This window comes from Puntigrus tetrazona, unplaced genomic scaffold, assembly GCF_018831695.1.
Source record: "Puntigrus tetrazona isolate hp1 unplaced genomic scaffold, ASM1883169v1 S000000644, whole genome shotgun sequence".
NCBI classification, from domain to species: Eukaryota; Metazoa; Chordata; class Actinopteri; order Cypriniformes; family Cyprinidae; genus Puntigrus; species Puntigrus tetrazona.
The window spans coordinates 124065-196153 of record NW_025048265.1 but is presented as its reverse complement, the minus strand read 5'-3'; the positions used below and the strand labels follow the sequence as shown (position 1 = coordinate 196153).

The window sequence follows — 72089 nt, the reverse complement described above, 5'->3', positions numbered from 1 at the left end:
ACCTCTTCCAAAACCTCCATTTTTTCCTCATCACCTTCTTCTTCTCCTCATCACCCCTATCTCCTCCATCTTCCTCAACAGTACCAGCACGCTGATGAGGATTTGGCATGTTGGACTGAAGTGGTGTACTTAGATGGAATTGTACACACACTCACTCTCTACCGCTTTCTTTAAACAAGAGTTTTGCTGACCCATGATGGCACTAACACACTGCTGTCTCTCAAACTACCCACAAAAGTAATATTGGAGTTTGACACTTTTACATGCTCAACATTCCATAAGAGAATTCTGAATGTGACATCATAAGAGAGCGGAACAGCAAAGAATCTTGCATGGAGTCTAGTTGCCTAGTTTGCCATTTGTATTATTCGATGTTTGTATCTAATGATATGAGCAAATAAAATATTCACAAAAAAAAGACTATTGCCGAAATCTTGTTTAACTACTGTACACAGCTAAAAAAGAGAGATAATTATGTAAATAATATTATATTTTGAATATTAATATTTGTAATACAATTTCACCACTTCATTAAACGTTACAAGTACTCATGAAGCTGATGATATTTCTCTGCATTCCTGGAAGTACAATACAAAGCCTCTGCTTAAATAAAAATAATAATAATAAAAACAACAATGAAACTATTTTTGTCTTAAACCTTTTATTTCATGAAATGCAGTCCATGCATATACGTTTACGGAGGAGGATGTATATTCATGTATATTATTTGGGTTTCTCTAAACAAGAGTCTTTACAATACTGTGATAATTTTACACTTTTGAATAGCTATTTTCTCTATTCTCTCTCTTGGCTTTTGGCTATTCAGAGTTTCCCTTTAATGTTTGTGTTTTCTCTCACTTCCAAAGGAGGGCGGTAGACAGCTTATGGTTCATGGGGAGGATACCAATGCAGGAGTCCAGTAGGATTGACTTGTTGGGAAAAAGCAGCTTAAGTAAGTTCTAGTTAATAAAACATTTTGAATGTCCTGAATATTTGTAAGCTATGCAATCAGCCATGATTTTGAGATGGTGCGACATTCAGCCTGGAAGACAGTAACAAAACTATATATTGTTAATTGAGTTTAATGTTCTGCTAATCCTGAAAGCGTGATTAACCGGTTCGTATGTATTTAATCAGGATGGAACTAAATTCTACAACCACAGCAGAACTCAAGTTTGACCAAAAAACAAACAAACAACAAACATTTTCTGACTGCCATCTTGTACAATAAGGGCCTACAAAATAATTGAATTATACGAGGTTGGAGTGGTCCAACACAAGTAGTAGTCACGATATTCGATATTTGTATCTAATGACATGAGCAAATAAAATATTCACAAAAAGACTATTGCCGAAATCTTGTTTAACTACTGTAGACAGCTTAAAAAAAAGATAATTATATAAATAGTATTATATTTTGAATATTAATATTTGTAGTAAAATTTCACTTCATTAAACGTTACAAGTACTCATGAAGCTGGTGATATTTCTTACATATTACAATAGGGGCCTACAAAACAATTTAGATTATCACGAGGTTGGAGTGGTCCAACACAAGTAGTAGTCACTACAGGTCGGAAGAGGGTTGTGTCAAATGGCAAATAAGACACATATTTTTATGACGAGGAATAACAAATCTTCACACACAGAGTATTTTTTTTTTTTGTTTATTAACATTTTTTTGGAGTGTCAAGCCTGGCGCAGGCGCTACAGAACTTGCCAGTCTCGCAAGGCATAAAAGACCCGGACGGATGGATGGGCCACTCGTGTCAGCCCACCAGACACTCGCTGACTGCAGGGCACTTCCTGTGTGGCGTAGCAGGTGCTCTTGTCTCCACGACTTTTGGGATGACCTCGACAAAAACAGAAAAAAAAAAAAAAAAATCAGGTTTATTGATCATTTAGACAGCAAAACGAAACAACTAACAAAGAGTAAAAGCAATTTGAGTTATCTCAATGATGTATGTTGATCATATATAGAGTCACGTTAAACCAGTCGTGGGTAGGAGTCTGTCAAGAGGCATTCTCTCCTCGGGGTTGGGATGCAGGCAGGCGTTGATCAAATGGCTGCATTCTGTTCAGAAAGAAGAGAGAGACGTTTGACTGCTATCTTAAACTTCCTTTACAACAACTCACCTGCTTGCAAAAATAATCTAGAGGAAGACGGACACTTGGCTCAGATGGCACTTTTCGTGCTTTTCTGCGATATAGAATTACTGTTGGCTTTGTTTGCGAAGGTCTGACCTTTTGACAAGCTGGGCAGATACCACAGCCAGTTCTTGATCTTGTCCAGATCGGTGTGGTCTGGATAATGCCCGCAGACCAAAGTGTACAAAACTACCCCAGTGAAAACACTGTTGCTGGCGTCCGTTATACTTGCCCGTCTCTCTGATATTCAGGGGGCAGTATTCCTCTGTACCTGGAGGAAAGACATTTATGCGTTTATACGGCCAGGGCATGTTTTCTCTTCACCGTTAGCATGTGCAACATGACAAGTTAGTCTGACCACTCCACGAAAGTTAAAAATACTGCAGAAAATCTCAGGCACCTGATAATACATACCACTAAAGGTGCTGTACGGCATTTCATGCAGCAGGTCCCGCGGCGAAATCAATCAGAGTCGCGTCCAGGTTGTCTGTGTTAACTAACAAGTTCTCCAGTTTGATGTCTCTATGAAGAACTCCGCGGCTGCAGCATTTGTCAGCAGCCTCGGCGACCTGCTGCATCACGTGCCGTGCAAAGTTTTCGTCTAAGATGCCTCCACAGCGCTCCAAGTAGTCAAAGAGATTCTCACAGGGCGAGGGGCACTGCAGGGACCATAACATAATGGTCTGGAAACTCCTGCCAGTCCAGCAGCTCAATGATGTGCGGTGAGCTGGGACCCTTATTAGCAAGGGCGGTCAGGCGATTTCCAGAGAGCAGGTTGGCGTGATCAGGCTAAGCGGAAAGACAGTTTTTAAATACAGAAATGATTTGCCTGTCTATGATTAAAACAGAGACTGTGAGGAGATAACAGAGAGTGCAGTCTACTTACAATGTTGATATATTTCATGTTTTCTGTTTTTTTGACAAATTTCAGTGCCACCTGATCAACAAAACAAATGATTAGTTGTACACTATGTACACACAAAAGCGAAAAGAATAATTTATCGGGTATATGTTTTTTAAAATTACCGGAAAGCCATCCTTACATCGCACTCCACTTGTAAACAGCTTTTGAATCCTCCTTCACCCAGTTTAGCTTCCGATGCTGTAGTTCAAGTAGATATCTATAAAGAAACATTAACATTTTCACATTCTCATGTATAGGTAGTTTTTAAATGTTAATGGAGAAACCATATGGAATATTTGTATTGATCTCTACGAAAGCGTAAACAGCCTGAATATTTCATGTCTACGTTATATATCAAGCAGCCATAAAATATGTGTGTATGTTTTGGAGTTATGGCAATAAACCCACTCTCACTGCTCGTGGCCACTTCACTGTCCTGTTGTTCTGTCAGCGGGGACTTAATCTCTCCTTCGGACAGATTATCTTCCACACACTCCTCCTGAAGATGCTCCTTCCTCGGCTGCTCTTCCAGAGAGGAGGACTTTAGAGCTCGGAGCTTCCTGATGAACATCACATGTGATGTTCTGCAGAAAATCTGATCTAAAGAGAGGATCGGAAATGACAAAGACTGAGCGATGCGCAAAAACAATACTTGAATAAATCATAAGAGCAGCATTAAGACACTTTTTGATTCACAGAGCTCCGATTCTATGCACATTTAGGTAGACGTTGATGTGATTTACCATCAGAGCACCTAGAAGATCCAGCCTGCTCCAGCTTCTGCTTTGCTCCACTTTCTCATCCTGAGCTTTCTCACTCTTCCAGCTCTTGCGCGAGAAGTGGAAACAGGCCAACCTCTTCCAAACCTCCATTTTTTCCTCATCACCTTCTTACTTCTCCTCATCACCCCTATCTCCTCCATCTTCCTCAACAGTACCAGCACGCTGGTGAGTGAGGATTTGGCATGTTGGACTGAAGTGGTGTACTTAGATGAGGTGTACACACACTCCTCTCTACAGCTTTCTTTAAACAAGAGTTTTGCTGACCCATGATGGCACTAACACACTGCTGTCTCTCCAAACTACCCACAAAAGTAATATTGGGTTTGACACTTTTACATGCTCAACATTCCATAAGAGAATTCTGAGATGTGACATCATAAGAAGAGCGGAACAGCAAAAGAATCTTGCATGGAGTCTAGTTGCCTAGTTTGCCATTTGTATTATTCGATGTTTGTATCTAATGATATGAGCAAATAAAATATTCACAAAAGACTATTGCCGAAATCTTGTTTAACTACTGTACACACAGCTAAAAAGAGAGATAATTATATAAATAATATTATATTTTGAATATTAATATTTATAATACAATTTCACCACTTCATTAAACGTTACAAGTACTCATGAAGCTGATGATATTTCTCTGCATTCCTGGAAGTACAATACAAAGCCTGCTTAAATAAAAATAATAATAATAAAAACAACAATGAAACTATTTTGTCTTAAAACCTTTTATTTTGAAATGCAGTCCATGCATATCGTTTCTGGAGGATGTATATTCATGTATATTATTTTGGGTTTCTCTAAACAAAGTCTTTACAATACTGTGATAATTTTACACTTTTGAATAGCTATTTTCTCTATTCTCTCTCTTGGCTTTTGGCTATTCGAGTTTTCCTTACAATGTTTGTGTTTTCTCTCACTTCCAAAGGAGGCGGTAGGCAGCTTATAGTTCATGGGAGGATACCAATGCAGAAGTCAGTAGGATTGACTTGTTGGGGAAAAAGCGAAAGCTTAAGTAAGTTCTAGTTAATAAAACATTTTGAATGTCCTGAATATTTATAAGCTATGCAATCAGCCATGATTTTGAGATGGTGCGACATTCAGCCTGGAAGACAGTAACAAAACTATATATTATTAATTGAGTTTAATGTTCTGCTAATCCTGAAGAAACGTGATTAACGGTTAAGTATGTATTTAATCGGGGATGAGTAAATTCTACAACCACAGCAGAACTCAAGTTTGACCAAAAAACAAACAAACAACAAACATTTTCTGACTGCCATCTTGTACAATAAGGGCCTACAAAATAATTGAGATTATCGAGGTTGGAGTGGTCCAACACAAGTAGTAGTCACGATATTCGATATTTGTATCTAATGACATGAGCAAATAAAATATTCACCAAAAGACTATTGCACGAAATCTTGTTAACTACTGTAGACAGCTTAAAAAAAAAGATAATTATATAAATAGTATTAAATTTTGAATATTAATATTTGTAGTAAATTTTTCACTTCATTAAACGTTACAAGTACTCATGAAGCTGGTGATATTTCTTACATATTACAATAGGGGCCTACAAAACAATTTAGATTATACGAGGTTGGAGTGGTCAGCACAAGTAGTAGTCACTACAGGTCAGAAGAGGTTGTGTCAAATGGCAAATAAGGCGCATATTTTTATGACGAGGAATAACAAATCTTCCACACACAGAGTATTTTATTTTTTTTTGTTTATTAACATTTTTTTGGGTGTCAAGCCCTGGCGCCAGAGGCCTTCAGAGCTTGCGGTCTCGCAGGGCGCAAAAGACCCGGACGGATGGATGGGCCACTCGTGTCAGCCCACAGACCTCACGCTGACTGCAGGGCACTTCCTGTGTGGGCGTAGCAGAGGTGCTCTTGTCTCCACGACTTTTAGGATGACCTCGACAAAAACAGAAAAAAAAAAAAAATCAGGTTTATTGATCATTAGACAGCAAACGAAACAACTAACAAAGAGTAAAAGCAATTTTGAGTTATCTCAATGATGTATGTTGATCATATATGGTACGTTAAACCAGTCGTAGGTAGGAGTCTGTCAGAGGCATTCTCTCCTCGGGGTTGGGATGCAGGCAGGCGTTGATCAAATGGCTGCATTCTGTTCAGAAAGAAGAGAGAGGCGTTTGACTGCTATCTTAAACTTCCTTTACAACAACTCACCTGCTTGCAAAAATAATCTAGAGGAAGACGGACACTTGGCTCCAGATGGCACTTTTACGTGCTTTTCTGCGATATAGAATTACTGTTGGCTTTGTTTGCAGAGAAGGTCTGACCTTTTGACAAGCTGGGCAGATACCACAGCCAGTTCTTGATCTTGTCCAGATCAATTGTAGGTCTGGATAACCTTGAACCAGACCAAAGTGTACCAAAACTACCCCCAGTGAAAACACTGTTGCTGGCACGTCCGTTATGCTTGCCCGTCTCTGAATATTCCAGAGGCAGTATTCCTCTAATACCTGGAGGAAAGACATTTGTCGTTTATACGGCAGGGCATGTTTTCTCTTCACCGTTAGCATGTGCAACATGACCAAGTTAGTCTGACCACTCACGAGAGTTAAAATACTGCAGAAAATCTCAGGCACCTGATAATGTACATACCACTAAAGGTGCTCGGCATTTCATGCATGCAGGTCCCATGGCGAAATCAATCAGAAGTCACGTCCAGGTTGTCTGTGTTAACTAACAAGTTCTCAGTTTGATGTCTCTATGAAGAACTCCGCGGCTGCAGCATTTTGTCAGCAGCCTCGGCGACCTGCTGCATCACGTGCCGTGCAAAGTTTTACCGTCTAAGATGCCTCCACAGCGCTCAAGTAGTCAAGAGATTCTCACAGGGCGGGAATACTGCAAGACCATAACATAATGGTCTGGAAACTCCCTGCCATGATCCAGCAGCTCAATGATGTGGGGTGACTGGGACCCTTATTAGCCGGAACGGTCAGGCCGATTTCAGGAGACGGGTTGGCGTGATCAGGCTAGCGGAAAAGACAGTTTTAAAATACGAAATGATTTGCCTGTCTGTGAATTAAACAGAGACTGTGAGGAATAATAGAGAGAGTGCAGTCTACTTACAATGTTGATATATTTCATGTTTCTGTTTTTGACAAATTTCAGTACCACCTAGTCAACAAAACAAATACAATTAGATTTGTTATATGTACACAAAACGAAGAATAATTTATAAGATATGTGTTTCAGAAGTACGGAAAGCCATCCTTACATCGTACTCCCATATAAACCTTTCCGAATCCTCCTTCGCAGTTTAGCACCGATGTGGATTCAAGTAGATATCTATAAAGAAACATTCTTATTTTTTCACATTCTCATGTATGAGTAGTTTTTAAATGTTAATGGAGAAACCATGCTGGAATATTGTAATGATCTGCAGAAAACGTAAACAGCCTGAATGTTTCATGTCTCGTTATATATCAAGCAGCCATAAAATATGTGTGTATATTTTGGGTTATGGCAATGACCCACTCTCACTGCTCGTGGCCCACTTCCACTGTCCTGTTGTTCTGTCACTTGGGGACTCAATCTCAACCGGACAGATTATCTTCCTCCTCCTGAGATGCTCCTTCCTCGGCTGCTCTTCAGAGGAAGGTTCCCAGAGCTTCGGGCCTACAATGAACATCACATGTGATGATGTTCTGCAGAAAATCTGATCTAAAGAGAGGATCGGAAATGACAAAGACTGAGCGATCGCAAAACAATACTTGAATAAATCTTAAAACTAGCATTAAGACACTTTTGATTCACAGGCTCCAAATTCTATGCACATTGCAGAGTGACGTTGATGTGATTTACCATCGACACCTAGAATCCATCTCTCCAACTTCTCGCTTTGCTCCACTTTCTCATCCTGAACTTCTCCTCCAGCTCTTGGCGAGAGAAGTGAAACAGACCAACCTCTTGAAACCTCCATTTTTTTCTCATCACCTTCTTCTTCTCACTCCACCTATCTCCTCCATCTTCCTCAACAGTACCAGCACGCAGTGAGGATTTGGCATCAGTGGACTAGTGGTGTACTTAGATGAGTTGTACACACTCCTCTCTACCGCTTTCACGCAAACGAGTTTTGCTGAACCATGATGGCACTAACACACTGCTGTCTCTCCAAACTACCCACAAAAATGTGTGGAGTTGTACTTTTGCTCCAACAGCTACAGAGAATTCTAGATACTTTGACATCATAAGAAACGGAACAGCAAAAAGAATCTTGCATGAGTCTAGTTTGCCCTAGTTGCCGACTGTATTATTCGATGTTTGTATCTAATGATACTTGAGCAAATAAAATATTCACAAAAGACTATTGCCAAAATCTTGTTTAACTACTGTACACAGCTAAAAAGAGAGATAATTATGTAAATAATATTATATTTTGAATATTAATATTTGTAATACAATTTCACCACTTCATTAAGCGTTACAAGTACTCATGGGGCGTGATATTTCTCTGCATTCCTGGAAGTACAATACAAAACCTCTGTAAATAAAACTAATAATAATAAAAACAACAATGAAACTATTTTGTCTTAAAACCTTTATTTCATGAAATGCAGTCCATGCATATGTCGTTTAGGAGGATGTATATTCATGTATATTGTGAGTTTCTCTAAACAAAGGTCTTTACAATACTGTGACCATTTACACTTTTGAATAGCTATTTTCTCTATTCTCTCTCTTGGCTTTTGGCTATTCAGTTTTCCCTTTAATGTTTGTGTTTTCTCTCCCAACTTTAGGAGGCAGTAGACAACTTATAGTTCATGGGGAGGATACCAATGCAGGGTCAGTAGGATTGACTTGTTGGGGAAAAAGCAGCTTAAGTAAGTTCTAGTTAATAAAACATTTTTGAATGTCCTGAATATTTATAGCTATATGCAATCAGCTACATGATTTTGAGATAATTTGATATTAGCCTGGAAGACAGTAACAAAAACTATATATTGTTAATTGAGTTTAATGTTCTACTAATCCTGAAGAGCGTGATTAACGGTTATTATGTATTCCAATCAGGTATGGAACTAAATTCTACAACCACAGCAGAACTCAAGTTTGACCAAAAACAAATAAACAACAGAAACATTTTCTGACTGCCATCTTGTAATAGGGCCTACAAAATAATTTGAATTATACGAGGTTGGAGTGGTCCAACACAGAGTAATTAGTCCACGATATTCGATATTTGTATCTAATGACATGAGTGATAAAATATTCCACAAAGACTATTGCGAAATCTTGTTTAACTACTGTAGACAGCTTAAAAAAGATAATTATATAAATAGTATTATATTTTGAATAATATTAATATTTGTAAGTAAATTTCACACTTCATTACGCGTTACAAAGTACTCATGAAATGAGGTAGTATTTCTTACATATTACAATGAGGCCTACAAAACAATTGATTATACAGGTTGGGTGGTCCAGCACAAGTAGTGGTCACTACAGGTCGGAAGGTTGTGTCAAATGGCAATAAGACATATATTTTATAACGAGGAATAACAAATCTTCACACACAGAGTATTTTATTTTTTTGTTTATTAACATTTTTTTGGGTGTCAAGCCCTGGCGTGAGCAACTACCAGAGCTTACCCGGTCTACGCAAGGCATAAAGACGGACGGATGGATGGGCCACTCGTGTCAGCCACCAGACACTCGCTGACTTGCGGGCGCCTGTATTGGCCGTAGCAAGTTACTCTGTCTCGACTTTTTGGGATGACCACTCACGACAAAGCAGGAAAAAAAATCAAGGTTTATTGATCATTCAGACAACCAAAGCGAAACAACTAACAAGAGTAAAAACAGGCAGGTTATCTATTGATAACATCTTGATCATATGAGTCGTTAAACCGATCGTGAGTAGGAGTCTGTCAGGGGCATTCTCTCCTGCGGGGTTAAGGATGCAGGCAGCGTTGATCAAATGGCTGCATTCTGTTCAGAAAGAAGAGAGGACGTTTGACTGCTATCTTAAACTTCCTTTAACAACTCACCTGCTTGCAAAAATAATCTAGAGGAAGGCGGACATAGCTCAGATGGCGCTTTTCGTGCTTTTGATATAAATTACTGTTGGCTTTGTTTGCGGAAGTCCTGACCTTTTTGACAAGCTGGGCAGATACCACAGCCAGTTCTTGATCTTGTCCAGATCGGTGTGGTCTGGATGTGCCCGCAGACCAAAGTGTACCAAAACTACCCCAGTGAAAACCTGTTGCTGGCGTCCGATTCTTGCACCCCGTCTCTGAATATTCAGGGGGCCGGTATTCCTCTGTACGGAGGAAAGACATTTATGCGTTTATACCCGACGGGCATGTTTTCTCTTCACCAGTTATGTGCAACATGACAAGTTAGTCCCGAAACCACTCCCACGAAAGTTAAAAATACTGCAGAAAATCTCAGGCACCCTGGTAATACGCTACATACGAAGGTGCCATCGCGACCATTTCATGCGCAGATCCCCTGACGAAATCGTCAGAGTCACGTCCAGGTTGTCTGTATTTAACTAACAAGTTCTCAGTTTGATGTCTCTATGAGAACTCCGGCGGCTGGCATTTGTCGGCAACCTCTCGGCGACCACTGCTGCATCCGCGTGCGTGCAAAGTTTTAAATCAAGATGCCTCCCAGCGCTCAAGTAGTCGAGATTCTCCACCAGGGCGAGGGCACTGCAAGACCATAACATAATGGTCTGGAAACTCCTGCCAGTCAGCAGCTCAATGATGTGGGGTGAAATGGGACCCTTATTAACGAGACGGTCAGGCCCGATTTCAGGGAGCAGGTTCGTGATCAGGCTAAGCGGAAAGGCAGTTTTAAATACAGAAATGGTTGCCTGTCTGTAGTTAAACCAGAGACTGTGAGGAGATAACAGAGAAATTGCAGTCTACTTTGTGTTGATATATTTCATGTTTTCTGTTTTTGACAATTTCCAGTGCCACCTGATCAACAAAATAAATGATTAGTTGTACACTATGTACACAAAGCGAAAGAATAATTTATCGAATTATATGTTTTTAGAAATTACGGAGAAGCCATCATACATCGCCTCCCCTTATAAACAACACCGAATCCTCCTTCGCAGTTTAGCACCGATGCTGTAGTTTCATTGAATATCTATAAGAAACATTAACATTTTTCACATTCTCATGTGTAGGTAGTTTTTTAAATGTTAATGGAGAAACTAATATGGAATATTTGTATTGATCTCTGCGAAAACGTAAACAGCCCTGAATGTTCATGTCTACGTTATATATCAAGCAGCCATAAAATATGACAATGTATGTTTTTGGGTTATGGCAATAAACCCTCTCTGCTCGTGGCCACTTCTGCACCATCCTGTTCTGTCAACGGGGACTTAATCTCTCCTTCAGACAGATTATCTTACACACTCTCCTGAAGATGCTCCTTCCTCAGCTGCTCTTCAAGAGGAGGACTTTAGGCTTCGGGCTTTACAGTGAACATCCACATGCAGTGTTTCTGTAAAATCCTGATCTAAGGATGGAAATGACAAAGACTGAACGATCGCAAAAACAATGCCAGATAAATCATAGAGAGGCAGCATTAAGACACTTTTTGATTCTGAGCTCCGATTCTATGCACATTTAGGTGACGTTGATGCTGATTTTACCATCCAGAGCACCCTAGAAGATCCAGCCTGCCATCCAGCTTCTCAGCTTCTCCACTTTCTCATCCTGAGCTTTCTGCTCTTACAGCTCTTGGGGCGAGAGAGTGAAACAGGCCAACCTCTTTGGAAACCTCCATTTTTTCCTCATCACCTTCTTCTTCTCCTCATCACCTATCTCTACTCCATCTTCCCTCAACAGTACCCATGCGCTGATGAGGATTTGGCATCATTGGACTGAAGTGGTGTACTTAGATGGGAGTTGTACCTGCCTCACTCTCTACACCAGCTTTCACTGACAAGAGTTTTAACACAGCCATGATGGCACTAACACCTGCTGTCTCTCGACTACCACAAAGTAATATTGGAGTTTAATGACACTTTTGTGTCAACATTCCGCCAAGAGAATTCTGAATGTGACATCATAAGAGAAACGGAACAGCAAAGAATCTTGCATGGAGTCTATGGTTACCCCTGGTTACCATTGTATTATTCGATGTTTGCTTATCTAATGATATGAGCAAATAAAATATTCACAAAAAGACTATTGCCAGAAATCTTGTTTAACTACTGTACACAGCTAAAAAGAGAGATATTATGTAAATAATATTATATTTTGAATATTAATATTGTAATACAATTTCACCACTTCATTAAGCGTTACAAGTACTCATGAAGCTAGTGATATTTCTCTACATTCCTGAAGTACAATACAAAACCTCTGCCTAAATAAAATAATAATAATAAAAACAACAATGAAACTATTTGTCTTAAAACCTTTTTATTTCATGAAATGCAGTCCATGCATATCGTTCTGGAGGATGTATATTCATGTATATTTGGGTTCTCGTGACAGTCTTTACAATACTGTGATAATTTTACACTTTTGGTCTTCTTTCTCTATTCCTCTCTCTTGGCTTTTGGCTATTCGAGTTTTCCCTTTAATGTTTGTGTTTTTCTCTCACTTCCAAAGGAGAGCGGTGAGCAACTTATGGTTCATGGGGATACCAATGCAGGGATTCAGTAGGATTGACTTGTTGGGAAAAACGGCTTAAGTAAGTTCTAGTTAATAAACATTTTGAATGCTCCTGAATATTTATAGTATACAATCAGCCATGATTTTGAGATGGTCGAGCATTCAGCCTGGAGAACCAATGCTCTCAAAAGCTTATATATTATTGAGTGGGTTTAATGTTCTGCTAATCCTGAAGAACGTGATTAACCGGTTCGTATGTATTTAATCAGGATGGAACTAAATTCTACAACCACAGCAGAACTCAAGTTTGACCAAAAACAAACAAACAACAAACATTTTCCTGACTGCCATCTTGTACAATAAGGCCTACAAAAATAATTGAATTATACAGGTTGGAATTGGTCCAACACAGAAGTAGTGGTCCACCGATATTCGATATTTTGTATCTAATGACCTTGAGTAGCAAATAAAATATTCACAAAAGACTATTGCCCGAAATCTTGTTTAACTACTGTAGACAGCTTAAAAAGATAATTATATAAATAGTATTATATTTTGAATAATATGTTGTAGTAAATTTCACTTCATTAAACGTTAGAAGTACTCATGACTGGTGATATTTCTTACATATTACAATAGGGGCCTACAAAACAACACAAGATTACTCTGAGAGTTGAGTGGTCAACACAAGTAATTAGTCACTTTACAGTACAGTAGTACTCAAAAAATATAATTTTATTTATTTTTGAATTTAATACTTATTTTGTTTTACAAAATATTTTTAGTATTATGCATTCCTGTGCATCTGTCAACACATACTGGATAGATTTGACCTTTGTTTTTCTTTATAATTTTTCTAATTTTCTTAGGTGCTTTTCCCTGACCTAATTGTACTTCTGATATGCTTTAAATACAAACAAAATCAAATTATTTATTTACACAATTAATATACATATAACTACAATTATATCAGAGCTCAGGTTTCAGCTGGTAGCTGCATATTCAACTCCTCCAGCATCTGGAAGCTCCTCACAGACTGTGAAGAGGAGAGAAAGCGGTATTCTTCTCCTCTTTCTTTGGTGCCCAGAGGGAAGCTGTTCTCTACAGTTTCTGTGTCAGTACAAATCATTTCAAACCATTTATCTAGACTGATCTGACCATACAACCCAACAAAGACTGCAGTGATTGTGATTTCTGTAAGTCACATCCACCTAATTCGGATTTAACCAGGGTGGGCTCAATGTCATCTAAAGTGCACAGACCGATCTGCCATTTGCACTGAGACACGCGCTGATCAACTGGCCTCTAACACACAACCTGACACTTGTGTTCAGCAACACAAAGCAGCAAACGTCACAGGTTTGTGTCTCTTGCCTGTAGACAGCTTTCAGGGAAGCGCAGTATGCTTTTGGAGGTGACTCTCGTGTGACTCTGAGGGGCAACCCGCACAGGATTTTATAGAGAGTCACCCCGACTGACCAAACAGTAGCGGTCCTGCATGATATAGCGGCGCTGGCCAGACCATTCAGGAGGGCGTACTGAAGGAGTGCCTGAGAGACACAGCAACAACAGAAGACTCAGTCAAAATATCTTTCAACGGTTTCTCTTTGTTTTGATCATCATCGACCACAAACACATCCACAGAGTGATGTAGAGATCTTTCCTGCTGTAACGATAAAACCCCTGAAAACCATCTGTAGGCCGGAAGGTCCTTTACTGGGTCTCACGGCCAAAGTCAGCAGCTTGACATGAGTCCGTGATGTAGCAGCGAGTTTAGGGCGGCGTCCCGGTGCAGGACTCAGCGGCTCGCAGTGTTTGCTAGCGCTGATGAGCTGCAGCAGCACTTTCTTGCAGGCTCATCCAGTGGCCACGTTCTCCTCACAGAAACTCTGGAGATCTTGGCAAGGAACCGGGCGCTCAGAATCATGATGTATTAGGCGGGACTGTGAAACCACACTCCAGGCTGCAGGACATTGGGGGCAGGCAGGGTGAATTCTGGAAGTCATCAATGCCTGCACCTCCAGCGGCAGCGGCCATATCCCCTTCCTGCGAGACCGATGCGTTATAGCCAGATGTGTTTCAAACCAGCCAGAAACAGAACAGATTTACTCACAACTTCCAGTCTCCTCTGCGGCGTGACTTTGGGAACATATTTGATGGCAACCTGTAGACAGAACAAGCTCCTGTATAACATATACTGATCTCAATTACGGCTTGCCAGATAGATAACAGAAGAGTATGTTACTGGCAGTCCATCAGATCACCCCGTGTCCCAGCAAACACAGAGCCCGGAATCCACCTCTTCCCAGCAATGAACCCTTCACATATGTTTCTGTAACATAGATCACTAGAAATCTCCACGAGAAAGCTGCGTTGTAATGCTCCTAAAACTGTTCAGTAACAGAATCTTCTCATAATCTGAGCTGATTTCTTTAGTAAGTCTATTCTGACCTCTGAGTGTTTGGCAGGTCTTCATGAGGTGGATGGACGTGATCTCCCTGACTGCCGCTCTGCCACTTCACTCTTCCTGTTAGTCTGATCCTTTGACACAGAAGCGTGGCAGAAGGTGAGGAGCTATATAATGAGCAGCTCTTGACTCAGAGTCTAGGTTTGGTTGGCAGCGGTTCCTGGTCGTGGTCACCAGACAAATCTCACAACCTCCTGAACAGCAGCCTCCTGGATCTGGGGCCCAGCCTGAAGATGGAGCTTTATTTCATCCATACAATAACTAAAGGTCTATTATAATAACCAGATATACACCAATAACACAAATAATAAACAACTGAAATATAAAACACTTACCGCGTCTTTCAGCCACATGTGAGCCAACAAAGCCGACCAAACTCAATAAATCAAAAATAAAATTAAAATTAAAAATTAAAATTAAATAAAATAACTGACCAAACTAATGAAATGAATGAACAGACAAGTAAATAAAATACTGTCCTCAAATCTCCTCTGATGAAACAATTGAATACGCCTCAGACTTCTTCAAATGAAAAAATATAATATAATAAAGTGTTCTCCAGAAATAATCCCAGACTCTCTGCGTATAGAAATCTTCCAAGGTCAAAAATCAGTTTGCGCGAAAATGCTCTCCAAAGTCTTTGAAGTCGTCTAGTCGTCTCTCAAAACAATTAGTGTTTATATTTTCCAGCCGAATTCATATCATTACACTCGTTGCTATGACGACGTCGCGTGCGTACGTCCGTTTTATTCTGAAATAGACCTGGTTACGTAAATATCTTAATCCATGATTAGGATGGTTTGCGTTTGTTCGATTTTTATTGATTATTTTATGTAAGCTATTTATTATTATTATTAGTAACCCATTATCCGTATATTACATATTGTTTTATTACTTGAGCTCTGGCTAAATTAAAACAGCCTTTTCTTCATCATTGTCAAATTATCTTCATACACGATCAATTTTGTTAGTAGTAGAAAAGTCTCTATTCCCTTAACTGAAAATATGAATTTGATGAATATCAATATGAGTAAATGTAGACGTGATAAATATTATTTAGACAGGATTTTAAGGATTAAAAACAAATATTTAAGTTGTATTAATAACCAACCTACCTGCAGTTTTATATTCATATTTTTATGGACTAGCTAAGAGGAAACGGTCAGGTCACGTGATTCGAATACGCACGCAATAAATATATGACGACAATGTTAAATCGATTAAATTAATTTTTAATAAAATGTAATCACTTCGTGAAAATTATATCTTCTTGATTAATTAACATTATGATACACGATGCTGTTCACGTTTCAACCAACATGTATTTTTTGCTCCGTAATTGATTTTTAAATTAATTTGTAAGATTGATTCAATAAAAAGAATTACCTGTCAAATAAATATAATATGAATTACACAACTATAACCATTTCTAATAAAAGTTATGATAATTAAATAACCAACTACACCAATTAACATTAACTGACGATGCTGTATAGGAAAAATCCCGTATTAATATGTTTTTTTAAATGTGTGTTCAATGTAAAATCCACATAGGAAAAACTTTGTGTTTACACCTCAATCCTCTGATTAAATAAATAATTCAAAAATAAAAGAAAGGGTTTTTTTGTTTTTTTGTTTTCAACGTATGCGCTCACGCACGCGACGTCTGTTTGATTCAATTTTAGTTGCTGGCGACGAAATTGCACTAAATGATTTCTTTCTGAATATAAATGTCTTGAGAGATGGGGGCGACCTCAAAGGGTTTTGCAGATATTTATCCTGAGAATACTTGACTATTTATTCTTCTCTTAATTTTAGAAAAGTTTGGAGGTTTTTTCTATTTTATTCGTTATTTTCCAGGACAGTATACATTTTATTTCTTTCGCTAATTGATTTAGTTTGTTGCTATTTTATTTATTTTTCTTGCTTTGTATTTCTATTTATTGGAGTTTAGTTTAGTTCATTAATCACATGGCTGAAAGACAGCAGTGGAGTGTTTATATTTCAGTTGTTTTATTAATATTTGTGGTATTGTTATGTGATATCTGGTTATTATATGGATTCTTTTAGTTGTGTATGAATGAATGCTCCATCTTCAGGCCGCTCAGATCAGAGGAGTGCACTGCTGTTCAGGAGGTGTTGAGCGTGTCTCTGGTGACCACGACCAAGGTGCTATGACAAACAGACACCGAGTCCAGAGCGCCTGGCTATAGCACCTCTACCTTCTGAGTTGGCCGTTTCTGTGTCAGCGGATCAGACTAACAGGAAGAGGAAGTGGCAAGGCGGCAGTCAGGAAGATCAGCGTCCATCCACCTCATGCAGAAGACCTGCCAAGCGCTCGCAGAGATCAGAATAGACTTACATTAAAGAAATCAGGCTCAGATTATGAGAAGACATTGCCCCAGACAGTTTTAGATACTACACAACGTGTTTTCTCTGCAAGACATTTCTTGTGATCTTATGTTACGAAACATATGTGAGAAGGTTCATTGCTGGGAAGAGGTGGATTGGCTCTGTGTTTGCTGGGACCGCGGGTCCTGATGGACTGCCGGTAAGAAATTTTCTTCTGTTATTCATTCAAGAAACTAAATTGAATCAGTAAATGACATACAGGAGAAACATTCACCCTTACAGGTTGCCATCAAATATGTCTCTAAAGTCACGCCCATGAGGAGACTGAGGTTGTGAGTGAATCTGTTCTGTTTCTCATTGGTTTGGAACACATCTGGATATAACGCCCAGCATTTTGTCCTGCAGGAAGGACATGGCCGGCTGCCGCTGGAAGTGGCATTGATGACTCTGGTGAAATTCAGCTCCTGCCTGCCCCAATGTCCTGCAGCTCGTGGAGTGGTTTGACAGTCCCCGCTCAGTATCATGATCCTGGAGGCGTCCGGTTCCTTGCCAAGATCTCAGAGTTTCTGTGAGAGATCGGCTACCTGGATGAGGAAGCCTGGCCAGAAAGTGCTGCAGCTCATCAGCAGCGTTGAAACACTCACAGCCCATGGTCACGGGACGTCAAGCCCCAGAACCTGCTGATTTCCGCGGACTCACATGAAATTGACTGCTGGACTTTGGCTGTGGGGCCTAGTAAAGGACTCAGCCTACAGATGGTTTCAGGTAGTTTTATCGTTACAGCAGAAAGATCTCTCTACATCCCTTTCTGTGAATTGTGTTTGTGCGTTGATGATGATCAAACAAAGAAACCGTTGAAAGATATTTGGACTGGAGTCTTTCTATTTATTGCTGTGTCTCTCAGGCCTCTTCCAATCGCCCCCTCTCCTGAATGGATTCGGTCCAGCGTCGCTATCATGCAGGACCGGCTACTGTTTGGTCAATCGGGGTGACTCTCCTATGGAAATCCTGTGCAGGTGGATTGCCTTTAGAGTCACATGAGTCACCTCAAAACGCCTGCGCTTCCTGGCTTGTCTACAGGCAAGAGACACCAAATCCTGTGACGTTTGTTGTTTTGTGTTGCTGAACACAAATTGCTGTGTTGTGTGTAACAGAGTGCCGTCAGTTGATCAGCTAGTGTCTCAATTACAGAGCTGACAGATCATTTTTAGATGACATTGAGACTCCCACCCCTGGTTAAACTGAACAGGTGGACAATGACTTTGAAATCATAATCACTGCAGTCTTTGGTTGAGTTGTATGGTCGGATCAGTCTAGATAAATGGCTTGAATGATTTGTACTGACACCGTGTAGAACAGCTTCCTCTGGGCACCGAGAAAGGAGGAAGAACATCAGCTTTCTCTCCTGCTTCTTCAGTCTGTGAGGGCTCTGTGCTAGATGCTGGAGGAGCTGAACATGCAGCGCCAGCTGAAACCAAACTCTGATAAGGATCAGATAGAAGCTAAATATAATTGTATATGTATATTAATTGTGTAAATAAACACATTTTGTATTTAAAGTAGTATAATGTGCTTTTATAGTGAGACAGGGAAAGCGCAGGAGGAAATAAATAAAATCAAAGGTCAAATCTATCAGTAGTTGATGACAAATAAATAAACATGCAAATGTTAAAGGAGAGCAACAGCACCCACCCACTTTGTTCTGAAATCCATTTTGTGAAGTTTTGAAAATGTCTTAAAGTTTTCACAAACTAAAACAGCATTTAAACAGTATTTGGACAAATATTAACACTACGCTGTAACAGCTTTGTTGAGAGAAAAGATTACAGACCCATGTAGCATTGGATCATGTAATCAGCGAAAACAACGAATCAATAAAACTAAAGAACAATTAATGCAAAATATATTTTGACATTAATAGCAAAATACATATACTGTACATAAAAATCAATCAATTAATCAATAATTTTTTATTTATATAGCGCTTTTAACAACACAGGTTGCATCAAAGCACTGTACAGTATAATGACATGGATGTATAATATGACAGTGACCAATTTCTTATTAAGTAAGGAGGCGGTCTCTGTAGTCAATTCATGATAGTCACTAGAGTTAAGTGTCCCCAGCCAAAGCAAGCCAGAGCGACAGTAGCAGAAACAAGGCCCCATGCATACAGAATGGAGAAAAAAAACCTTAGGAGAAACCCAGACTCAGTTGGGTCAGATCTCCCCTGACGAACGCCCAACACTTAACTTCCCAGTTCAATTTTAAACTGCAGCTGTCAGGTAGGTGTAAATGACTTGGTGTGCGTATGCGTTAGTAATGCATCAGGATCTGGTAGTTGGTCCAGGCGCATCTAGGTGTTCTGGTCTCTAGTAGACATAATCTCTGGGTGCTGATCCACCATCTAGTCTGGATACACAAACTGTGAAAGCAGATTGAGAAAGAGACAGGATAAGCTGTATTAATAGATACCATTCTTTTCTGATGTCACAAGTACATCGTATTTTAGATAGTGTTCGGTTCCAACCGTCTAGAAGTAATGCCCGACCTAAAATCCTTTAACAGATTTTAGATAATAAAAGACGTGTTGGTGTGTGTAGGCTAAGTTAAGTGTCTTTAATCTAGATTTAAACTGGCAGTGTGTCTGCTTCCCGAACAGAGTTAGGGAGATTGTTCAAGAGGGCGTAAAGCGGACGTGCCAGGACTATAATGTGATAAGGCTCGCTGAAGTTGAGAACAAACCATTCAGGGAGCTTTATAGGTAGTGTAAGATTTAAATCCTATTCGATGTTTGATAGGGAGCCAGTGCAGTGTTAATAGGGCAGGCTAATAGAATCATACTTCTTGTTCTAGTAGGACTCTGGCTGCTGCGTTTGGACTAGCTGGAAGTTTGTTTATTAGCGTGTAGAACAGCCACCCAATAAAGCATTACAATATTAACAGGTCATAAGCGCATGGTGTATTTCTGCATTAGAGGTTGAAAGCATAGGTCGTAATTTAGATATATTTTTAAGATGGAAAAACTGCCAGTTTTACAGATGCAAACATGATTTTCAAAGGAAAGATTGCGGTCAAACAGCACACCTAGGTTCTAGCAACAATGAAGGTGTAGAGCAGCCATCAAGTGATAGGCTTTCATGTTCTAGATTATTATATATGAGTTTTTAGGTCAATTATTAGCACCTCTGTTTTTCAGAATTTAGCATTAAGAAGTTACTCATCATCCAGCTTTTTATATCTGACTATGCATTCCTGTTAGATTCTCAATTTAGTGTGTATCATAATTTCTTCAAATATAGAGCTGAGTATCATCATAACAGTGAAAACAACACCATGACTCTGATAATATCTCCCAGGTATGTGCAGGTTGAAAGCGCACTGGCCTTGAGACTCCATATTTTACTTTTAATCGATATGATACCTCCTCATTTAATGCCACAAACTGATAGTGGTCAAGATAGATATAGTTTAAACCATGTAAGGCGCTATCTAAGCTTCACCAAACATAGATTTTCCCTGAGAGTCTATCCCAAGAGAATGTTGTGATGGAAGTAGTATCGAATGCTGCGCTAAGATCTAATAGCACTATGCGAGATAAAAACCACGATCCAGATGATAGAAGCAGGTCATTGCGTAACTCTAATGAAACAGTCTCAGTACTATGGTACGGTCTAAAAACCTGATTGATCTCCACAGACACCAGTATAAAAGGAATGATTGTGAGATCTACCTTTTCCTAGTATCTTTGACAGAAAGGAGATTAGAGATTGGTCTGTAATTTAAAAGTCTTTGGGATCAAGATGTGGTTTCTTAATGAGAGGTTTAACTAAAGCCAGTTTAAGGTTTGGGAACCATAACCTAATGACAATGACAGATTAATAATGTTCAAATAGAGGATCTATGACTTCTGGGAAGCAGAATCTTTTAATAGTTTAGATGGAACAGGGTCTAACACTATGTTGCTGGTTTAGATAATTTAACAAGTTTGTACAAGTCTTCTTCTCCTATAACAGAGAAAAGAGTGTAATTGTTCACTCAGAATCTAAAGCTCACTATCTGATGTGAAACTGTAGTTGTGGCTGCATGATTCCACAATTTTATCTCTGATGGTATCAATCTTAGAAGTAAAGAAATTCATGTACTCATTGCATTCTGCTCTTGGGAATATTAGCACCTGTGATGCTTTATTTTTATTAATTAGTTACTGTACTGAATAAATACCACCGGGGTTGTGTTTGTTTTTTCTTCTAAAAGGGATGAAAAATAATCAGATCTTACTATTTTAATACTTTCTGTGTGACAGCATACTCTCCCGCCAGGCATCTGAAATACTTCCTAATTTGGTTTTCTCACCCTCATCCCATTTTCGGGCTGCTCTGCTAGGGTGCGTGTGTTGTCATTATACCATGAGTCCAGTTGTTTTCTTTTATCTTTTTAAGTGCAAAGAACAACAGCTATTATCTAAAGTGCTAGAAAAAGAGGTGCATAGTTTCTGTTATTACATCATCAAGTTTTTCGTCGTATTGGATGAGCTAAGGGTGAGATAAGTCAGGAAGGTTATTTAGAAAGCTTTCTTTTGTGGTGGAAGTGATAGTTCTACCATACTTGTAATAAAGTGCAGAGTTTACAGGTTTAACTATACAGAGTTCACACAGAGACTAGATAGTGATCTGAAATGTCCATCCCACTTTGCTGCAGTACTTGTCATTTAACATCCATTCCATGTGACAGTATTAGATCTAGAGTGATTTCTACAATGAGTAGGTCCCAGAGACGTATTTGTCTAACCCCAATGGAGTTCAAAATGTCTAAGAAAGCTGATCCTAATGAGTCTTTTCATTATCATGGATATTAAAATCGCCAACAATTAAAGGACTTTATCTGCGGTAGTGCTAACTCAGTTAATCAGCAAATTCTTTGATAGGAAATCTGTGTGCCCTGGTGGCTGTATCATTGGCCCAGGCTGACCATAACAGAAGATTTATCACTAGCACATGATTCTGTAGATAATGTTATATGCAACACCAAAACTTCAAATGAGTTATGCACTTAAGCCTGCCCTCTGAGAAGAACTAAGAATATTGTTATAAATTGTACTTAACACCTCCCCTCTACCTTTTAAAGCGTGGCTCATTTTTATAGAAATAATTTTTGGGAGTAAGATTCATTTAGAATGTCTCTCATCATCTGGTTTTAGCCAGGTTTTCTATCAAACAAAGCAAATCTAACTTCTGATCATTGATCAAATCATATACATAAAAGTGCTTTTGTGGAAAGTGATCTAATATTTAGCAGGCAAGTTTGCTCGTTTGCTTATTTGAATTATAGGTAGTTTTAATTTGTTGGACATTAATTAGGTATTGCTTTTGATTAGGTTTTGGACGTTCTCTGCATATTCTAATTCAGGGAACAGACACAGTCTCTATAGTGTGATATCTGGGTGAAGGAGTCTCTGAGAATGTACTTTTGAAGTGCTTTGCCTTCTGTGACGTGGGGCTAGCTGTGAGCCAGTCGGTTTGCTTGGATCTATCACTTCCTGACCTAGGCATAGTTGGTCATGTGTTGGAGCTATAAGACTATATGCCATATTTCTAGATAGAAGGCAGCACCACCCCCAAGAGGATGAGACCATCTCTTTTCAACAGGTCAGGTCTGCTTGAAACTCATCAATTGTCTATAAAACCTATGTTGTTCTCTGGGCACCACTTGAATATCCAACCATTTGAGACCCAGCAATCTGCTATAAATCATCACCCGGTAAGCAGGAGGGACCAGAACGCCATTGTCCGACGCGTGCTTGCAAATTCCACACACCTCTTTAATATTATTTTAGTGATCTCCGACTGGCGAAATCCGAGAACATCATTAATACGGCGTGAATAACAATCTTGAAATTTCACGTTTAGCATTAGCCAGCACTTACTAAATTTGACAAGATGTCAGAGCGCTCTGGCTCCAGTAAAGCATTGGACTATGGTGGCTGGTGTCTCTATTTTCGCGTTCCGTGCAATAGAATTATGATACTAAAAGCACTTTGATCAGGTTTTCTCAGTGAGTGCGTCACTGAGTGGGGAGAACCTGTTTGATATTTCTGATCGGAATGTTTAAAAATGTTCAACCTAGTTTTGTAGGGAAATTGACTGTGACTATAGACATATTTTTAAAATATACATATATAATAATACAAACAGTATATTCATTAAAAAAGGCCAAAATACAAAAAATTACAAAGAGAAATTAAGAGGGTACAAATGTAGTCAAATTTAAAAATCAAAAAATAAAATTATAGGTCAAATAGGCAGTAATTCGTAACAAAAACCTTGTGAACCTGAGACCGTATTATGGTAATACTTTGGTCCTTATCATAATACAAAATATAAATTCCTGTCAGTATTGTCAATATTGTGAGAAGTAAAACACAATTGTGAAACTGTTGGTATAGGTGACAATATCACATAGAATGTGAATGGCGATCGGTGAAAGAAGTTTCATTCAAATTTAGTAATAATAAACTGAATTATATTGTTCTTGTTTTCATTTATGAAACAAATGAGCCATTACAGTTCACTTGTATTTAACAGCAGGGTCACATAATGCTATTTTAAAGTCATTATTTGGTGTAGAGAATGACATGTGTTTTTCTACAAAGACCCTTGTATTTATACGTAGATGCCTCATTAGCGACTGTTTCTGTGGGCACTTTACAGTATGTATACCGTCCACCATATTGTTGTGACCTTGACAGCTTAAGGTGTGCACATTCTTCCAGGCCGGTGTTTTAACCTGTTAACCTACTTGCGGGTAATGTTGTGCATACAAAATAGTCATGATTTCCTGTACCCCACTGTGTGAGCGGAGGCTTGGAGTGACAAACCCGGTGCCATAGATATTTATTTACTCGTAATATTCTCACCTCACGGTAAGTGCTGTCTGCCAAATTGGGGAACCATGTGATGCAGATTAACATCTTTTGTCCTTTTGTGAATCCTCCCCTTTCTTTGTTTAGCCCATATAGAAACCCGTGGCATGACTTCTCTTTATGCTGCTAAATTATCCTGGTTACAACGGAAGCTGCCATCAATGTCTTAAAGGGGACTGTTAGGTGTCTGGTTTGGATGTGGTTTTAATGCCCTTGAAATTATGTATTCTTTATTTCTGGAGTAATGTTGAATCCTCCCTTTCTCCCATTCGTTACACCTGTCTTTTAGTTTGTCTTGTTCCATTTCATTCTGTAAGTTTAGTTGATATTTACTTTTTCTTGATCGAATTGTTTGCTTGGTTTAAATTACCTTTTGGATGTAACCTGATTTTGTATTTTGATTTAAGTCTTTGTTTTCTTTTTCTTTGTGCCCCTGTTAGTGCCGGCGTGGCTTTAATGTATTGTTTGTTATACTTTTGGTTAATGTTGCCAATTTGTATTTATTTTGTTTAACTTCATTGCAGGAGCTGGGGTCCAGGTGGTTGGCTTTCTCTCCTGGTGGTGGTTCTTCTTGGTATGCTGTGTAACATGATGTTTAGTAGTGTGATCTGAGTGCACAGGGGTGTGTGTGCGTGAAGTGTGCCATCCCAGCAAAACCAGACTCCACTCTTGCCGCTGGAAGCCCTCAGCCCTGCGGATGTATGCTGTGATTTATTACTTAGGACTAACCTTAGATTATTTCTGTATTTACTATTCTTGTTTTTGGGCGTTACTTTTTCTTTTCTTGAAAGCATTTAAAATTTATTATTATTAATAAAATGTATACTTTTATATACTACCCAAGTGCTCACTTCTAACTTCATATGAAAAATCAAATTCAAATTCAAATTTTATTTGCTCACATACATACATACATGATCTGACATGCAGTGAGAATATTCTTTACAACCGTCCAGCATCAAAATAGAAACAAAATTTAAATGTATATATAAATATAAAATATAAAAAATATGTATAAAAAGAAGTGTACAAGTAGAATATAAAAAATAAAATGGAAATAGAATATAAATATAAGTATAAGATATAAAGTGTAAGAGTGTATAAAGTGTAAGTGTAGAGTGGCTGTGCAATTGTCCAAATGTAAGTGGCGAGTATCTGGGGAAAGGTGTTTGTAGGAATTCGGTAGTGGGTGCGGGTGTTCTCTTGGTTCAGACTCCAGAATAACCTGGGAAAGCTCCTCTCATTCTCTCTGCCTTGTTTGCCTTCAGAGCAGAAAGCGCTTTCCTGAACGCAGCAGAAAAGAGTCCATTGTTGGGATGGCTGAGGTCTTCACGATCTTCCCTGGCCTAATTTTGCACCAGCTTGTTGTCGATGTGCTGCAGTACAGGGGGCTCAGTGCGGATGAATGGCTCAGCTGACGCACCACCTTCTGAAGAGCTACGCCTGTCCTGCATGGTGCTGTTCCCGAACCAGGAGGTGATGTTTCCCGTCAGGACACTCGATGAATTGCAGGTGTAAAGTTCTGAGCACCTGAGATGGGGTCTGAAGTCCTTAAAGCGCCTCAGGATGGTATAGGCGCTGCGGGCCTTCTTCACCAGGGTGTTGATGTGTGGGACCAAGACAGGTCCTGGTGATGTGAACACCAGGAACCAGGCTGTCCACACTCTCCTGGGTCCGTCGATCATGATGGGATGGTAAAGCGCACCTGCTTCGTGCTGAAGTCCCACTATTAACTCCTTTGTTTTGCTGGCGTTCAGGAGAAGATTGTTCTCCTGACACCCATCTCTCCAGGTTGTTGTTGATCTCTGAAGGCCAGGCCATCTCATCGTTGTTGGAATCAGGCCCACCACGACAGTGTCGTCAGCAAATTAATGATGGTGAGTTTGCCAAGTGGCCACACAGTCATGTATTATTTTAGCAGGTACAGCAGGGGCTCAGAGCCACAACCCTGAGGGCTCCAATTTTTAAAGTGAGGAGGATGGTGTGTTTTCCAGAGGATCCGAGCCTGTGAATTATAACTGTTACAGGGAATAATCCCTGAATTTAGTGAAGTCAGTTTCAACTGACTTAAGCGTTACTGGTAAAACTATACCCCTTCCAGTCATACTGTGGTAAGCAAAAAAAAAGATAATTATATAAATAGTATTATATTTTGAATATTAATTTGTAATAAAATTTCACTTCATTAAACATTACAAGTACTCATGAAACTGGTGATATTTCTTATATTACAATGAGGCCTACAAAACAATTGAATTATACGAGGTCCCAGGTAGTCCCAACACAAGTAGTAGTCACTACAGGTCGGAAGAGGGGATTTGTGTCAAATGGCAAATAGACATATTTTTATGACGAGAATAGCAAATCTTAACACACACAGAGTATTTTATTTTTTTTTGTTTACTAACATTTTTTTGGAGTGTATGTCAAGCCCTGGCTGGCAAACGCTACCCAGGCACCACGGTCGCAAGGCATAAAGACCCGGACGGATGGATGGGCTTTCGTGTCAGCCCACCCAGAACCTCGTGACTGCAGGCACTTCCTGTGGCCGTAGCAGGGTGCTCTTGTCTCCACGACTTTGGGATGACTCGACAAAAACAGAAAAAAAAAAATCAAGTTTATTGATCATTAGACAGCAAGCAGAAGCAACTAACAAAGAAGTAAAAGCAATTTGAGTTATCTCTCAATGATGTATATTGATCATATATGAGTGCGTTAAACCAGTCAGTGGAGTAGAGTCTGTCAAGAGGCATTCTCTCTCGGGTTGGGATGCAGGCAGGCGTTGATCAAATGGCACTGCATTCTGTTCCAGAGAGAGACGTTTGACTATCTTAGGCTTCACTTTACAATAGCTCACCTGCTTGCAAAAATAATCCTAGAGAAGAGCGGACACTTGGCTCAGATGGCACTTTTCGTTGCTTTTCTACGATATAAGTCCTGTTGGCTTTGTTTGCGAAGGTCTGAGGCCTTTTGACAAGCTGGGCCAGATACACAGCCAGTTCTTGATCTTGTCCAGATCGGTGTGAGGTCTGGATAATAACCACTGAACCAAGTGTACAAACTACCCCCAGTGAAAACACTGTTGCTGGCCGTCGTTGTGCTGCCGTCTCTGAATATTCCAGGGGGCAGTATCCTCTGTACCTGGAGGAGAAGAGTGTTGTCACGTTTATGCAGGCAGGGCATGTTTTCTCTTCACCGTTAGCATGTGCAGCATGACAGAGTTGGTCTGACCACTCTGAAATTGCAAAAATACACCAGAAAGATCTCTCAAGGCACCCTGATAGCACATACCACTAAAGGTGTATGCGGCATTTCATGCATAGGTCCCAGCGAAATCAATCAGTCACGTCCAGGTTGTCTGTGTTAGCCTTTAACAAATTCTCCAGTTTGATGTCTCTATGAAAGAGAACTCTCCATAGCTGCAGCATTTGTCAGCAGCCTCGACGACTACACTGCATCACGTGCGTGCAAAGTTTTACGTCTAAGATGCCTCACAGCGCTCCAAGTAGTCAAAGAGATTCTCACGGGGCAGGGGCACTGCAAGGCCATAACTGTAATGGGTTGACTCCTGCCAGTCCCCTTGGCTTTCAATGATATGGGGTGACTGGGACCATATTAACTTAGGCAGTCGAGCCCGATTTCCAGGGAACTGGGTTAGCGCGTGATCAGGCTAAATGGAAGAACAGTTTTTAAATACAAGAAATGATTTGCCTGTCTGATTAAAACAGAGACTGTGAGGAGATAAGAGAAATTGCCCAGTCTACTTACAATGTTGATATATTTCATGTTTCTGTTTTTTTGACAATTTCAGTACCACCTGATCAACAAAACAAATGATTGGTTGTACACTATGTACACAGAGCAAAGAATAATTTATCGAATTTATATGTTTTTAAGAAATTGCGAAACCATCCTTGCATCATACTCCCGCCCATAAACAACGCGATCCTCCTTCACCCAGTTTAGCACCGATGCTGCATGTAGTTCAAGTAGATATCTATAAAGAAACATTAACATTTTTCACATTCTCATGCTTGAGTAGTTTTTTTAAATGTTAATGTGGAGAAACCGTATGGAATATTTATGTATTGATCTCTCGCGACGTAAACAACCTGAATATTTCATGTCTGCGTTATATATCAAGCAGCCATAAAATATGTGTGTATGTTTTGGGTTATGGCAGTAAACCCACACTCTCACTGCATATTGGCCCACTTCACTGTCCCTGTTGTTCTGTCAGCTTGGGGACTTAATCTCACCAGGACAGATTATGCACACACACTCCTCCAGAAGATGCTCCTTCTCGGCTGCTCTTCCAGAGGGAGGAGACTTTAGGCCTAGACTTCCTGATGAACATCACATGTGATGTTCTGCAGAAAATCTGATCTAAAGGAGGATCGGAAATGACAAAAGACTGAACGATACATCAAAACAATACTTGAATAAATCATAAGAGCAGCATTAAGACACTTTTTGATTCACGGAGCTCCGATTCTATGCACATTTAGGTGACGTTGATGTGATTTACCATCAGACACCTAGAAAGTCCAACCTGCTCCAGCTTCTGCGCTTTGCTCCACTTTCTCATCCTGAGCTTTCTCACTCTTCCCAGCTCTTGGCGAGAGAAGTGGAAACAAACTAGCCTCTTCAAGCCTCATTTTTTTTCCTCATCACCTTCTTCTTCCTCCTCATACCCCTATCTCCTCCATCTTCCTCCCAACAGTACCAGCACAGTGATTTGGCATGTTGGACTGAAGTGGTGGCCACTTAGATGGGAATTGTACACACACTCCTCTCTACCCTTTCTTTAAACAAGGTTTGCTGATGTGATGGCACTAACACACTGCTGTCTCTCCAAACTACCACAAAAGTAATGTTGGAGTTTATTTTTGTACTCAACATTCCATAAGAAAATTCTGAATGTGACATCATGAAGAGGCAGACAGCAAAAGTCACTTGCATAGGTCAGTTTACCTAAGTTTTATTTAGTATTGACCGATGTTTATCTATTGTGCTGACAATAAATATTCACAAAAGACTATTGCAGAAATCTTGTTTAACTACTGTACACAGCTAAAAAAAGAGAGATAATTATCATAAATAATATTATATTTTGAATATTAATATTTGTAATTTCACCACTTTATTCATTGTTACAAGTACTCATGAAGCTGATGATTCTCTGCACATTCCTGGAAGTACAATACAAACCTCTGCTTAAATAAAAATAATAATAATAAAGAAACAACAATGAAACTATTTTGTCTTAAATATATATTTCATGAAATGCAGTCCATGCATATACGTTTACGGAGGATGTATATTCATGTATATTGTTACTAGGTTTCTCTAAACAAGATTTTCGGCAATAGTCTTTGTAGATATTTTATTTGCTCATATCATTAGATACAAACATCGAATAATACAAATGGCAACAGACATGAACTCCATGCAAGATTCTTTGCTGTTCCGTTCTCTTATGATGTCACATTCAATTCTGCCGGATATTTGGAGCTATGTAAAAGTATGAAACTCAATATTACTTTGTGGGTTTGGAGAGACAGCAGTGTGTTAGTGCCATCATGGGTGCAAAACTCTTGTTTAAAGAAAGCGGTAGAGAGTGAGTGTGTACAATTCCATCTAAGTACACCACTTGGTCCAACATACCAAATCCTGTCAGCGTGCTGGTACTGTTGAGAAGATGGAGGATGGGAATTGATGGTGAGGAAGAAGAGGTGATAGGGAAAAAATGGAGGAGTTTTGGAAGAGATTGGCCTGTTCCACTTCTCGCCCAAGGCTGGGAAGGTGAGAAAACTCAGGATGAGAAAGTGGAGCAAGCGAGAAGCTGGAACAGGCTGGATACAAGTGCTCTGATGGTAAATCACATCAACGTCACCTAAATGTGCATAGAATCAGAGCTCTGTGAATCAAAAAGTGTCTTAATGCTGCTCTTATGATTTATTCAAGTATTGTTTTTGCGATCGTTCAGTCTTTTGTCATTTCCGATCCTCTCTTTAGATCAGATTTCTCTGCAGAACATCACATGTGATGTTCATCAGGAAACTCCGAGCTCTAAAGTCCTCCCCTCTTCTGAAGAGCAGCCGAGGAAGGAGCATCTTCAGGAGGAGTGTGTGGAAGATAATCTGTCGAGAAGGAGAGATTAAGTCCCGTTGACAGAACAACAGGACAGTGAAGTGGCCACGAGCAGTGAGAGTGGGTTTATTGCCATAACCCAAAACATACACACATATTTTATGGCTGCTTGATATATAACGCAGACATGAACATTCAGGCTGTTTACGTTTTCGCAGAGATCAATACAAATATTCCATACGGTTTCTCCATTAACATTTAAAACTACTCATACATGAGAATGTGAAAAAATGTTAATGTTTCTTTATAGATATCTACTTGAACTACAGCATCGATTGCTAAACTGGGTGAAGGAGGATTGGTGCTGTTTACAAGAGAGTGCGATGCAAGGATGGCTTTCGGTAATTTTTAAAAACATATACCCGATAAATTATTCTTTTCGTTTTGTGTACATAGTGTACAACTAATCATTTGTTTTGTTGATCAGGTGGCACTGAAATTTGTCAAAAAAACAGAAAACATGAAATATATCAACATTGTAAGTAGACTGCACTCTCTCTGTTATCTCCTCACAGTCTCTGTTTTAATCATAGACAGACAAATCATTTCTGTATTTAAAAACTGTCTTTCCGCTAGCCTGATCACGCCGAACCCGTTCCCTGGAAATCTTCGGCCTGACCGTCCTTGCCAATAAGGGTCCCAGCTCACCGCACATCATTGAGCTGCTGGACTGGCAGGAGTTTCAGACCATTATGTTATGGTCTTGCAGTGCCCCTCGCCTGTGAGAATCTCTTTGACTACTTGGGCGCTGTGGGGCATCTTAGGCGAAAGCTTTGCCGCGACCGCACGTGATGCAGCAGAGTCGTCGAGGGCTGCTGACAAATGCTGCAGCAGCGGAGTTCTTCATAGAGACATCAAACTGGAGAACTTGTTGGTTAACACAGACAACCTGGACGTGACTCTGATTGATTTGACTCTGCGGGGACCTGCTGCATGAAATGCCGTGCAGCACCTTTAGTGGTATGTATTATCAGGGTGCCTGAGATTTTCTGCAGTATTTTTAACTTTCGTGAGTGGTCAGACCAACTTGTCATGTTGCACATGCTAGCGGTGAAGAAGAAAACATGCCCTGCGGTATAAGCGTACCAAATGTCTTTCCACTCCAGGTACAGAGAATACCTGCCCCCTGAATATTCAGAGAGGCGGGCAAGTACAGCGGACGACCAGCAACGAGTATTTTCACTGGGGTAGTTTTTGTACACTTTGGTCTGCGGCTATTATCCAGACCACACCGATCTGGACAAGATCAAGAACTGGCTGTGGTATCTGCCCAGCTTGTCAAAAGGTCAGACCCGCGCAAACAAAGCCAACAGTAATTCTATATCGCAGAAAAGCACGAAAAAGTGCCATCTGAGCCAAGTGTCCGTCTTCCTCTAGATTATTTTTGCAAGCAGGTGAGTTGTTGTAAAGGAAGTTTAAGATAGCAGTCAAGCGTCTCTCTCTTCTTTCTGAACAGAATGCAGCCATTTGATCAACGCCTGCCTGCATCCCAACCCGAGGAAAATGCCTCTTGACAGACTCCTACTCCACGACTGGTTTAACGTACCTATATATGATCAACATACATCATTGAGATAACTCAAATTGCTTTTTACTCTTTGTTAGTTGTTTCGTTTGCTGTCTAATGATCAATAAACCTGATTTTTTTTTCTGTTTTGTTTGTCGTAGGTCATCCCAAAAAGTCGTGGAGACAAAAAGAGCACCCTGCTCGGCCACACAGGAAGTGCCCTGCAGTCAGCGTAGTGTCTGGTGGGCTGACCACGAGTGGCCCATCCATCCGTCCAGGTCTTTGCGTCTTGCGAGACGGCAAGCTCTAGTAGCGTCTGGCGCCAGGGCTTGACACCCAAAAAATGTTAATAAACAAAAAAAAATAAAATACTCTGTGTGTGAAGATTTGTTATTCCTCGTCATAAAAATATGTGTCTTATTTGCCATTTGACACAACCCCTCTTCCGACCTGTAGTGACCACTACTTGTGTTGGACCACTCCAACCTCGTATAATTCAATTGTTTTGTAGGCCCCTATTGTAATATGTAAGAAATATCACCAGCTTCATGAGTACTTGTATGCGTTTAATGAAAGTGAAATTTTACTACAAATATTAATATTCAAATATAATACTATTTATATAATTATCTTTTTTTTTAAGCTGTCTACAGTAGTTAAACAAGATTTCGGCAATAGTCTTTTTGTGAATATTTTATTTGCTCATGTCATTAGATACAAATATCGAATATCGTGACCACTACTTGTGTTGGACCACTCCAACCTCGTATAATTCAATTATTTTGTAGGCCCTTATTGTACAAGATGGCAGTCAGAAAATGTTTGTTGTTTGTTTGTTTTTGGTCAAACTTGAGTTCTGCTGTGGTTGTAGAATTTAGTTCCATCCCTGATTAAATACATACGAACCGGTTAATCACGTTCTTCAGGATTAGCAGAACATTAAACTCAATTAACAATATATAGTTTTTTGTTACTGTCTTCCAGGCTGAATGTCGCACCATCTCAAAATCATGGCTGATTGCATAGCTTACAAATATTCAGGACATTCAAAATGGTTTATTAACTAGAACTTACTTAAGCTGCTTTTTAACAAGTCAATCCTACTGGACCCCTGCATTGGTATCCTCCCCATGAACCATAAGCTGTCTACGCCCTCCTTTGGAAGTGAGAGAAAACACAAACATTAAAGGGAAAACTCGAATAGCCAAAAGCCAGAGAGAATAGAAAATAGCTATTCAAAAGTGTAAAATTATCACAGTATTGTAAAGACTCTTGTTTAGAGAAACCCAAAATAATATACATGAATATACATCCCCTCCGTAAGCGATATGCATGGACTGCATTTCATGAAATAAAAGGTTTTAAGACAAAATAGTTTCATTGTTGTTTTTATTATTATTATTTTATTTAAGCAGAGGCTTTGTATTGTACTTCAGGAATGCAGAGAAATATCATCAGCTTCATGAGTACTTGTAACGTTTAATGAAGTGGTGAAATTGTATTACAAATATTAATATTCAAAATATAATATTATTTACATAATTATCTCTCTTTTTTAGCTGTGTACAGTAGTTAAACAAGATTTCGGCAATAGTCTTTTGTGAATATTTTATTTGCTCATATCATTAGATACAAACATCGAATAATACAAATGGCAACCAGGCAACCAGACTCCATGCAAGATTCTTTGCTGTTCCGTTCTCTTATGATGTCACATTCAGAATTCTCTTATGGAATGTTGGAGCATGTAAAAGTGTCAAACTCAATATTACTTTTGTGGGTAGTTTGGAGAGACAGCAGTGTGTTAGTGCGATCATGGGTCAGCAAAACTCTTGTTTAAAAAAGCGGTAGAGAGTGAGTGTGTGTACAATTCCCATCTAAGTACACCACTTCAGTCCAACATGCCAAATCCTCATCAGCGTGCTGGTACTGTTGAGGAAGATGGAGAGATAGGGTGATGAGTGAGAAGAAGAAGGTGATGAGGAAAAAAAAAAATGGAGGTTTTGGAAGAGGTTGGCCTGTTTCCACTTCTCTCGCCCAAGAGCTGGGAAGAGTGAAAGCTCAGGATGAAAGTGGAGCAAAGCGAGAAGCTGGAGCAGGCTGGATCTTCTAGGTGCTCTGATGGTAAATCACATCAGCGTCACCTAAATGTGCATAGAATCGGAGCTCTGTGAATCAAAAAGTGTCTTAATGCTGCTCTTATGATTTATTCAAGTATTGTTTTGCGATCGTTCAGTCTTTTGTCATTTCCGATCCTCTCTTTAGATCAGATTTCTCTGCAGAACATCACATGTGATGTTCATCAGGAAAACTCCGAGCTCTAAAGTCCTCCCCTCTTCTGAAGAGCAGCCGAGGAAGGAGCATCTTCAGGAGGAGGTGTGTGGAAGATAATCTGTCGAAGGAGAGATTAAGTCCCGTTGACAGAACAACAGGACAGTGAAGTGGCCACGAGCAGTGAGAGTGGGTTTATTGCCATAACCCAAAACATACACACATATTTTATGGCTGCTTGATATATAACGCAGACATGAACATTCAGGCTGTTCGTTTCGCAGAGATCAATACAAATATTCCATACGGTTTCTCCATTAACATTTAAAAAACTACTCATACATGAGAATGTGAAAAAAATGTTAATGTTTCTTTATAGATATCTACTTGAACTACAGCATCGATTGCTAAACTGGGTGAAGGAGGATTAGGTGCTGTTTACAAGGAAGTGCGATGCAAGGATGGCTTTCGGTAATTTTTAAAAAACATATACCCGATAAATTATTCTTTCGTTTTGTGTACATAGTGTACAACTAATCATTTGTTTTGTTGATCAGGTGGCACTGAAATTTGTCAAAAAACAGAAAACATGAAATATATCAACATTGTAAGTAGACTGCACTCTCTCTGTTATCTCCTCACAGTCTCTGTTTTAATCATAGACAGACAAATCATTTCTGTATTTAAAAACTGTCTTTCCGCTAGCCTGATCACGCCGAACCCGTTCCCTGGAAATCGGCCTGACCGTCCTTGCCAATAAGGGTCCCAGCTCACCCCACATCATTGAGCTGCTGGACTGGCAGGAGTTTCAGACCATTATGTTATGGTCTTGCAGTGCCCCTCGCCCTGTGAGAATCTCTTTGACTACTTGGAGCGCTGTGGAGGCATCTTGAGCGAAAACTTTGCACGGCACGTGATGCAGCAGGTCGTCGAGGCTGCTGACAAATGCTGCAGCTTGCGGAGTTCTTCATAGAGACATCAAACTGGAGAACTTGTTAGTTAACACAGACAACCTGGGCGTGACTCTGATTGATTTCGGCTGCGGGGACCTGCTGCATGAAATGCCGTACAGCACCTTTAGTGGTATGTATTATCAGGGTGCCTGAGATTTTCTGCAGTATTTTTAACTTTCGTGAGTGGTCAGACCAACTTGTCATGTTGCACATGCTAACGGTGAAAGAAAACATGCCCTGCCGGTATAAGCGTACAAATGTCTTTCCTCCAGGTACAGAGGAATACTGCCCCCTGAATATTCAGAGGCGGGCAAGTACAGCGGACGGCCAGCAACAGTGTTTTCACTGGGGGTAGTTTTGTACACTTTGGTCTGCGGCTATTATCCAGACCACACCGATCTGGACAAGATCAAGAACTGGCTGTAGTATCTGCCCAGCTTGTCAAAAGGTCAGACCTTCGCAAACAAAGCCAACAGTAATTCTATATCGCAGAAAAGCACGAAAAAGTGCCATCTGAGCCAAGTGTCCGTCTTCCTCTAGATTATTTTTGCAAGCAGGTGAGTTGTTGTAAAGGAAGTTTAAGATAGCAGTCAAGCGTCTCTCTCTTCTTTCTGAACAGAATGCAGCCATTTGATCAACGCCTGCCTGCATCCCAACCCGAGGAGAGAATGCCTCTTGACAGACTCCTACTCCACGACTGGTTTAACGTACCTATATATGATCAACATACATCATTGAGATAACTCAAATTGCTTTTACTCTTTGTTAGTTGTTTCGTTTGCTGTCTAATGATCAATAAACCTGATTTTTTTTTTCTGTTTGTTTTTGTCGTAGGTCATCCCAAAAGTCGTGGAGACAAGAGCACCCTGCTACGGACCACACAGGAAGTGCCCTGCAGTCAGCGTAGTGTCTGGTGGGCTGACACGAGTGGCCCATCCATCCGTCCGGGTCTTTGCGTCTTGCGAGACCGGCAAGCTCTGGTAGCGTCTGGCGCCAGGGCTTGACACCCAAAAAAATGTTAATAAACAAAAAAAAAAATAAAATACTCTGTGTGTGTGAAGATTTGTTATTCCTCATCATAAAAATATGTGTCTTATTTGCCATTTGACACAACCCCTCTTCCGACCTGTAGTGACCACTACTTGTGTTGGACCACTCCAACCTCGTATAATTCAATTGTTTTGTAGGCCCCTATTGTAATATGTAAGAAATATCACCAGCTTCATGAGTACTTGTAACGTTTAATTAAGTGAAATTTTACTACAAATATTAATATTCAAAATATAATACTATTTATATAATTATCTTTTTTAAGCTGTCTACAGTAGTTAAACAAGATTTCGGCAATAGTCTTTTTGTGAATATTTTATTTGCTCATGTCATTAGATACAAATATCGAATATCGTGACCACTACTTGTGTTGGACCACTCCAACCTCGTATAATTCAATTATTTTGTAGGCCCTTATTGTACAAGATGGCAGTCAGAAAATGTTTGTTGTTTGTTTGTTTTTGGTCAAACTTGAGTTCTGCTGTGGTTGTAGAATTTAGTTCCATCCCTGATTAAATACATACGAACCGGTTAATCACGTTCTTCAGGATTAGCAGAACATTAAACTCAATTAACAATATATAGTTTTTGTTACTGTCTTCCAGGCTGAATGTCGCACCATCTCAAAATCATGGCTGATTGCATAGCTTACAAATATTCAGGACATTCAAAATGGTTTATTAACTAGAACTTACTTAAGCTGCTTTTTCCCCAACAAGTCAATCCTACTGGACCCCTGCATTGGTATCCTCCCCATGAACCATAAGCTGTCTACCGCCCTCCTTTGGAAGTGAGAGAAAACACAAACATTAAAGGAAAACTCGAATAGCCAAAAGCCAAGAGAGAGAATAGAGAAAATAGCTATTCAAAAGTGTAAAATTATCACAGTATTGTAAAGACTCTTGTTTAGAAACCCAAAATAATATACATGAATATACATCCCCTCCGTAAACGATATGCATGGACTGCATTTCATGAAATAAAAGGTTTTAAGACAAAATAGTTTCATTGTTGTTTTTATTATTATTATTTTTATTTAAGCAGAGGCTTTGTATTGTACTTCAGGAATGCAGAGAAATATCATCAGCTTCATGAGTACTTGTAACGTTTAATGAAGTGGTGAAATTGTATTACAAATATTAATATTCAAAATATAATATTATTTACATAATTATCTCTCTTTTTTTAGCTGTGTACAGTAGTTAAACAAGATTTCGGCAATAGTCTTTTTGTGAATATTTTATTTGCTCATATCATTAGATACAAACATCGAATAATACAAATGGCAACCAGGCAACCAGACTCCATGCAAGATTCTTTGCTGTTCCGTTCTCTTATGATGTCACATTCAGAATTCTCTTATGGAATGTTGGAGCATGTAAAAGTGTCAAACTCAATATTACTTTTGTGGGTAGTTTGGAGAGACAGCAGTGTGTTAGTGCCATCATGGGTCAGCAAAACTCTTGTTTAAAGCGGTAGAGAGTGAGTGTGTGTACAATTCCCATCTAAGTACACCACTTCAGTCCAACATGCCAAATCCTCATCAGCGTGCTGGTACTGTTGAGGAAGATGGAGAGATAGGGTGATGAGTGAGAAGAAGAAGGTGATGAGGAAAAAAAAATGGAGGTTTTGGAAGAGGTTGGCCTGTTTCCACTTCTCTCGCCCAAGAGCTGGGAAGAGTGAGAAAGCTCAGGATGAGAAAGTGGAGCAAAGAGAAGCTGGAGCAGGCTGGATCTTCTAGGTGCTCTGATGGTAAATCACATCAACGTCACCTAAATGTGCATAGAATCGGAGCTCTGTGAATCAAAAAGTGTCTTAATGCTGCTCTTATGATTTATTCAAGTATTGTTTTTGCGATCGTTCAGTCTTTTGTCATTTCCGATCCTCTCTTTAGATCAGATTTCTCTGCAGAACATCACATGTGATGTTCATCAGGAAACTCCGAGCTCTAAAGTCCTCCCCTCTTCTGAAGAGCAGCCGAGGAAGGAGCATCTTCAGGAGAGTGTGTGGAAGATAATCTGTCCGAAGGAGATTAAGTCCCGTTGACAGAACAACAGGACAGTGAAGTGGCCACGAGCAGTGAGAGTGGGTTTATTGCCATAACCCAAAACATACACACATATTTTATGGCTGCTTGATATATAACGCATGAAGACATGAACATTCAGGCTGTTTACGTTTCGCAGAGATCAATACAAATATTCCATACGGTTTCTCCATTAACATTTAAAAAACTACTCATACATGAGAATGTGAAAAAATGTTAATGTTTCTTTATAGATATCTACTTGAACTACAGCATCGGTGCTAAACTGGGTGAAGGAGGATTCGGTGCTGTTTACAAGGAGTGCGATGCAAGGATGGCTTTCGGTAATTTTTAAAAAACATATACCCGATAAATTATTCTTTCGTTTTGTGTACATAGTGTACAACTAATCATTTGTTTTGTTGATCAGGTGGCACTGAAATTTGTCAAAAAAACAGAAAACATGAAATATATCAACATTGTAAGTAGACTGCACTCTCTCTGTTATCTCCTCACAGTCTCTGTTTTAATCATAGACAGACAAATCATTTCTGTATTTAAAAACTGTCTTTCCGCTAGCCTGATCACGCCGAACCCGTTCCCCTGGAAATCGGCCTGACCGTCCTTGCCAATAAGGGTCCCAGCTCACCCCACATCATTGAGCTGCTGGACTGGCAGGAGTTTCCAGACCATTATGTTATGGTCTTGCAGTGCCCCTCGCCCTGTGAGAATCTCTTTGACTACTTGGAGCGCTGTGGAGGCATCTTAGGCGAAAACTTTGCGGCGCGCGTGATGCAGCAGGTCGTCGAGGCTGCTGACAAATGCTGCAGCCGCGGAGTTCTTCATAGAGACATCAAACTGGAGAACTTGTTAGTTAACACAGACAACCTGGGCGTGACTCTGATTGATTTCGGCTGCGGGGACCTGCTGCATGAAATGCCGTACAGCACCTTTAGTGGTATGTATTATCAGGGTGCCTGAGATTTTCTGCAGTATTTTTAACTTTCGTGAGTGGTCAGACCAACTTGTCATGTTGCACATGCTAACGGTGAAAGAAAACATGCCCTGCGGTATAAGCGTACAAATGTCTTTCCTCCAGGTACAGAGGAATACTGCCCCTGAATATTCAGAGACGGGCAAGTACAGCGGACGGCCAGCAACAGTGTTTTCACTGGGGGTAGTTTTGTACACTTTGGTCTGCGGCTATTATCCAGACCACACCGATCTGGACAAGATCAAGAACTGGCTGTGGTATCTGCCCAGCTTGTCAAAAGGTCAGACCTTCGCAAACAAAGCCAACAGTAATTCTATATCGCAGAAAAGCACGAAAAAGTGCCATCTGAGCCAAGTGTCCGTCTTCCTCTAGATTATTTTTGCAAGCAGGTGAGTTGTTGTAAAGGAAGTTTAAGATAGCAGTCAAACGTCTCTCTCTTCTTTCTGAACAGAATGCAGCCATTTGATCAACGCCTGCCTGCATCCCAACCCCGAGGAGAGAATGCCTCTTGACAGACTCCTACTCCACGACTGGTTTAACGTACCTATATATGATCAACATACATCATTGAGATAACTCAAATTGCTTTTACTCTTTGTTAGTTGTTTCGTTTGCTGTCTAATGATCAATAAACCTGATTTTTTTTTCTGTTTTGTAGTAGGTCATCCCAAAGTCGTGGAGACAAGAGCACCCTGCTACGGCCACACAGGAAGTGCCCTGCAGTCAGCGTAGTGTCTGGTGGGCTGACACGAGTGGCCCATCCATCCGTCGAGGTCTTTGCGTCTTGCGAGACCGGCAAGCTCTAGTAGCGTCTGGCGCCAGGGCTTGACACCCAAAAAATGTTAATAAACAAAAAAAAAAAAATAAAATACTCTGTGTGTGAAGATTTGTTATTCCTCGTCATAAAAATATGTGTCTTATTTGCCATTTGACACAACCCCTCTTCCGACCTGTAGTGACCACTACTTGTGTTGGACCACTCCAACCTCGTATAATTCAATTGTTTTGTAGGCCCCTATTGTAATATGTAAGAAATATCACCAGCTTCATGAGTACTTGTAACGTTTAATGAAGTGAAATTTTATTACAAATTAATATTCAAAATATAATACTATTTATATAATTATCTTTTTTTAAGCTGTCTACAGTATGTGACGGAAGGGGTATAGTTTTTAACAGTAACGCTTAAGTCAAAGAAATCCGACTACGCCACCCTAGGATTATTCCTGGGAACAAAGTTATAATTGGACAGGTTCGGATCCCCCTGGGAAAACACACCTCATCCTCCCTCACTCTCAGCACTGGAGCCCCTCAGGGTTGTGTTCTGAGCCCCTGCTGTACTCGCTGTACACACATGACTGTGTGGCCACTACAAACTCCACCACCATCATTAAATTTGCTGGCGACACTGTCGTGGTGGGCCTGATCTCCAACAACGATGAGATGGCCTACCTTCAGGAGATCAACAACCTGGAGAGATGGTGTCAGGAGAACAATCTTCTCCTGAGCGTCAGCAAAACAAAGGAGTTAATAGTGGACTTCAGCACGAAGCAGGTGCGCTCTTACCATCCCATCATGATCGCCGGGACCCCAGTGGAGAGAGTGGACAGTTTCGGTACCTGGGTGTTCACATCACGCAGGACCTGTCTTGGTCTGTCACATCAACACCCTGGTGAAGAAGGCCCGGCAGCGTCTATACCATCTGAGGCGCAAGGGACTTCAGACTCCCATCTCAGGTGCTCAGGAACTTTTACACCTGCACCATCGAGAGTGTCCTGACGGGAAACATCACCTCCTGGTCGGGAACAGCACCATGCAGGACAGGCGAGCTCTTCAGAAGGTGGTGCGGTCAGCTGAGCGCACCATCCGCACTGAGCTCCCTGTACTGCAGCACATCTACAACAAGCGGTGCTGTACCAGGGCCAGGAAGATCGTGGAAGACCTCAGCCATCCCAACAATGGACTCTTTTCTCTGCTGCGTTCAGGAAAGCGCTTTCGTTCCCTGAAGGCAAACACAGAGAGAATGAGGAGGAGCTTCTTCCATGAGGCCATTCGGAGTCTGAACCAGAGAACACCCAGCACCTAATTACCGGAATTCCCATGTTCACCCCTCTTTCCCCAGATACTCGCCACTTACATTTGGACAATTGCACAGCCACTTTACACTTACACTTTATACACTTTACACTTTATATCTTATACTTTATATTTATATTCTATTTTATTTTATTTTTTTATATTCTACTTTGCACACTTCTTTTTATACATATTTTTATATTTTATATTTATATATACATTTAAATTTTGTTTCTATTTTGATGCTGGGCGGTTGTAAAGAACATTTCACTGCATGTCATTACCATGTATGTATGTGTATGTGACAAATAAAATTTGAATTTGAATTTGATTTTCATATGAAGTTAGGCTAGACACTTGGGTAGCATATAAAAGTATAAATTTTATTAATACACAAATTTTAAAATGCTTTATAAAAAGAAAAAGCACCGCTTCAAAACAAGAATACAAATACAGAAATAATCTAAGGTTGGGGTCCTACAATAAATCACATACATCCGGCAGGGCTGAGGCTTCCAGCGGCAAGAGGAGTTCGGTTTTACGATGGCACACTTCCACGCACACACCCCTGTGCACTCAGATCACACTACTAAATACTCAGTGTTACACAGCATACCAAGAAGAACCACCACCAGGAGAGAAAGCCAACCACCCGTGGGACCCCAGCTCCTGCAATGAAGCAAACAAAATAAATACAAAATTACAACATTAACCACAAAGTATAACAAACAATACATTAAAGCCACGCCGCACCAACAGGGCACAAAGAAAAGAAAACAAAGACTTAAATCAAATACAAAATCAGGTTACATCCAAAAGGTAATTTAAACCAAACAATTCGATCAAGAAAAAGTAAATATCAACTAAACTCACAGAATGAAATGGAACAAGACAAACTAAAAGACAGGTGTAACGAATGGGGAGAAAGGAGGTGATCTTGAACATTACTCCCAGAAATAAAGAATACATAATTTTAAGAGCGGGCATTAAAACCACATCCAAACCAGACACGAACAGTCCCCTTTAAGAGTTACTGATGGCAGCTTCGGCGTTGTAACCAGGATAATTTAGCAGCATAAAGAGAAGTCAAAAGCACGTGGTTTCTATATGGGCGAAACAAAAGAAAGGGAGGATTCTCGCAAAAGGACAAAAAAAAGATGTTAATCTGCATCACATGGTTCCCCAAATTTTAAGTATTGGTAGCACTTACCGTGAGAATATTACGCAGCAATAAATATCTATGGGCACCGGTTTGTCACTCATGCCTTCCGCTCACACAGTGGGGTACAGGAAATCATGCCTATTTTGTGCGTAACAACATTACCTCCATAAGTAGGTTAACAGGTTAAAAACACCGGCTCGGAAGAGATGTACGTTACCTTTAAGCCAAGTCAAGGCCGCATAACAATATGGTGGACGGCATACATACTGCGGCCCACAGAAACAGTCGCTAATGAGGCATCTACGTATAAATACAAGGGTCTTTGTAGAAAAAAACACATAAACGTATTCTCTTACACCAAATAATGATCTTTAAAATAGCATTATGTGACCCCGTTAAAATACAGTGAACTGTAATGGCCTGTTTGCTTCATAAATGAAAACAAGAACAATATAATTCAGTTTATTATTACTAAATTTGAATGAAACTTTTCACTGATCGCTATTCACATTCTATGTGGATATTGTCACCTATACCGAACAGTTTCACAATTGTGTTTTACTTCACAATATTGACAATACTGACAGGAATTTATATTTTGCATTATGATAAGGAGCAAAGTATTACCATAATACGGTCTCAGTGCTCATGTGTTAGTTTTTGCTTATTATGAATTACTTGTCTATTTGACCTATAATTTTATTTTTGATTTTAAATTTGACTTCATATTTGTACCCTTAATTTCTTTGTAATTTTTTGTATTTTGCCTTTTTTTAATGAATACATTGTTTGTATTATTATATATGCATATTTTAAAATATGTCTATAGTCACAGTCAATTTCCCTACAAAAACTAGTTAAACATTTTTAAACATTCCGATCAGAACATCAAACAGGTTCTCCCCACTCAGTAGCGCACCCACTGAGAAACCTGATCAAAGTGCTCTAGTAATTGGCGATTCTATTATGCGGAACGTGAAAATAGAGACACCAGCCACCATAGTCCAATGCTTACGGAGCCAGAGCGTCTGACATCTTGTCAAATTTAAAAGTGCTGGCTAATGCTAAACGTAAATTTCGTAAGATTGTTATTCACGTCGGCGCTAATGATGTTCGACTTCGCCAGTCGGAGATCACTAAAAATAATATTAAAGAGGTGTGTGAATTTGCAAGCACGATGTCGGACAATGTAATATGCTCTGGTCCCCTCCCTGCTTACCGGGGTGATGAGATTTACAGCAGATTGCTGGGTCTCAATGGCTGGATGTCTAAGTGGTGCCCGCAGAACAACATAGGCTTTATAGACAATTGGATGAGTTTCTGGGGCAGACCTGACCTGTTGAAAAGAGATGGTCTTCATCCCTCTTGGGGTGGTGCCGCTCTTCTATCTAGAAATATGGCATATAGTCTTATAGCTCCAACATGACCAACTAGTGCCCAGGTCAGGAAGCAGACAGACCGGCTAAACCGACCGTCTGCTAGCTGCCTCACGTCACAGAAGGCAGTTAATTCTCAGCACATTCTCAGAGACTCTTTCACCTAGATATCACACTATAGAGACTGTGTCTGTTCCCCGAATTAGAATATGCAGAGAACGTCCAAACCTAATCAAAAGCAATAATTTAATTAATGTCCAACAAATTAAAACTACCTATAATTCAAATAAGCAAGCGATAAAACTTGGCTCGCTAAATATTAGATCACTTTCCACAAAAGCACTTTATGTATATGATTTGATCAATGATCAGAAGCTAGATTTGCTTTGTTTGACAGAAACCTGGCTAAAACCAGATGATTATATTACTCTAAATGAATCTACCCCCCAAAATTATTTCTATAAAAATGAGCCACGCTTAAAAGGTAGAGGGGGAGGTGTTGCTACAATTTATAACAATATTCTTAGTTCTTCTCAGAGGGCAGGCTTTAAGTATAACTCATTTGAAGTTTTGGTGCTGCATATAACATTATCTACAGAATCATGTGCTAGTGATAAATCTTCTGTTATGTTTGTACTGGCTACCGTATACAGGCCACCAGGGCACAGCACAGATTTCATCAAAGAATTTGCTGATTTTCTAACTGAGTTAGTACTGGCCGCAGATAAAGTCTTAATTGTTGGCGATTTTAATATCCATGTTGATAATGAAAAAGACTCATTAGGATCAGCTTTCTTAGACATTTTGAACTCCATTGGGGTTAGACAACACGTCTCTGGACCTACTCATTGTAGAAATCATACTCTAGATCTAATACTGTCACATGGAATGGATGTTAAAATGGTTGAAGTACTGCAGCAAAGTGATGACATTTCAGATCACTATCTAGTCTTGTGTGAACTCTGTATAGTTAAACCTGTAAACTCTGCACCTTATTACAAGTATGGTAGAACCATCACTTCCACCACAAAAGAAAGCTTTCTAAATAACCTTCCTGACTTATCTCAATTCCTTAGCTCATCCAATACGACATAAAAACTTGATGATGTAACAGAAACTATGCACTCTCTTTTTCTAGCACTTTAGATACAGTTGCTCCTTTGCACTTAAAAAGATAAAAGAAAACAATCTGACTCCATGGTATAATGACAACACACGCACCTAAAGAGAGCAGCCCGGAAAATGGGCGCAGGTGGAGAAAAACCAAATTAGAAGTATTTTCGTATTGCCTGGCGGGAGAGTATGCTGTCATACAGAAAAGCATTAAAAATAGCAAGATCTGATTATTTTTCATCCCTTTTAGAAGAAAACAAACACAACCCCGGTATTTATTCAGTACAGTAACTAAATTAACAAAATAAAGCATCAACAGGTGCTAATATTCCCCAAGAGCATAGCTGCAATGAGTACATGAATTTCTTTACTTCTAAGATTGATACCATCAGAGATAAAATTGTAACTATGCAGCCGTCAACTACAGTTTCACATCAGATAGTGAGCTTTAGATCCCTGAGGAACAATTACACTCTTTCTCTATTATAGGAGAAGAAGACTTGTACAAACTTGTTAAATTATCTAAACCAGCAACATGTATGTTAGACCCTGTTCCATCTAAACTATTAAAAGATCTGCTTCCAGAAGTCATAGATCCTATTTTGAACATTATTAATTCATCATTGTCATTAGGTTATGTTCCCAAAACCTTTAAACTGGCTGTAGTTAAACCTCTCATTAAGAAACCACATCTTGATCCCAAAGACTTTTTAAATTACAGACCAATCTCTAATCTCCCTTTTCTGTCAAAGATACTAGAAAAGGTAGTATCCTCACAACTGTATTCCTTTTTAGAAAAAATGGTGTCTGTGAGGATTTCAATCAGGTTTTAGACCGTACCATAGTACTGAGACTGCTCTCATTAGAGTTACTAATGACCTGCTTCTATCATCTGATCGTGGTTTTATCTCGTTATTAGTGCTATTAGATCTTAGCGCAGCATTCGATACTATCGATCACAACATTCTCTTGGATAGACTAGAAAACTATGTTGGCATTAGAGGAAGCGCCTTAGCATGGTTTAAATCATATCTATCTGACCGCTATCAGTTTGTGGCATTAAATGAGGAGGTATCATATCGATTAAAAGTGAAATATGGAGTTCCTCAAGGCTCAGTGCTAGGACCGTTACTTTTCAACCTGTACATGTTACCTCTGGGAGATATTATCAGGAGTCATGGTGTTAGTTTTCACTGCTATGCTGATGATACTCAGCTCTATATTTCAGCGCAGCCTGGTGATACACACCAAATTGAGAATCTAACAGAATGCATAGTCGATATAAAAAGCTGGATGATGAGTAACTTCTTAATGTTAAATTCTGAAAAAACAGAGGTGCTAATAATTGGACCTAAAAACCCCACATATAATAATCTAGAACACAGCCTATCACTTGATGGCTGCTCTGTTAATTCTTCATTGTCAGTTAGGAACCTAGGTGTGCTGTTTGACCGCAATCTTTCCTTTGAAAATCATGTTTCTAGCATCTGTAAAACTGCGTTTTTCCATCTTAAAAATATATCTAAATTACGACCTATGCTTTCAACCTCTAATGCAGAAATATTAATTCATGCGTTTATGACCTCAAGGTTAGATTATTGCAATGCTTTATTGGGTGGTTGTTCTGCACGCTTAATAAACAAACTTCAGCTAGTCCAAAACGCAGCAGCCAGAGTCCTTACTAGAACAAGGAAGTATGATCATATTAGCCCAGTTCTGTCAACACTGCACTGGCTCCCTATCAAACATCGAATAGATTTTAAAATCTTATTAATTACCTATAAAGCCCTGAATGGTTTAGCTCCTCAATCCTTCAGCGAGCTCTTATCACATTATAGTCCTGCACGTCCGCTGCGTTCTCAAAACTCTGGCCATTTGATACTACCTAGAATATCAAAATCAACTGCGGGCAGCAGATCATTTTCCTATCTAGCACCTAAACTCTGGAACAATCTCCCTAACTCTGTTCGGGAAGCAGACACACTCTGCCAGTTTAAATCTAGATTAAAGACACATCTTTTTAACTTAGCCTACACATAACACACCAACACGCCTTTTATTATTCAAATCCGTTAAAGGATTTTTAGGCTGCATTACTTAGATTTGCTGGAACCGGGAACACTACTCCTAAAATACGATGTACTTGTGACATCGTAAAAAGAATGGCATCTACGCTAATATTAGTCCTGTCTCTTTCTCAATCTGCTTTCACAGTTTGTATCCAGACTAGATGGTGGATCAGCACCCAGAGATTATGTTCATCAGAGACCAGAACACCTAGATGCGCCCCGTGGACCAATCACCAGATCCTGATGCACACACGCACACGCACACACTAAGTCATTTACACTACCTGACACAGCTGCGTTTAAAATTGAACTGGAAGTTAAGTGCTGGGCGTCCGGTCAGAGGAGAACTGACCCCAACTGAGTCTGGTTTCTCCCAAGGTTTTTTTTTCTCCATTCTGTATGCATGGGGTTTTGTTTCCTTGCCGCTGTCGCCTCTGGCTTGCTTGGTTGGGGACACTTAACTTCTAGTGACTATCGTTGAATTGACTACAGAGACCGTCTCTGCATTTAATAAGAAATTGGTCACTCTCGTCATTATACATCCATGTCATTATACTGTACAGTGCTTTGATGCAACCTGTGTTGTTAAAAGCGCTATATAAATAAAAATTATTGATTAATTGATTGATTTTTATGTACAGTATATGCATATTTTGCTATTAATGTCAAATATATTTTGCATTAATTGTTCTTTAGTTTTTTATTGATCTGTTGTTTTTCAGTTGATTATGTCATATCCAATGCTACATGGGTCTGTAGTTCTTTCTCTCAACAAAGCTGTTACAGTTTAGTACATTATTTGTCCAAATACTGTTTAAATGCTGTTTTAGTTTGTGAAAAACTTTAAGACATTTTCAAAATCTCATAAAATGGATTTCAGAACAAAGTGGGTGGGTGCTGTTGCTCTCTCCTTTAACATTTGCATGTTTATTTATTTGTCATCAACTACTGGATAGATTTGACCTTTGATTTTATTTATTTTCCCGGGTGCTTTTCCCTGTCTCAATTATAAAAGCACATTATACTACTTTAAATACAAAACAAAACATTTATTTACACAATTAATATACATATATACAATTATATTTAGCTTCTATCTGATCCCATCAGAGCTCGGGTTTCAGCTGGCGCTGCATGTTCAGCTCCTCCAGCATCTACACAGAGCTCCTCACAGACTGAAGAAGAGGAGAGAAAGCTGATGTTCTTCTCCTCTTTTCTTTTGGTGCCCAGAGGAAGCTGTTCTCTACAGTTTCTGTGTCAGTACAAATCATTCAAGCCATTTATCTAGACTGATCCTGACCATACAACCCAACCAAAGACTGCAGTGATTGTGATTTCTGTAAAGTCATTGTCCACCTGTTCAGTTTAACCAGGGGTGGAGCTCAATGTCATCTAAAGTGGGCCGATCTGCCGCCTCTGCACTGAGACACCAGCTGATCAACTGACGGCACTCTGTTACACACAACACAGCACTTGTGTTCAGCAACACAAAACAACAAACGTCACAGGATTTGTGTCTCTTGCCTGTAGACAGCTTTCGAGGGAAGCGCAGTATGCTTTGGAGGTGACTCTCCGTGTGACTCTGAAGGGCAACCACCCGCACAGGATTTTATAGAGAGTCACCCGACTGACCAAACAGTAGCCGGTCCTGCATGATAGCGACGCTGACCGAACCATACAGGGGGGCGTACTGAAGAGTGCCTGAGAGACACAGCAACAACAGAAAGACTCCAGTCAAAATATCTTTCAACGGTTTCTCTTTGTTTGATCATCATCAACGTACAAACACATCCACAGAGTGATGTAGAGAGATCTTTCCTGCTGTAACGATAAAACTACCTGAAAACCATCTGTAGGCCGAGTCCTTTACTAGGTCTCCACAGCCAAAGTCCAGCAGCTTGACTTCATGTGAGTCCGTGGAAATCAGCAGGTTCTGGGGCTTGGCGTCCCGGTGCAGGACTCCGCGGCTCTCGCAGTGTTTCAACGCGCTGATGAGCTGCAGCAGCACTTTCTTTGACAGGCTCTCATCCAGGTAGCCGTTCTCCTCACAGAAACTCTGGAGATCTTGGCAAGGAACGGGACGCTCCAGGATCATGATGTATTGAGCGGGACTGTCAAACCACTCCCACGAGCTGCAGGACATTGGGGCAGGCAGGAGCTGAATTCACCAGAGTCATCAATGCCACCTCCAGCGGCAGCCGGCCATGTCCTTCCTGCAGGGACAAATGCTGCGTTATATCCAGATGTGTTCAAACCAATGAGAAACAGAACAGATTCACTCACAACTTTCAGTCTCCTCTGCGGCGTGACTTTAGAGACATATTTGATGGCAAGCTGTAGACAGAACAAGCTCCTGTATAACATATACTGATCTCAATTCTTAGGCTTCTTGAATGAATAACAGAAGGAAATGTCTTACTGGCAGTCCATCAGATCTGCGTGTCCCAGCAAACACAGAGCCGAATCCACCTCTTCCCAGCAATGAACCCTTCACATATGTTCCTGTAACATAAGATCACAAGAAATGTCTCTGAGAGAAAACACGTTGTAGTATCTAAAACTGTTCAGTAACAAGTCTTCTCATAATCTGAGCCTGATTTCTTTAATGTAAGTCTATTCTGACCTCTGCGAGAGCGTTTGGCAGGTCTTCTGCATGAGGTGGATGGACGCTGATCTCCCTGACTGCCGCTCTGCCACTTCCTCTTCCTGTTAGTCTGATCCGACTCCGAGTCAAGAGCTGCCTGGCTATATAGCTCCTCTGCCTTCTGAGTTGGCCGTTTCTGTGTCAGCGGATCAGACAAAAAATATTTGTTAAAGAATGAAAGAAAGAAACAAGATATTGACCGCCGATCCTCACACCTGGTCAGGCTCACCATCACCAGACGACTGATCAGCCGCAGCTGCAGCCACCTGCCCTCACTCCATATAACTCCATATAACAGAGCCTGATCTTGAGGTTACACATGTAGCCCCCTTACCACTATACACTGATTTGATAAGGGCCTGAGTTCGAAAATACTATTTGATCCTGTTGAGTTGTCTTCTGGTGAAAGTCTAATATTACTTTACAGCACAATTCAATTAAAGAAAAGAAAACACCACACTACGCACTTAAGTGAGTGATTTCAAAAATGTATTATAATTCCATATACAAAGGTTACGAATAGGTATGAATATGGTATAAAGTGGGGTTTTCACTAATAAAAGGAATCCAAAACAAGAGGTAAGAAATACAAAAAATTAAATATTCCACGAAATGGATTACTACAACCTGTTATCTGGCTTTTGTTTCACTAAATAAGACTTCTGTTCTTCACCAGTTTGTTTTGTACACAATACGCTCTGACGTATCTTCTGCTCCTATGTCACTTAACTTTCTCTTACAACATGTAAATTTCCTTTTAGCATAACCTAACTGAGTTCCTATAGCATTTGCTTACATTCTTCAAACCAATATTAACAATTTGAATACTCTGGGTATAATACGTTTACAAACCTTATTTTAACAGTATACAAACAGATAAGATTAGAATATCACAGCGAAATACTACTTTAAGACCGGTCAGATAAACAAATGTATGGATCCACACTCACTCAGTCACACACACAAGCACACAAAATGTCGCTGAAACCCACCCCGTTGCAGGCCTGATTTGAAGGTAGCGATCCTTACGAAAAACAAAAGAAACTCTTCGCTCAGCCGAGCAATCAAAATAAAGTCTGTGTTACCTCAATGATCCACGATGAAAAGAAAAGAGTTCGTATAGGTGCGAGTTGCTGCAATTCCTCCGCTGAAACGCGACGTCCCACGGTGCCAGAGGACCTAATGAGCTCACGGTACTCACAGGGCTATCTGGTGAAGTCCTTGATCCATCTTCAATACACATCAACTACAATAAGCGTTCCGTTCACTTTTCCTCGAATGGGCTTCTCAGAAAATAAAGTAATGAGTCGAAAAACAGATCGCGTGCCACAAAGCATCGGATCGAAGCATCACACACTACACAGGCCTACACGTGTGATTCACGAATAGTTACGATCGTTTTCACTTCTCTTCTATCTAGTAATACGAGTAGTACTTCTAGCTTACTGATAACGTTGGTATCGATAGAAATATAAAGGGTTTTATATCTTAAAATCCTTGATTTCTCTGAGATACTAACTGCGTCACTCGCCTCCGTCACTTGAACCAACACGGGCAGTGCTTCTTCGGTGATGGAATACAGACACACTTAAACTCTGAAGTTTTATAGTCTAAAACTCCGTTTCTGATAATAACTTAGATTATGCCTGGAAACGTTTAGGATTGTATGGTCTAAAATCCTCTGTTAACAGGAACTCTCTGTGTTCGCGTCTCTCGCGTCTTTCTTCTCTCGCTCACTCCTGCTTCAATCTCTCGCGTACTTTCTTAAGTCCCGCCCTTCTCTTCCCTGATTGGATGAAACGATCTGAAAACTCTCATTTAACCAAGGTGATAACAGAGACACACTAACATGCTGTTAAGCACATGTTTGACCCAGTGCATTACAACCAAACTCCCTGTTTACACAAGTCTCTTAAAGAAGAAATACACATTAAAGTAGATCCTTATACAGAAAAATATTTTCTCTGTGTTTAAGTAACTGGGTTACACACACATAGAGCTCTGGTCATTTCTGCCTGCCAACCCGAAGCACTCTCTTTCTCAGCGATCATCCGTTAGGGAAAGAACTTTATACCTACTGTTTTGAACTCTTTATTAAGAGATATCTTCAGTTCGTTTGATGGTCTAGAAGCCGCTCATTGCCTTGTTTCAATAAACTCCCTTCTTTCCTTGACCAGATTGTGACAGATATGAGGTAAATCACAACATTACACACTTTGATGGGTGTTTATGGTATTTAAAGTGTGTATGGTGTGTACTTAAGTGTATGGTATTTAAAAAAAATAAATAAATAAGAAAAATAAGAAACAAGACTATGTTCTTAACAGCTTTAATGGGGGAAAAAACTACAAAGCCCTTTTTTTGTTTTTGGGTGAACTATTCCTTTAAAAATCAAGTAAACCTACCAGCTATGAGGTAAATCACAACATTACAAAATTTGATTAGAAGTGTAAATCTCCTTGCCATTTTGTGTCTCAAAAAAAAAAAAAAAAAAAAAACTATAAACCTATGAAGCACTGTATATGACATTATCTTTTTTTTTTTATATATATTTTATTTTTATTGAAATATCCATTCACTACAGGGAAGTACAAACATTGTCAATGTTTCTTATTTACATAATCAAAGGCGTAATATTAATAAGTATATCGCAATATTGAGTCCCATAAAAACAAATAAACAAACATAAAAGAGGGGGAGAAAAAGGACTCTACATTTTTAAACACTTGTCAAAGAAAAGTACTGTACAATCCCTTTATAGAGATGGTAATGTGCGAAAAGATACAGAACATAAAAATAAATGACATACACAAAAACAACACGGAAACAAGTCTGCCACAAAACACTTTCGACCCGATTCTTGTGGGGTGTCTGCTTTAAAGAATAGACTTGGTATAGACTCACCGTCTATGTTTCATTTGTTTAAACAAAATCTGGTCGTATAGGGGATATATACTTAATCCACTCTTTCCATAATACTGCAAATAACTGAGACTTAAGTCTTAGGGTATAGGTTAACTTCTCCATTGAAAAAATTTCATGTACTATTTCTACCCAGTTTTCCTGAGTTGGCACGCTTGGATGGAGCCACTGTCTTGTAATTGCTTTCTTACTTGCAATTGTTAAGATTCTAAAAAGGTATTTATTTGGAAAATCGCTAGAAATCAGTCCCAGGTACATCACTTCAAAACAAAAGGGAATTTGAATGTTAAAGATATCCTCTAAACATTTATGTATTTCATACCAGTACTGATTTATAGAAAGACAACTCCAAAAGATGTGAAAATGATTAGCCTTATATCATTTACACACTGTCGCCAACATTTGGTTTTATGTATCTGTTGCTTACTCTGAGCAGGTGTGGAGAAGAACCTAACAATCCCCTTCCATGCAAACTCTCTCCAAAAGGAATGTGTAGTTTTCCATTGTGACTCACATACACTTTCCCACTCCTCTACTGAAAGGCTGAAGTTGCCTTCTTGCTCCCATCTCTCCTTTAAATATAATGTATCTACCAATTTGGCTTGTTGTAGCCCTCTATACAACTTTGAAATAACTTTTTTACAATCGTCAGATTGGTAGGCTAACAAGAACACTTTTAATAACCCGTCTTCTTTTTTCGATACATTTCCTATAGCATATTCTAAATAATGACGCAGTTGGAGATATCTATAAAAGTCCTGGTTCTCTAGTCCATGTCTTTCTTTAAGTATCTGAAAGCTCTGAAGCTTCCCCTTACTCATAAATGTCCAATAGGCAGTTAGGCCCTTAGTTGTCCATCTTTTAAAACTAATATCCATTTTGTTAGGGGCAAACTCTGTATCATAGGCGCACCGGCGCAACAATATCCTGGAATCTTTCAAATGACCTTTCGCTAATTTCTTCCAAATGTTCAAGGACACATTTAGCCAAGGATTATCTATATTTATTAATTTATTTATCAATACCTCATCTCCTAATGCTGCCTGGACCGGTACATCTCGGGATATAGCACCTTCTATTTCTTTCCCTCTTGAGTGATATGCCGGATTACATAAACACATGTAACCCTAGGGTTTAATTTACTATTAATATTTCATTTATTTATATTTATTTATTTTATTTTTTATTTTGTGACCAAAAAAGGGTTCTTTAAGAAATTATCTGTTCAGACATGTCTTTGGCAACAGGTTGTTTGGTTTAATGCTATTGGCTAAAGGTGACTTGATCCGCCTAATGTTGAGTAAGGCAGCTGCGATTGGCCAGGAAAGTAGGTGGGTCGAGAGGGTGAGGGAAGAGAAAAAAGAGAAGTGCAAAGGTGATGTTGTCGGCATGATAACAGGGAATGTGTCACTTTTATTTGTAGAAACAGAGTGAAAACTGCATCATTTCAGTTTAAAGCAGTATATTTCTCTGTTTGTGATGTCAACACGACGACACAAGATGTCACCACGACGTGAATCAGAGAAAATGCAGGTTCACGCTTGACCGCCATTGCAGTAGACGGGACAATGTAGCTTGCTGGTGAAGTAACTTAACTCAAGTTTATTACTGAGATTAGCGTCTATAAGCGAGCTAGAAGTGATTGCCGCGGACGGTTGTTACAGCGATCAGGAAGTACGTCGAAGGAATCCAGATAGCGCTCCTAATCGCCGAGTGGTTAGGAGTTCCTCTGGCATCGCGGGAGCGCCACGGAGATTGCCGACTGACCATAGCCTCGCCTGGACTGATCTGACGGGTGACCGGTTCCTTGACTGTTTAAAGTTCTATCAGGTACCTGTTGTTGCTTTTTTCTGCTCTGCGAGAGCGAAGCGGCCATTTTCCTTTTTACTGGGCCTCAACGAACACTAGCGACGTCTCAGGCCTGCAACAGGGGGATTGAGTGTGAGAGTGTGTGTCTGTATGGTGGGCCCACCTTAAGCAGTGTTCTAATAGTGTTGTGATTGTGAAGGGTTTCATTTGTATTTATAGTTAGCCCTTCTTACTAAAGCTCTTTATTTCTATTTTAGTTTCCTTTCCGAAAAGGATACTGATATTTGTTACAATGATTAGAGACTAATTTGCACTTCTGAAAGTGAAAGTCTGAAGGGTACTTTGATTTAAGAAGAGTGATTCAGAAAGTAAAAGGAAAACATTTCTTTTGATTATATCTTTATTTGTGTAAAACTTTAACCCTTTAAGTGTTCTGTTGTGAAAAGAGTCAATCAAGCACTTTATGCAAAAGTGAAAGTTTATTTATAAAGTAAGAAAATATACTTTTTACTAAACTTTGGTTCCTTCTGTTTATTCCCAACTCATCATACATTTTTGCTGTATAGTAGTTCAATCTATACAAACTGATAAGTAACCAGTATTGGTAAAACATGTAGCTTACTGAAGCCAACGTTGCATTTCCTAAGCAGTGGTATAAAGCAGGGTCACTTTTGATTTTAAAGAAAAATCACGTTGAGAAACACATTAAAAAGAACCTGGGTTTTAGCGCCAACAATTTAAAGTGGTAGATACACCTGACATCTGAATAGGGCGCTACATAAAGTGGGGGCTCGTCCGGGATTAACCCTTGCTGCTACACTGCTAAAAAGTAATTGCAAAAGAAATTATCCTGTCTCTGGGAAAACTGGTGCTTAAGTTAGGCAGGAGAAATGGATGTTGATGAATCCTCTTTACAAACTGAACTGGATAAATGGTGTCAGAAAGCAATAGTTGATCAGAAACATGCAGTATTACTGTTGGATGTGCCTGCAGAGTTGGAAGTCGCAAAAATTGAAGAAACAGTACAAATAGTCAAAGCTCTGGGAAGAGTAAGAGTCAGGGATCATAAAGAAGGACCAACACCAGGATTTCTACATGTGCTGTGTGAATGCAGAGAAGTTGTTGATTCTGCAAGCCTACCTGTAGAAGTAATACCTGCAGAGGTGGGAAGCCTTGGAAGATAGTTGCAGCAGAAAAAGCTGAGTTGCCACCTCCTGGATTTGCTGAAAAACTGTCAAATCTGCTAATACAGGAAGGAAAGTCTGTCTCTGATCTACAAGCTATGTTCTCTTCACCCAGTTCCAATGCAGGGTCTCCAGAAGCGATAATCCGTGCGGTGGGTGAGCTGCTGGAAAAGACTTGAAAGCCTGTCAGTGATGGAAGTGCATATCGACGTTTGAGAGTTTTTTCAGGTGCTGTCCCTATTCCGGCAGGGGAAGAAGCCTTAGAGACCTGGATGGATCAAGCTAGAATGATGGTCATGGAGTGTGAATGCTCAGAGAAGGAGAAGCGCAGACGAATCATTGAAAGTCTGAAGGGTTCAGCCCTGGATGTTGTGAAGGCTATCAGATTTGCTGATCCAGACGCACCTTCTCTTCAGTATCTTGAGGCTTTGGATGGGGCTTTTGGAACTCCTGAATCAGGAGAAGATTTATATTTTGCTTTCAGGTTGTTAAGGCAGAATCCAGATGAAGCACTTTCTGATTTTTTGAAGAGAATGGAGAAATCTCTGACAAGGGTAGCGCAAAAGGTGGATTGCCTGGAAACAATGTTGATAGAACAAGAGTTGAGCAGCTAATTCGAGGAGCTGTTGAATCTGACTTATTGTTACTTCAGTTGCGTTTGAGAGAGCGACGAGAAAATCCACCTACCTTTTTAGCTCTCTTGAATGAGATCAGGGAGGCTGAAGGAAGCGAAGCTGCCAGATACAGTCTGGGTGTCACTTTCAAACCCGTCCCACGACCACGACAGAAACTTTCTAGTCTGGCTGCAGTGAGAGAATTAAAGGCTGAGATTCAAGAGCTGCAGACCAAAGTAACCGAGGAACCTTCTAAAGTACCTGTGTCAGAGACAATGTTGAGTCAAAGCCAGTACCAAGAAGAAGAAGCTGACTCACCGGTAGACTTAGAAGTACAGTCACTAAAGAGGCAGGTACAAAGACTAGAAGAGCAGCTGGTTTCACTGAGTGTCAGACAGTCATCACAAATATCCAAAGAACCATCACCAGAGCAGGCTGTTGCTTCTGCAAAACCAAGATTTGAAGTGACTAAAGAAGATTACTTCTGCTACAAATGTGGGGGAGATGGCCACATTGCTCCAAGATGCAAGGCTACTGAGAATTACAGCCTGGTGATACAGAAGCTTGTGCGATCATTAAGAAAGACCAGAAGTGAAAGAACAGATCAGAGGGGTAAATACACTGGGGACAAAGTCAGTTCCTCTCGGAAAAGCCAGACAGTTGTAGTTGGGAAGAATAGTCTGCCTGCAGGGCTGGTGGGTCCAGCAATGACCGTCGCTATGAAAGTCAATGGGCAGCCCTGTGAAGCCTTATTAGATAGTGGGTCTCAGGTCACCATCATCTTTGAGTCATGGTACTCTGAAAAGCTGTCATCAGTACCTATCCAGCCTCTTTCCGGCCTGTCTATCTGGGGCCTTAGCACAGCTAGTTACCCCTATAAGGGTTATGTCTTAGTAGATGTTTCCTTTCCAGCTTCTGTCATAGGTGTGGAAGAGACTGTTTCCATCCTTGCACTGGTGTGTCCTGAACCTGAGGGACCAGAACAAGTGCCGGTAATCATTGGAACAAATGCAAAGTTTTTCCAACGCTTGATTGGACTCAACACAGCTGGTTCTGAGACAGATGTAGCACATGCCTTAAGAATTCAACTTCACAATACAAAAGTAATAGTACCGACAAAGCCTGTGCAGGAGAAAACTGTTGACATGCCGGCTGGTGAAGTGAAGTGGATCGGGCCAGATGCTTGCATTATACCGTTAAGAGGAGAAACGTGTGCTGTTTGTACAGTTGAGTCTCAAGAATCATTGGAGAAGGAAATTTTTCTGATAGAATCACCTTCAGATGATACACTGCCTGCTGGGTTGTTCATCGTACCAGTTGTACGGCCCACTTCTGCTTTGGAGGAGAGCAAAATCAAGGTGCTGATTAAGAATGAAACAAGCAAAGATATAACCATCCCAGTTGGAACAGTTATAGCTCACATGTTTCATACCGATACAGTAATGACAACGTCCAATGTCCCATCAAAACCTAAGAGGATTGATCCAGAACGGTTTGATTTCAGCAAGTCAGCAATTCCAAGAGAGTGGGAAGATCGACTTCGCCAGACACTGTCTGAGAGAGGTAATGTCTTTTCTGTGGAGGAATGGGACGTGGGGTTAGCAAAGGATGTCAAGCATCACATTCGTCTGAGTGACCCCAAACCATTTAGAGAGAGATCTCGGCGTATTACTCCAGCTGACATTGATAATGTCCGACGACACCTCAAAGACCTGTTAGCTGCAGGGATTATTAAGGAGTCTCGGAGCCCTTATGCTTCCCCAATCGTGATTGTTCGTAAAAAGAGTGGAGCAATACGCATGTGTATTGACTATCGTACACTGAACAGCAGAACCCTCCCAGATCAGTATACTACTCCACGTATAGATGATGTGCTGGACTGTCTTACAGGAAGCAAGTGGTTTTCGGTCTTAGACCTTAGGAGTGGCTACTACCAGATAGCCATGGCCGATGAGGATAAGGAGAAGACTGCTTTTATATGTCCTTTAGGTTTCTATGAGTTTGAGAGGATGCCACAGGGAGTTAGTGGAGCGCCTGCGACATTCCAAAGACTTATGGAGCGTGCCGTGGGGGACATGCACTTACTGGAAGTGATAGTGTACCTTGATGATATTATTGTCTTTGGTTCCACTCTTGAAGAACATGAACGAAGGCTTTTGAAAGTCTTAGATCGCTTGGAGGAGTATGGTTTGAAAATCTCCCTTGACAAGTGCCAGCTTTGTATGTCACAAGTCAAATATGTGGGTCATATTGTCTCCTCTAATGGGGTTGCTCCAGACCCTGAGAAAATAGCAGCAGTCACTAGGTGGAAGATGCCCACAGATCTTAAAGCTTTAAGATCATTCCTTGGCTTCTGTGGGTTTTACCGGCGGTTTGTCAGGAACTACTCTGCAATTGTGCGACCCTAACTGAACTTACCAAAGGGTATCCTCCAGCCAAAGGGGTGGGAAAGGCACCACTGAAAGGAAATACTTCAAAGAGTCTGAGCCGTTTGGTGAGCGGTGGGGCGAAGATTGTACTGAAGCCTTTAAAACCATTATCCACTGCCTCACTCATGCCCCTGTGCTGGCATTTGCTGACCCTACAAGGACCTATATTCTGCATGTGGATGCAAGCCGGAATGGCTTAGGCGCAGTACTAAACCAAGAGTATCCAGAGGGTCTCCGGCCAGTTGCGTATGCTAGCAGGAAACTGAATGAAACGGAGCAAAGATATCCTACTCACCAGCTTGAATTCTTGGCATTGAAGTGGGCAGTAGTAGATAAATTTCACGACTATCTTTATGGAGTGAAATTTATTGTAAAACTGACAATAATCCGCTCACCTATGTCTTGACTACAGCTAAGCTTAATGCGACAGGGCATCGTTGGCTGGCAGCACTGGCCACTTATGATTTTAGTCTCCAATATAAACCAGGACGATATAACATTGATGCTGATGTGCTGTCGCGGTACCCTTTGGGTGGTGGGCTATCTGAGGAATGGACCGAAATACCCCAGTCAGGGGTAAGAGCAATTTGTCAAAGCGTGTCAAGTGACAAGAGTGAGGAGTCTTCTACCAGACTGATTGATCAGTTGGGAGCCAGTTCCAGTATAGTTCCACCCACCTATGCATGCATTACCCAGCTTGAGCTAGGGAATCTCAAACAGCTAACACATACTGACCTCAAGTTGGCGCAGGACAAAGATCCAGTTATTGGACCAGTGAAACTAGCTGTGAGGCAAAGAGAAAGTACTTACTGTGAATACGAGTTCTAGCCCACAAATGACACTTTTGCTGAGACAGAGTACTAAGCTGGTAATCCAGAATGAGCTATTGTACAGAATATCTCAGAATCCCTGTGGTAAAGAGAGAAAACAGCTCGTTTTACCTGAACAATTCCAGCAACAAGTAATGTATTCCTTACATGATGATGCAGGACATCTAGGAATTGAGCGGACTACGGACCTGGTGAAGGACAGGTTTTACTGGCCTCGACTGACTTCTGATGTGGAAAAGTATGTGAAAAGCTGTGGAAGATGCCTGGTCAGGAAGACGCCACCTCAAAAACGTGCTCCCTGGGTAACATCACTAGTAGTGGTCCAATGGAATTAATATGCATTGATTTTCTCTCAGTAGAGCCAGATTCAAAAGGTGTTACTAATGTCCTGGTTGTCACTGACCACTTTACACGCTATGCCCAGGCTTACCCTGCTAAAGATCAGAAAGCAGTGACTGTGGCGAAGATTCTCTGGGAAAAGTTCTTTGTGTATTATGGACTGCCAGCCCGTATACATTCAGACCAAGGCAGAGACTTTGAAAGTAGACTTATAAAAGAGCTCCCGGGTATGCTAGGGATAAAAAAATCAAGGACAACACCTTACCATCCTCAGGGAGACCCACAACCTGAGCGATTTAATAGAACTCTGCTCTCCATGCTGGGTACGTTGGATGCTGAAGGAAAACAGAAATGGAGTCAGCACATCAGCAAGTTAATACATGCATACAACTGCAGTAAAAATGAGGCTACAGGGTACTCACCCTATTTTCTCTTATTTGGAAGGGAAGCCCGCTTGCCTATAGATGTGTGCTTTGGCACTTCCTCAGGGGGAGGAGAAGAACAGACATACCAGAAGTATGTGGAAAACCTGAGGACAGATCCTCAGAAAGCTTATCAATTAGCTTCTGAGACCGCACTAAAGAATCATCAGAAAAACAAGCGTCTTTATGATCAAAAGGTGAAGTGTCAGAACATAGAGCCTGGAGACCGTGTGCTAATTCGAAATCTGAGTTTCACAGGAAAACACAAGCTGGAGAATAAGTGGAATTCAGCCCCGTATGTTGTTCTTAGGAAGCTTGACAATTTACCTGTCTACAAATTCAAACCCGAAGAAGGGACAGGAGGAGTCCGGACAATGCACAGGGATCATCTCTTACCTATCGGAGAATCACTGCGGATGCCAAAGGTTAATGAGAGACAAGAAGTTCCTCAAAGGCCAGTGACCAGGTCTAAAGGTACAAAAAAACAGGAAGAAGCATTGAGAGGGAAAAGAGCTTACAAACCCCCTGAAATGGGTGGTTATTCCTCAGAAAGTGAAGATGAAAGCTACTATTCCAAAGACTGGTCTAGACAATGGACACAGCTAATTCCTGATCTCCATCAAAAGCTTGAAATGCAAAAGAATGAAGTAACTGCCCACACAGACAGTGAATCTCAACATTCAGGACAAGAGGAAGTGATTGAGGAGACCAATGAGACTGAGGATTCTGGAGAGAATGTTCACCCGATTGCAGACTGGGAAGAGAGGAGCTCTAGTACAGTGTCCGATTTAGAGGCCGAATCTATGGATCATCGTCCAAAAGGCAGCGGAAACCTGTGTCCAAATTAAGTTATGATGAACTAGGCCAACCCAGTGAAAGACCCATAACAGTTGTACACAGAGGGATAGTTATCCATCTGCCAAATTCCTCAAAGATTGAACTTAGCTCTCCAAAAAGGTATTCCGTTTCACCTAAATGTGCCCGATGTACTAGCATATGTACAAACTCTGAGAATAGACTCATTATTCATGTTTTAAGACATGTATACTCATGGGGACATGAGAATTTCAGAAGGGGAGGATGTAACCCTAGGGTTTAATTTACTATTAATATTTCATTTATTTATATTTATTTATTTTATTTTTTATTTTGTGACCAAAAAAGGGTTCTTTAAGAAATTATCTGTTCAGACATGTCTTTGGCAACAGGTTGTTTGGTTTAATGCTATTGGCTAAAAGGTGACTTGATCCCGCCTAATGTTGAGTAAGGCAGCTGCGATTGGCCAGGAAAGTAGGTGGAGTCGAGAGGGTGAGGGAAGAGAAAAAGAGAAGTGCGAAGGTGATGTTGTCGGCATGATAACAGGGAATGTGTCACTTTTATTTGTAGAAAATTATTTGAAAAGTGAAAACTGCATCATTTCAGTTTAAAGCAGTATATTTCTCTGTTTGTGATGTCAACACGACGACACAAGATGTCACCACGACGTGAATCAGAGAAAATGCAGGTTCACGCTTGACCGCCATTGCAGTAGACGGGACAATGTAGCTTGCTGGTGAAGTAACTTAACTCAAGTTTATTACTGAGATTAGCGTCTATAAGCGAGCTAGAAGTGATTGCCGCGGACGGTTGTTACAGCGATCAGGAAGTACGTCGAAGGAATCCAGATAGCGCTCCTAATCGCCGAGTGGTTAGGAGTTCCTCTGGCATCGCGGGAGCTCCACGGAGATTGTCGACTGACCATAGCCTCGCCTGGACTGATCTGACGGGTGACCGGTTCCTTGACTGTTTAAAGTTCTATCAGGTACCTGTTGTTGCTTTTTTCTGCTCTGCGAGAGCGAAGCGGCCATTTTCCTTTTTACTGGGCCTCAACGAACACTAGCGACGTCTCAGGCCTGCAACAGGGGGATTGAGTGTGAGTGTGTGTCTGTATGGTGGGCCCACCTTAAGCAGTGTTCTAATAGTGTTGTGATTGTGAAGGGTTTCATTTGTATTTATAGTTAGCCCTTCTTACTAAAGCTCTTTATTTCTATTTTAGTTTCCTTTCCGAAAAGGATACTGATATTTGTTACAATGATTAGAGACTAATTTGCACTTCTGAAAGTGAAAGTCTGAAGGGTACTTTGATTTAAGAAGAGTGATTCAGAAAGTAAAAGGAAAACATTTCTTTTGATTATATCTTTATTTGTGTAAAACTTTAACCCTTTAAGTGTTCTGTTGTGAAAAGAGTCAATCAAGCACTTTATGCAAAAGTGAAAGTTTATTTATAAAGTAAGAAAATATACTTTTACTAAACTTTGGTTCCTTCTGTTTATTCCCAACTCATCATACATTTTTGCTGTATAGTAGTTCAATCTATACAAACTGATAAGTAACCAGTATTGGTAAAACATGTAGCTTACTGAAGCCAACGTTGCATTTCCTAAGCAGTGGTATAAAGCAGGGTCACTTTTGATTTTAAAGAAAAATCACGTTGAGAAACACATTAAAAAGAACCTGGGTTTTAGCGCCAACAATTTAAAGTGGTAGATACACCTGACATCTGAATAGGGCGCTACATAAAGTGGGGGCTCGTCCGGGATTAACCCTTGCTGCTACACTGCTAAAAAGTAATTGCAAAAGAAATTATCCTGTCTCTGGGAAAACTGGTGCTTAAGTTAGGCAGGAGAAATGGATGTTGATGAATCCTCTTTACAAACTGAACTGGATAAATGGTGTCAGAAAGCAATAGTTGATCAGAAACATGCAGTATTACTGTTGGATGTGCCTGCAGAGTTGGAAGTCGCAAAAATTGAAGAAACAGTACAAATAGTCAAAGCTCTGGGAAGAGTAAGAGTCAGGGATCATAAAGAAGGACCAACACCAGGATTTCTACATGTGCTGTGTGAATGCAGAGAAGTTGTTGATTCTGCAAGCCTACCTGTAGAAGTAATACCTGCAGAGGGTGGGAAGCCTTGGAAGATAGTTGCAGCAGAAAAAGCTGAGTTGCCACCTCCTGGATTTGCTGAAAAACTGTCAAATCTGCTAATACAGGAAGGAAAGTCTGTCTCTGATCTACAAGCTATGTTCTCTTCACCCAGTTCCAATGCAGGGTCTCCAGAAGCGATAATCCGTGCGGTGGGTGAGCTGCTGGAAAAGACTTCGAAGCCTGTCAGTGATGGAAGTGCATATCGACGTTTGAGAGTTTTTTCAGGTGCTGTCCCTATTCCGGCAGGGGAAGAAGCCTTAGAGACCTGGATGGATCAAGCTAGAATGATGGTCATGGAGTGTGAATGCTCAGAGAAGGAGAAGCGCAGACGAATCATTGAAAGTCTGAAGGGTTCAGCCCTGGATGTTGTGAAGGCTATCAGATTTGCTGATCCAGACGCACCTTCTCTTCAGTATCTTGAGGCTTTGGATGGGGCTTTGGAACTCCTGAATCAGGAGAAGATTTATATTTTGCTTTCAGGTTGTTAAGGCAGAATCCAGATGAAGCACTTTCTGATTTTTTGAAGAGAATGGAGAAATCTCTGACAAGGGTAGCGCAAAAAGGTGGATTGCCTGGAAACAATGTTGATAGAACAAGAGTTGAGCAGCTAATTCGAGGAGCTGTTGAATCTGACTTATTGTTACTTCAGTTGCGTTTGAGAGAAAGCGACAGAAAATCCACCTACCTTTTAGCTCTCTTGAATGAGATCAGGGAGGCTGAAGGAAGCGAAGCTGCCAGATACAGTCTGGGTGTCACTTTCAAACCCGTCCCACGACCACGACAGAAACTTTCTAGTCTGGCTGCAGTGAGAGAATTAAAGGCTGAGATTCAAGAGCTGCAGACCAAAGTAACCGAGGAACCTTCTAAAGTACCTGTGTCAGAGACAATGTTGGAGTCAAAGCCAGTACCAAGAAGAAGAGAAGCTGACTCACCGGTAGACTTAGAAGTACAGTCACTAAAGAGGCAGGTACAAAGACTAGAAGAGCAGCTGGTTTCACTGAGTGTCAGACAGTCATCACAAATATCCAAAGAACCATCACCAGAGCAGGCTGTTGCTTCTGCAAAACCAAGATTTGAAGTGACTAAAGAAGATTACTTCTGCTACAAATGTGGGGGAGATGGCCACATTGCTCCAAGATGCAAGGCTACTGAGAATTACAGCCTGGTGATACAGAAGCTTGTGCGATCATTAAGAAAGACCAGAAGTGAAAGAACAGATCAGAGGGGTAAATACACTGGGGACAAAGTCAGTTCCTCTCGGAAAAGCCAGACAGTTGTAGTTGGGAAGAATAGTCTGCCTGCAGGGCTGGTGGGTCCAGCAATGACCGTCGCTATGAAAGTCAATGGGCAGCCCTGTGAAGCCTTATTAGATAGTGGGTCTCAGGTCACCATCATCTTTGAGTCATGGTACTCTGAAAAGCTGTCATCAGTACCTATCCAGCCTCTTTCCGGCCTGTCTATCTGGGGCCTTAGCACAGCTAGTTACCCCTATAAGGGTTATGTCTTAGTAGATGTTTCCTTTCCAGCTTCTGTCATAGGTGTGGAAGAGACTGTTTCCATCCTTGCACTGGTGTGTCCTGAACCTGAGGACCAGAACAAGTGCCGGTAATCATTGGAACAAATGCAAAGTTTTTCCAACGCTTGATTGGACTCAACACAGCTGGTTCTGAGACAGATGTAGCACATGCCTTAAGAATTCAACTTCACAATACAAAAGTAATAGTACCGACAAAGCCTGTGCAGGAGAAAACTGTTGACATGCCGGCTGGTGAAGTGAAGTGGATCGGGCCAGATGCTTGCATTATACCGTTAAGAGGAGAAGCGTGTGCTGTTTGTACAGTTGAGTCTCAAGAATCATTGGAGAAGGAAAATTTTCTGATAGAATCACCTTCAGATGATACACTGCCTGCTGGGTTGTTCATCGTACCAGTTGTCATGCCCACTTCTGCTTTGGAGGAGAGCAAAATCAAGGTGCTGATTAAGAATGAAACAAGCAAAGATATAACCATCCCAGTTGGAACAGTTATAGCTCACATGTTTCATACCGATACAGTAATGACAACGTCAATGTCCCATCAAAACCTAAGAGGATTGATCCAGAACGGTTTGATTTCAGCAAGTCAGCAATTCCAAGAGAGTGGGAAGATCGACCGCCAGACACTGTCTGAGAGAGGTAATGTCTTTTCTGTGGAGGAATGGGGCGTGGGGTTAGCAAAGGATGTCAAGCATCACATTCGTCTGAGTGACCCCAAACCATTTAGAGAGATCTCGGCGTATTACTCCAGCTGACATTGATAATGTCCGACGACACCTCAAAGACCTGTTAGCTGCAGGGATTATTAAGGAGTCTCGGAGCCCTTATGTTTCCCCAATCGTGATTGTTCGTAAAAAGAGTGGAGCAATACGCATGTGTATTGACTATCGTACACTGAACAGCAGAACCCTCCCAGATCAGTATACTACTCCACGTATAGATGATGCGCTGGACTGTCTTACAGGAAGCAAGTGGTTTTCGGTCTTAGACCTTAGGAGTGGCTACTACCAGATAGCCATGGCCGATGAGGATAAGGAGAAGACTGCTTTTATATGTCCTTTAGGTTTCTATGAGTTTGAGAGGATGCCACAGGGAGTTAGTGGAGCGCCTGCGACATTCCAAAGACTTATGGAGCGTGCCGTGGGGGACATGCACTTGCTGGAAGTGATAGTGTACCTTGATGATATTATTGTCTTTGGTTCCACTCTTGAAGAACATGAACGAAGGCTTTTGAAAGTCTTAGATCGCTTGGAGGAGTATGGTTTGAAAATCTCCCTTGACAAGTGCCAGCTTTGTATGTCACAAGTCAAATATGTGGGTCATATTGTCTCCTCTAATGGGGTTGCTCCAGACCCTGAGAAAATAGCAGCAGTCACTAGGTGGAAGATGCCCACAGATCTTAAAGCTTTAAGATCATTCCTTGGCTTCTGTGGGTTTTACCGGCGGTTTGTCAGGAACTACTCTGCAATTGTGCGACCCTGACTGAACTTACCAAAGGGTATCCTCCAGCCAAAGGGGGTGGGAAAGGCACCACTGAAAGGAAATACTTCAAAGAGTCTGAGCCGTTTGGTGAGCGGTGGGGCGAAGATTGTACTGAAGCCTTTAAAACCATTATCCACTGCCTCACTCATGCCCCTGTGCTGGCATTTGCTGACCCTACAAGGACCTATATTCTGCATGTGGATGCAAGCCGGAATGGCTTAGGCGCAGTACTAAACCAAGAGTATCAGAGGGTCTCCGGCCAGTTGCGTATGCTAGCAGGAAACTGAATGAAACGGAGCAAAGATATCCTACTCACCAGCTTGAATTCTTGGCATTGAAGTGGGCAGTAGTAGATAAATTTCACGACTATCTTTATGGAGTGAAATTTATTGTAAGAACTGACAATAATCCGCTCACCTATGTCTTGACTACAGCTAAGCTTAATGCGACAGGGCATCGTTGGCTGGCAGCACTGGCCACTTATGATTTTAGTCTCCAATATAAACCAGGACGATATAACATTGATGCTGATGTGCTGTCGCGGTACCCTTTGGGTGGTGGGCTATCTGAGGAATGGACCGAAATACCCAGTCAGGGGTAAGAGCAATTTGTCAAAGCGTGTCAAGTGACAAGAGTGAGGAGTCTTCTACCAGACTGATTGATCAGTTGGGAGCCAGTTCCAGTATAGTTCCACCCACCTATGCATGCATTACCCAGCTTGAGCTAGGGAATCTCAAACAGCTAACACATACTGACCTCAAGTTGGCGCAGGACAAAGATCCAGTTATTGGACCAGTGAAACTAGCTGTGAGGCAAGGAAAAGTACTTACTGTGAATACGAGTTCTAGCCCACAAATGACACTTTGCTGAGACAGAGTACTAAGCTGGTAATCCAGAATGAGCTATTGTACAGAATATCTCAGAATCCCTGTGGTAAAGAGAGAAAACAGCTCGTTTTACCTGAACAATTCCAGCAACAAGTAATGTATTCCTTACATGATGATGCAGGACATCTAGGAATTGAACGGACTACGGACCTGGTGAAGGACAGGTTTTACTGGCCTCGACTGACTTCTGATGTGGAAAAGTATGTGAAAAGCTGTGGAAGATGCCTGGTCAGGAAGACGCCACCTCAAAAACGTGCTCCCCTGGGTAACATCACTAGTAGTGGTCCAATGGAATTAATATGCATTGATTTTCTCTCAGTAGAGCCAGATTCAAAAGGTGTTACTAATGTCCTGGTTGTCACTGACCACTTTACACGCTATGCCCAGGCTTACCCTGCTAAAGATCAGAAAGCAGTGACTGTGGCGAAGATTCTCTGGGAAAAGTTCTTTGTGTATTATGGACTGCCAGCCCGTATACATTCAGACCAAGGCAGAGACTTTGAAAGTAGACTTATAAAGAGCTCCCGGGTATGCTAGGGATAAAAATCAAGGACAACACCTTACCATCCTCAGGAGACCCACAACCTGAGCGATTTAATAGAACTCTGCTCTCCATGCTGGGTACGTTGGATGCTGAAGGAAAACAGAAATGGAGTCAGCACATCAGCAAGTTAATACATGCATACAACTGCAGTAAAAATGAGGCTACAGGGTACTCACCCTATTTTCTCTTATTTGGAAGGAAGCCCGCTTGCCTATAGATGTGTGCTTTGGCACTTCCTCAGGGGGAGGAGAAGAACAGACATACCAGAAGTATGTGGAAAACCTGAGGACAGATCCTCAGAAAGCTTATCAATTAGCTTCTGAGACCGCACTAAAGAATCATCAGAAAAACAAGCGTCTTTATGATCAAAAGGTGAAGTGTCAGAACATAGAGCCTGGAGACCGTGTGCTAATTCGAAATCTGAGTTTCACAGGAAAACACAAGCTGGAGAATAAGTGGAATTCAGCCCCGTATGTTGTTCTTAGGAAGCTTGACAATTTACCTGTCTACAAATTCAAACCCGAAGAAGGGACAGGAGGAGTCCGGACAATGCACAGGGATCATCTCTTACCTATCGGAGAATCACTGCGGATGCCAAAGGTTAATGAGAGACAAGAAGTTCCTCAAAGGCCAGTGACCAGGTCTAAAGGTACAAAAAAACAGGAAGAAGCATTGAGAGGGAAAAGAGCTTACAAACCCCCTGAAATGGGTGGTTATTCCTCAGAAAGTGAAGATGAAAGCTACTATTCCAAAGACTGGTCTAGACAATGGACACAGCTAATTCCTGATCTCCATCAAAAGCTTGAAATGCAAAAGAATGAAGTAACTGCCCACACAGACAGTGAATCTCAACATTCAGGACAAGAGGAAGTGATTGAGGAGACCAATGAGACTGAGGATTCTGGAGAGAATGTTCACCCGATTGCAGACTGGGAAGAGAGGAGCTCTAGTACAGTGTCCGATTTAGAGGCCGAATCTATGGATCATCGTCCAAAAAGGCAGCGGAAACCTGTGTCCAAATTAAGTTATGATGAACTAGGCCAACCCAGTGAAAGACCCATAACAGTTGTACACAGAGGGATAGTTATCCATCTGCCAAATTCCTCAAAGATTGAACTTAGCTCTCCAAAAAGGTATTCCGTTTCACCTAAATGTGCCCGATGTACTAGCATATGTACAAACTCTGAGAATAGACTCATTATTCATGTTTAAGACATGTATACTCATGGGGACATGAGAATTTCAGAAGGGGGAGGATGTAACCCTAGGGTTTAATTTACTATTAATATTTCATTTATTTATATTTATTTATTTTATTTTTTATTTTGTGACCAAAAAAGGGTTCTTTAAGAAATTATCTGTTCAGACATGTCTTTGGCAACAGGTTGTTTGGTTTAATGCTATTGGCTAAAGGTGACTTGATCCGCCTAATGTTGAGTAAGGCAGCTGCGATTGGCCAGGAAAGTAGGTGGGTCGAGAGGGTGAGGGAAGAGAAAAAAGAGAAGTGCGAAGGTGATGTTGTCGGCATGATAACAGGGAATGTGTCACTTTTATTTGTAGAAAATTATTTGAAAAGTGAAAACTGCATCATTTCAGTTTAAAGCAGTATATTTCTCTGTTTGTGATGTCAACACGACGACACAAGATGTCACCACGACGTGAATCAGAGAAAATGCAGGTTCACGCTTGACCGCCATTGCAGTAGACGGGACAATGTAGCTTGCTGGTGAAGTAACTTAACTCAAGTTTATTACTGAGATTAGCGTCTATAAGCGAGCTAGAAGTGATTGCCGCGGACGGTTGTTACAGCGATCAGGAAGTACGTCGAAGGAATCCAGATAGCGCTCCTAATCGCCGAGTGGTTAGGAGTTCCTCTGGCATCGCGGAGCTCCACGGAGATTGTCGACTGACCATAGCCTCGCCTGGACTGATCTGACGGGTGACCGGTTCCTTGACTGTTTAAAGTTCTATCAGGTACCTGTTGTTGCTTTTTCTCATTTACAAGAGAGCGAGCGGCCATTTTCCTTTTACTGGGCCTCAATGAACACTAGCGACGTCTCAGGCCTGCAACAGGGGGATTGAGTGTGAGAGTGTGTGTCTGTATGGTGGGCCCACCTTAAGCAGTGTTCTAATAGTGTTGTGATTGTGAAGGGTTTCATTTGTATTTATAGTTAGCCCTTCTTACTAAAGCTCTTTATTTCTATTTTAGTTTCCTTTCCGAAAAGGATACTGATATTTGTTACAATGATTAGAGACTAATTTGCACTTCTGAAAGTGAAAGTCTGAAGGGTACTTTGATTTAAGAAGAGTGATTCAGAAAGTAAAAGGAAAACATTTCTTTTGATTATATCTTTATTTGTGTAAAACTTTAACCCTTTAAGTGTTCTGTTGTGAAAAGAGTCAATCAAGCACTTTATGCAAAAGTGAAAGTTTATTTATAAAGTAAGAAAATATACTTTTACTAAACTTTGGTTCCTTCTGTTTATTCCCAACTCATCATACATTTTTGCTGTATAGTAGTTCAATCTATACAAACTGATAAGTAACCAGTATTGGTAAAACATGTAGCTTACTGAAGCCAACGTTGCATTTCTAAGCAGTGGTATAAAGCAGGGTCACTTTTGATTTTAAAGAAAAATCACGTTGAGAAACACATTAAAAAGAACCTGGGTTTTAGCGCCAACAATTTAAAGTGGTAGATACACCTGACATCTGAATAGGGCGCTACATAAAGTGGGGCTCGTCCGGGATTAACCCTTGCTGCTACACTGCTAAAAAGTAATTGCAAAAGAAATTATCCTGTCTCTGGGAAAACTGGTGCTTAAGTTAGGCAGGAGAAATGGATGTTGATGAATCCTCTTTACAAACTGAACTGGATAAATGGTGTCAGAAAGCAATAGTTGATCAGAAACATGCAGTATTACTGTTGGATGTGCCTGCAGAGTTGGAAGTCGCAAAAATTGAAGAAACAGTACAAATAGTCAAAGCTCTGGGAAGAGTAAGAGTCAGGGATCATAAAGAAGGACCAACACCAGGATTTCTACATGTGCTGTGTGAATGCAGAGAAGTTGTTGATTCTGCAAGCCTACCTGTAGAAGTAATACCTGCAGAGGGTGGGAAGCCTTGGAAGATAGTTGCAGCAGAAAAAGCTGAGTTGCCACCTCCTGGATTTGCTGAAAAACTGTCAAATCTGCTAATACAGGAAGGAAAGTCTGTCTCTGATCTACAAGCTATGTTCTCTTCACCCAGTTCCAATGCAGGGTCTCCAGAAGCGATAATCCGTGCGGTGGGTGAGCTGCTGGAAAAGACTTCGAAGCCTGTCAGTGATGGAAGTGCATATCGACGTTTGAGAGTTTTTTCAGGTGCTGTCCCTATTCCGGCAGGGGAAGAAGCCTTAGAGACCTGGATGGATCAAGCTAGAATGATGGTCATGGAGTGTGAATGCTCAGAGAAGGAGAAGCGCAGACGAATCATTGAAAGTCTGAAGGGTTCAGCCCTGGATGTTGTGAAGGCTATCAGATTTGCTGATCCAGACGCACCTTCTCTTCAGTATCTTGAGGCTTTGGATGGGGCTTTTGGAACTCCTGAATCAGGAGAAGATTTATATTTTGCTTTCAGGTTGTTAAGGCAGAATCCAGATGAAGCACTTTCTGATTTTTTGAAGAGAATGGAGAAATCTCTGACAAGGGTAGCGCAAAAAGGTGGATTGCCTGGAAACAATGTTGATAGAACAAGAGTTGAGCAGCTAATTCGAGGAGCTGTTGAATCTGACTTATTGTTACTTCAGTTGCGTTTGAGAGAGCGACGAGAAAATCCACCTACCTTTTTAGCTCTCTTGAATGAGATCAGGGAGGCTGAAGGAAGCGAAGCTGCCAGATACAGTCTGGGTGTCACTTTCAAACCCGTCCCACGACCACGACAGAAACTTTCTAGTCTGGCTGCAGTGAGAGAATTAAAGGCTGAGATTCAAGAGCTGCAGACCAAAGTAACCGAGGAACCTTCTAAAGTACCTGTGTCAGAGACAATGTTGGAGTCAAAGCCAGTACCAAGAAGAAGAGAAGCTGACTCACCGGTAGACTTAGAAGTACAGTCACTAAAGAGGCAGGTACAAAGACTAGAAGAGCAGCTGGTTTCACTGAGTGTCAGACAGTCATCACAAATATCCAAAGAACCATCACCAGAGCAGGCTGTTGCTTCTGCAAAACCAAGATTTGAAGTGACTAAAGAAGATTACTTCTGCTACAAATGTGGGGAGATGGCCACATTGCTCCAAGATGCAAGGCTACTGAGAATTACAGCCTGGTGATACAGAAGCTTGTGCGATCATTAAGAAAGACCAGAAGTGAAAGAACAGATCAGAGGGGTAAATACACTGGGGACAAAGTCAGTTCCTCTCGGAAAAGCCAGACAGTTGTAGTTGGGAAGAATAGTCTGCCTGCAGGGCTGGTGGGTCCAGCAATGACCGTCGCTATGAAAGTCAATGGGCAGCCCTGTGAAGCCTTATTAGATAGTGGGTCTCAGGTCACCATCATC

At 40.7% G+C, this 72089-nt stretch overlaps 1 protein-coding gene and 2 pseudogenes across 1 annotated transcript; 2 read left to right on the top strand and 1 right to left on the bottom strand.

Moving 5' to 3' along the window:
• The first annotated feature begins 38597 nt into the window (after positions 1-38597).
• On the top strand, positions 38598-39984 carry LOC122334788 (annotated as a pseudogene).
• A 1783-nt stretch (positions 39985-41767) lies between these two features.
• On the bottom strand, positions 41768-51577 carry LOC122334795 (annotated as a pseudogene).
• An 18760-nt stretch (positions 51578-70337) lies between these two features.
• Positions 70338-71862, top strand: LOC122334786 (paraneoplastic antigen Ma1 homolog). Its single transcript, XM_043232696.1, has one exon. It carries the CDS (start codon positions 70396-70398, stop codon positions 71860-71862), a length of 1467 nt encoding a protein of 488 aa, XP_043088631.1. The 5' UTR covers positions 70338-70395.
• Positions 71863-72089: the final 227 nt, after the last annotated feature.

What these genes read in the sequence shown, in the direction of transcription:
- LOC122334786 (XM_043232696.1), top strand. Translation starts at nt 70,396, where the DNA reads ATGGATGTTGATGAATCCTCTTTACAAACTGAACTGGATAAATGGTGT.